Source organism: Nyctereutes procyonoides, unplaced genomic scaffold (genome assembly GCF_905146905.1).
Source record: "Nyctereutes procyonoides isolate TBG_1078 unplaced genomic scaffold, NYPRO_anot_genome, whole genome shotgun sequence".
In the NCBI taxonomy this organism is placed as follows: Eukaryota; Metazoa; Chordata; class Mammalia; order Carnivora; family Canidae; genus Nyctereutes; species Nyctereutes procyonoides.
This window is the reverse complement of record NW_026575160.1, coordinates 5,841,731-5,913,819: the sequence shown is the minus strand read 5'-3', so window position 1 is coordinate 5,913,819 and position 72,089 is coordinate 5,841,731. Positions and strand designations below refer to the sequence as shown.

Genomic DNA, 72,089 nt, shown 5'->3' with positions numbered 1-72,089 from the left:
AAAATGTCTAACATACATGTAACAATAGTCTCCAAGATAAAGAATAGAATGAGCCAGGAGCAAATATTTGAAAATATTTGAAATATGCTGAGACTTCTCTGAAACAGATAAAAGACACCAAGCCATTATTTGAAAAGCTCTATAATAAACCTTATGTAGGATAAATATAAAGAAATCACACATCATCACATTTTACTAGAAACTGTTAAAAATCACAGATGAAGAGAAAATACTAAAAGAAGCCAACAGAAAAAATATATTACCTGCATAGGAGTAACAATAAGACAAATTCTCATAGAAATGGTAGAAGTCAGAAGACAAGTGATAACAACTTTAAATCTTAAAAGAAAGAAATACCAAACTAGAACTATATATCCAGTGGATAGGTCTCTCAAAAATGAATGAAAAATAAAGATATTTGCAAGTAAAACAGAATTTGTTTATCAACCCATGCATATATGGTTAATTAACCTACAACAAAGGAGGCGAGAATATCCAATGGGGAAAAGACAGTCTCATCAACAAATAATGCTGGGAAAACTGGTCAGCCATATGCAAAAGAATGAAACTGGGCCACTTTCTTACATCATACACAAAAATAAACTCAAAATGTATTAAAGACCTAAATCTGAGACATGCAACTATAAAATTTCTAGAAGAAAACAGGCAATATGGGATCCCTGGGTGGCGCAGCGGTTTGGCGCCTGCCTTTGGCCCAGGGCGCAATCCTGGAGACCCGGGATCGAATCCCACGTTGGGCTCCCGGTGCATGGAGCCTGCTTCTCCCTCTGCCTGTGTCTCTGTCTCTCTCTCTCTCTCTCTCTCTCTCTCTCTGTGTGACTATCATAAATAAATAAAAATTAAAAAAAAAGAAAACAGGCAATAATTTCTTTAACATCAGTCATAGTAACATTTTTCTAGATACGTCTCATCAGGCAAAGGAAACAAAAGCAAAAAAATAAGCTATGAGGATTATGTCAAAATAAAAAGCTTTCAAAACAGAAAGACTATCTACTGAATGGGAGAAGATATTTGCAAATGATATATCAATAAGGGGTTAATGTCCAAAATAATATAAATAACTTATACAGCTTTCTTTACCCAGAAAACAAATAATTCAGCTAGAAATGGGCAGAGAATCTGAATAGGCATTTTTCCAAGGATGACATACAGTTGGCCAACAGACATATGAAAAAAATGCTCAACATCACTAATCATTGAGGAAATGCAAATCAAAACCACAATGACATACCATCTGACACCTGTCAGAATGGTTGAAATAAAAAACATAAGAAATAAGAGAAATAAGTGTTGGTGAGGATATGGAGAAAAAGGAACCCTCATGCACTGTTGGAGGGAATGCAAACTGGTACAGTGGAAAACAGTGGAGATTTTCTCTAAAAAAATTAAAAATAGAATTATCATATGATTCAGTATTCTACTATCAGGTATTTACCCAAAGAAAATGAAAACACTTGTTTGAAAAGGTACATGTACCCTGTGTTTATTGCAGCATTAGTTATAATAGCCAAGGTATGGAAGCAACCCCAGTGTCCATTCATAGATGAATCCATAAAGAAAATGCATAAAAGAGAAGCCTGGGAGGCTCAGTCGGTTAAGATATCTGATCTCACGGTCCTGAGATCCAGCCCTGTGTCAGGTGGGTTCCCTGCTCAGCACAGGAGTCTGCTGTCCCTCTTGCTTTCCTTTTGCCCCTCTCTCTGCTTGTGCTCCCTCTCTCTCTCTCAAATGAATAAATATTTAAAAAAAAGAAAATGCATAAATAGCAATGAGGTCTTGCTGTTTGGAACTACATGGATGGACCTAGAGAGTATCATGCTAAGTGAAATAGGTCAGTCAAGGAAAGACAAATGCCATATGATTTCACTCTTACATCCAGTTTAAGAATCAAAACAAAATAAAAAGACGAACAAAAAAACAGGTTCTAGAACACAGAGAACAACCTGGTGGTTGTCAGAGGGGAGGTGGGTGGGCAGGTGGGTGAAATAGAGAAAGGGGATTTAGGAGTACACTTATCTTGATGAACACTGAATGATGTATAGAAATGTTGAATCATATTGTACACCTGAAATTAAAATACCACTGTATGTTAATTATATGTCAATAAAAAAGGGAAAAAACCTTAAGCTCTGCTCTAAAGACAAAAAGAAACAAAATAAATATATTTGTAATAAAACAAAGAATACTTGCCACTACCACTAGACTCACACTAAAAGAAAAATTGAAAGTGAATTTTGAGAAAGAAGAAAAATCATCCCAGGTGAATGCATAGAAGTGCAAAAAGGATTGGCAAGTAATGCAAAGGCTAAATACATGGGTAAATCTAAATAATTAGATTATTAGCATAATGTTTTAAGGGCTTAAAATAGGAAGAATGAAAATACATGAGAATTATAGCACAGAAGGCAGGGAAGTGAATAATGGAATCACAGTGTTGTAAGATTCCCGAACTGTCTGGGAACTGATAAAAGTAATGCCAGTGATACATGTTATAATCTCTGATGACTGGTAAGAACAGAGTAAAATAATTTACAATAAAATAAGAGGGGGCAGCCGTGGTGGCTCAGCGGTTTAGCACCGCCTTCAGCCCGAGATGTAATCCTGGAGACAGGGGATCGAGTCCCACGTCCCACGTCGGGCTGCCTGCATGGAGCCTGCTTCTCCCTCTGCCTGTGTCTCTGCCTCTCTCTCTCTCTCTCTCTCTCTCTCTCTCTGTGTCTCTCATTGTGTCTCTCATGAATAAATAAAATCTTAAAAAAATAAAAGTCTTAAATGGATCGAATTCTTTTGTACTTACTCTGGTTAAAACATGCCTTACTCTCAAAGTGAATTTTTAGCTCAGTTAATTTTTCTTGAAAATATTGGCAAACATGTTCATTTCTTTTTTTAAATGGATAGGTCACAGAAAATGGCATCGGAAAGATCATAAGATCTTTAAATTTCATGATCAAATCTTTTTAACAGCTTCCAATTGGGAGTCTATTTTCAAATCAATGGTTTAAGCCAATCATTTTCTAGTTGCTGCAAAAACAGAAGCTCTGGAAATTCCGTGGGCAGGCTTACTTTAAAGTTACTTAAATTTTCTATTAACTCTCAGTTAAGTTTTCTCTTAAATGATCTCATTTCCTTCCAGTTTAAGGAGTACATTACTTAAGCTTTTAAGTATATTTTGGACAGGTTTGTGTAATTTTATATTTTCATTTTTATTGCTTAATTTTTCATTCAATAAAATAAAAATTAAAAATAGTATTCAACAATGGTATCAAATAGTAAGCCAAAAAAAAAGGAAGAAAGAAAAAGAAAACTCCCAAAAATTTCCTTTGGAGTATCAACTTACTTCCTTTTGTAGGATAAGATATACAAACTCTTCTTCATGTCATTGAACATTTTACAAAATAATCTGTCATATAAGGGATAACTCTTAATTTTATAAGTAGAACAAGCAGCATCTTTTGATCTAGCAATTCTACTACAGTACTTAGCAATTAATTGTCAAGAAGTAACGTAATGAATTGCTAAAATATTTGTTGCTCCTTCTTTTAAAGCTGCTATAAATCTATTTTTGCTAAAAAACAAGACATAGACCCAAAATGGAGTTAAGCCCAAAGTCACCTGAGACTTAACTACAGTTTTAGCATTCCCAGAATTAGAATTTTAAACCACCCAACCTAGAATCACCTGATGAGCACTAGTTAGGTAACCTGCCCAATAGAAGTCTACTCTCCTCTAAAAGAAAGTAACTTTGCAATAATCAACCGTGTTTTTTTTTTTGGCCCCATATAATTTCCTTATTCCTGTTTCCTTCTGCCTATGAACATTTTTTATTTTGTACAGCTTCTCAGAGTCCTTTCTTCAGCTAGATTGGATGCTGCCTGATTCAAATGGATTTTTTTTCTCAAACTCTTAAAATTTTTAATATGCCTCAGTTTATCTTTTAATATTGTGTTGCTAAGCAGTTATAGTTGCAGCTTTACCTTTTACATAAGTGACTATGTTGGGAAAGGTAATACTTTATTAAACAGCTGTAAAGACTTCAAACATTAACAACTCTTATATCCATTGTCAGTAATTTTTAAAAAGTCAATTACTTTTTCTCAATTAGTTTTTCTCCTTAATACTGTTACCTAAGTATAAGACCTCATTGTCATACACAATACATGTTCATTTGAGTGTTGTTACACCACTGAATTTTGCCATCTTTCACTGTCTTATTGCTTATTATTAAACCAGTGTCGGGCAGCCCTGGTGGTGCAGGGGTTTAGTGCTGCCTGCAGCCCAGGGTGTGATCCTGGACACCCTGGATCGAGTCCCGCGTGGGGCTCTCTGCGTGGAGCCTGCTTCTCCCTCTGCCTGTGTCTCTGCCTCTCTCTCTCTCTCTCTCTCTCTCTCTCTCTCTCTCTCTCTGTGTCTCTATGAATAAATAAATAAAATCTTTTTTAAAAAATCAAAAAATAAACCAGTGTCATTCTTTTTTTTTTTCTTAAGAGAGGGGAAAGAGAGTGAGAGAGCATGCACATCACCTGAGTGTGGGGGGGTAGAAGGGGGGGTCAAAGGAGGGGATGAGAGAGAGAATCTTAAGCAGGTTGCACACCCAGTGCTGAGCCTGACATGGGGCTCCATTTCATGACCTTGAGATCATGACCTGAGCCAAATCAAGAGTCTTACGCTTAACTGACTGAACCACCCAGGCGCCCCTACACCAGTATCATTCTTAAATGGAAGGCAATACATTATTTTGTTTAGATTTTTTTTCCCTTTGTCGTACATCTGGTAAGATCACCTTTATCCAGCACTGGGTGGCTTATTCCATCTGTGATCATTTGTGCTATATGATGATCTTTCTGATTAGAAGATTTTTAAAAAATGGCAATATTTATAGTTTCAAACTTTTCTCTCAACTCTTACTTAAGATGGTATCTTTAGTTTGCCAACTCTATTATATTTCTTGTAAAATGTTCAGTTAATCTTGATGACTCATTGTTTTCTCAATTAAAAAAAGTACACAAGCACATTTGCAGGGCTGATGGATGATTGTCTCAATAAGACCTATTAGTTGTTAAAATACTGAAATATTACCATTCCAGTTGGTAAATAACCTCTGTTCTGAGTCTCTGAGTTTTCAATGCAGTATGTTCATATGTATTTTGTGTTTATATCTGAAACAGCCATAGGGTCTAGGCTCAGATGTTTGTGAACAGGTATAATGTATGTTTTTCTCATCCACTTTGATGCCTGGAGAAATATTGGAACACTTAGAGGAATGTGGGACAATTTTGTGTAGTGTTGGACTTCTAGTCTCCCTGGTCTCACACTAAATAATAGTTCTTCAGTCATTGGGACAACCAAAAATGCGTCCACAGGTTTTCAAAATTTTCCATGTCCCTCTGGAGAAACACTAGATTAGCTTAAATTATTAAGTACTAGTATATCCTCTGCTTTGGTCCATGAAGAAGACTTGAGTCAAAACATAGAGATTTTTTTTTGCTCTCTTTGAAGAACAAGAATAGAACAATCTGTCTTAGTTCCATATAGAGAACACGAGGCAAATGACACTAAAACTATACGATGAGGGTGAAGAGAGAATAGCAGTAAGGACATTATCTGAAATAAAACATTGTGATTTTCCATAACAATAATGATAAAATAATTATAATTTATTGAAGAATCACTTTGTGCCAGGTTCTTTGATTGTTTTACATTTTTGAATGTTATTTAAGCCTCTCAACAGCCTGATCTGAAATAGGCATTGTTATGCACGTTAAGGGAAAGGTATATTCTCCAGAAACCTGCCAGCTCTGTGCTATGAGCCCAATGCCTAGTTTCTAAGCAAGCAGGCTCTGAGGATGGGGTTTAAGGCTGGGGTCTAAGGATCACCACTTTGCTCAGACCCAGGAAATACAGAGTGAATTGTTGAGAGCACAGCCAACATTATCTATGCCGTTTTTCTGCCCCTTTGTATCCTAAGATCTTGATTTTTGTCAATATTTTTATGTGTAAAATGAAAGTCTATTTATGAAAGTCTCTTCCTCTCAGTTTTCAAAATTGAACTATTGAGTCTTTCTTTCTTTCTTTCTTTCTTTCTTTCTTTCTTTCTTTCTTTCTTTCTTTCTTTCTCTTTCTTCTTTCTTTCAGATTTTATTTATTCATGAGAGACAGAGAGAGGCAGAGACATAGGCAGAGTAAGAAGCAGGCTCCTCACAGGGAGCCTGATGTAGGACTTGATCCCAGGACCCCAGGATCACGACTTGAGCAGAAGGCAGACGCTCAACCAGAGCCACCCAGGTGCCCGAGCCCATCATTTTTTATTTTTATTTTTTTGAGCCCATCATTTTTTAAAAGCATTTTGTCATACTACTCCTTGAATTATTGGACTGATTACCAGAGTTTTGTTTTCTTATAGGAATAATCAAACTCTTCCTGGATCCAATTTTCTGTAAAAAGACAGAAATTGTTATTTAGAGATAATTGATTTCTAGCAGAAACTTGGAGCATCAACATATTGGCTAGAAAGAAGCCATTCAGTCCAAATATTTGTTGGAGAAAACAATGTCTTTGTTAATCCCTGGCCTTTGGAAATGCAATGTTGATTCTTCCTCTAAATTCAGATCTGCTGACATGTCACTGATGGTGATATTTGGGCTTTGAAATGCGTAGGGTAAGGCAAAAAGTGCGTGCTATCCGGACTTTAGTCAGATGCACCCTGCCTGTGCCCTGGCACTGAGGAAGGCCCACAGGACTGTGGAGGCACCGCTGGGGCCTCACAGACACAAACGTGGGCCAGGAGAGTCTTTTTCACACCAACTTATGTGCTTCGGGTATAGAAAATGTTTCTCTCTTTTTAAAAATATTATTTTTAATTTAAAATAACATTTAAGTAATCTCTGCACCCAACATGGGGCTGGAACTCACAACGCTGAGATCAAGAGTCGTATACTCTTCGTACTGAGCCAGCCAGGTGCTCCAGAAAATCTCTCTTTTTCTTAGAATTATTTTTTGGTTTATTTGTTTAGAGTGGGAGTGGGTAGAGGAGCAGAGGGAGAGGGAAAGAGAGAGAATCTCATGTAGATTCTGCATTGAGCAGGAGCCTGAATTGGGACTCAATCTAATGACCCTGAGATCATGTTCGAAGCCAAAATCAAGTGTCGCATGCTTAACTGACTGAGCCACCCACGTACCCCTGGAAAATCCCTTTTAAACATAAGCAATTTTACTTTAAATGAAGTGTCATGTGCCATAGGCATGAGGCAGGTCACTGTGGGCTTGTGTCATGGAAGCAATGCAAAACAAGTGGGTAAGGGTCCCTGAGACAGGTGGGATCAGGAGAATTGGAGTCCTGATACAGTGGGTGATATGTGCCTGGGCAATACAGCCCTTGAATACCTGGCCTGTCAGCATGAATCAAGGTAAAGTTAATTAATTAATTAAGAGATCTTATATATTTATTTGCAAGAGAGAGAGAGAGAGAGAGAGAGAGAGAAGAGAGAGAGAGAAAGCATGAGCTATGGGGACAAGCAGAGGAAAGGGAGAAGCAGGCTCCCTGATGAGCAGGGAGCCCAACATGGGATCAATCTCAGGACCCCGGGATCATGACCTGAGCCAAAGGCAGATGCTTAACCAACTGAGCCACTCAGGTGCCCTAAGTTAAGATAAAATTTAGTTAACACTCTGTATATAGAGAGACCCTGTAGGAGAGGCTCTCTGGTCCCATAGCAGGTGTTCGTTCTTCTCCAGAGCAGATGAGGCCCCAATTGTCTTGGGGCACCGTTGAGATGGATTTGACGGAAAGTAGCTGACAACTCAGGCTGGTATAACACTAAGGAAGTGTATTAACTCAGATAAGAGGAAGTCCAGAATTTGGTGAATTCAGCAGTTGAATCATGTTCAAGCTCTCCGCTTTCAAATAGGCTGCCATCTGCCCAGATTTCTTTCTTTCTTTCCTTTCCTTTCCTTTTTTTCTTTTTGAGAAATAGTCCTATGTAATATGTTCCAATATCATACATTTTCCCTATTTCTCTTTATACAACAGCCTTGGCACCACAAGATATAAAATTCGACTGTTTTGTCAGCTGTTTCACAACTTCACTAGAAAAGTTGCCAATTTCCCAGCTAGGAAAATGAGTTGGGCTCTCATTTATTTCTTCCCTATATTTTCCACTCACACGAATCCACATTTTACATTCCCTTACTTGCCATACCTACTCTTCCGGTATCATATTTTGTACTTTTAGGATTCTTGGTTGCAAACAACGATAAAAACGTGGCTAACTTAAGCAGAAATTGAATCTATTAAAAGTATATCTAGGCTGACAGCATCTATGGGAAAGCTGGAAAAACAACTTAGGCAGAAACCATGTCAGGTAAAGCACAGCCAAAATTCTGCCACCGGATGGTCTGTTTAGATTGTCTTTGCTGGGAGCAATGCCACCTATACCTGCCCCATGCAGCTGGACCTGTTGTCCCTGTCAAGCCCCTCCCCATGTTGAGCTACCTAATCCATCTATTGGGTAATGACTTCTCATTATTATGATTTTCTTTGCTAAAAATCATACAAAGTTAATAATACTTGCATTTCAGAAGTAGAGAGAGACCTTTGTAATTGAATTGATTTTTTTTTTTTCTGGTCCCTGTTGTCTCTAAAGATCTGGTTTTTCAGATAATGAATCTTAAACATTATCCAATAGCAAACTTCGTTATCATGTGAGCTGTTTCCCTGTTGGAGTTTCACTACATATGATTGATGTTTTCTTTGTATTGGTTTTCCTTCAGTTTTAATCAAATATAATCAGGTAATTTGAATTTTCTGCCACAGTATTTGGCATATTTTCTGACAACCAAATGAACAAATTTATTGGGCATGTGTAGCTTGAAATTTTCTGGTGATAGTGTTTTATTGATTTGCTCTTTTGTAATTAAATCAAATAAGCTAACATTTCTAGGTACCCAAGCAGAGCGAACATGACTTAAACTTTTATCGAACTGGATTTGTTATTTTGTGCAATTGTGCTGACGGACACACTGAACCATGCAAGATGAGATATGAAATGTAATAAACCCACATATTATCCACAGAGCAAAGTCTACTTTTATCTAAGCTGTCCAGATTTTTTAGCACCAGCTGAGGAGGAAAAGGCCTGAGTGATGGTGGCTTATATTACCCATACAAGTGTGATTACAGCTAGAAATAAATGGATTCTTTTTAGCCAGAGGGTCTTTCTTTCGAGGAACCTCAAAACTGTGACTACATTTTGCAGATGTTTTCAATGTATTTAGTTAAAGAAAAACAGTAGAAGTCAATAAAAGATGTAATTTTAGAAGTGGGATCTATAAGACATACGTGAACAAAACATTTGACTTTTTTAGTCCTTAAGCCAGCCTTTAAGATAACTTAAACTAGTCAACATTTTTCATAAATGGTATGTATCTCCATGAGACTGGTTAGGGGTTTTCAAAAGGAAGAAATCAGAACACAGAGGGCCATAAAGAATTGCTTGTATTAACAAAGTGAATTAACAGAATCAATAACCAGATTATTTTGCTTTTCATAATGTGTAAAGAAACACTCCCCACCAGGCCCTCTGCAACCACAGAGTTGCATAGGATAGGCTGTTCACAGACTTGATTCTGCTAAAATTGCATATGGGTAATTCAATCTAAATAAACCTAGAAACATGGTCTCTCTCTCTCTCTCTCTCTCTTTTTTTTTTTTAACCAAGGAAAAAGACCAGGGTTTAAAGAATGATGTACTAAAACTGGATGTTATTTATATGGAAAATAATTAAAAATGGTATTACTGCATGATTGTGTGACTTTGTCTTAGGGCATAATGGCAGGGCAATCTGAGGACAACCTCTTTCTACCAGGATGACAACACCGGAGGAATAAAATGGGGCCAATTTGGAGAGCATTCATCACTTTTTATGAACATTGCTAAATGAGCCCTTCTGGAAAGGCTGTGGAGCTCCTGGAGTTACTTCAAAAGAGTCCATGGAAGCTTGTGAAAAGCAGGTTGCCTCCAAAATTTTAAGGGCTTTGGGAACTACCTGAGTTTCTTGTGCTGGAATGTGTTCTGTACTTGGCAGTAGTGAAACTAGCTGAATCAGATCCATTACAGACTCACCGAGTCTGTGGCTCTTGACCTTGTAGAGACGGGGCACTCTCTTTCAAATGCCTGACATTGTAATCCTAGTTGAGAGGTACAGATTGGGAGCGACCTGTGATTTTCAGATTTTCTTTTGATCTTCCAGCCCCTCTCATTTGCTGCCCTGCCACATGTGCATTCCAGCGCAGTAACTGTCCCTGTACCTTCCCTAGAGAGCTGCCCACCTGCTCACCACCAGTTGCCCCTTTGAAGTGATGAACTTCATTTCATATGGTGCCCCCATCCCTCATCCTCCTATTCCTCCAAGCCCTCCCTGTCCCATTAAACACACACATGCACACGCATACATCCCCTGCACTAAGCTCCTAGTTCAAACTGTAGAAGCTGATGTGATCTCTCTACATTTTGACTTCCCAGGGAAAGGTATACCATGGTTTTTAATGATTTTGTAATTGATAGGAATGATACCAGTAAGCAAATATTACTCAGTGCCATTGTTAAATTTCTCCTGTTTCCTGTGTGGTGACCTAAGTACAAACAACTGTACTTTATGATCCAGCTCAGAATAGCTCTCACCACTATTCATTTAAGCTTAAGTTATAAGAAAGCTGTTGTGGAGTTCATACGGACTCACCCATAATTTTCATTTATCAGATCATTTAATCATTTATCAAATGACCAGCAGTATACCTGTTGTTCCGAGTGTGTCTTTTTAGAACAACGATAAACAATGATTGATTACTTGATTTATGTATTATTTATTAGCAATGGTTTAACAGCAAAACAAAATCTCAGTTTCTTTACTTCTTGGTGGCAACTGGAAAATAAAAGCACAAGTTAATTTTTTATAGAACGACCCATCTCCTGAATTGAAATAGTAACAGCATACAGAATGCAGAGTCTAGAATAATGTTGAAGACCTTTTTATCTTGAGGCTTCCAACATTACTTAACATTTTACCAATTAAAGGGATAACAGGATGGAGACTTGCTTCATTTTGTTAGCTTAGTACAGGTTTCTAAATTTCTAAGGGCCTTAATTTCCTCATCTGTAAAGTGAGGATAATGGTTACCCTCACCTTCCCTGATCATAGGGTTGAATGAGACTAGTACTTGAAAGTATCAGAACCTGCTGTATAAGCAGGAATCCTGAAACTGTTTGTATGGTAGACTGGTGGGCAGCTAACCTGTGTTGACTTCCTCTTCCTGGGGATGAAGTGAAAGTCTATGAGTGGGTCTTTTCCCCAGTACCTTCAGGTGAGCCCCATCTTCTAGGCTCCCCTCTGCTTTCTCCTAAATTGATTTCTTACTCATTGCCAAGCCATAGCCACTTGACCTAGCATTTCAAATTCCCCCAAGACACAGATTTTTAAAAGACAGCATTTGCTACATCCCCAGGACAAGTTTATAATATTTCTTCTCCATCCGCCATTTTGACCAAACTAAACATATTTATCTTTGGAGGCCTCCCCACCCCCAGTTTGACAATGAAGATATCTTAACAAATGATTGATGACTTCATTTTAATGGAATTAGACCAACACTGAAGACTTTTCACAAACTTCTTTCAATTAAATTACTTGATTAATTTTTTTTTTTATTTAGCAAGCTGAAAACCCTTTCTGGTTTTTCTTACTATTTTTCTTTTATTGAATTATATTCACCAGAATCAATTATCTCCTGTGGAAAGTTTATAACAAAAATTTGATTTATTCACCATTTTGTTTTAACCCATGTTGATTTTTTTCTTTTTACTCATTGCCATTATAGGATTTTTTTTTGGGGGGGGAGCATTATTTCCTTAATTTTTTTAATTTATGAAAACGTTTTTACCCACAGAAAAGTTGGAGGAAGAGTAAAACAAATACTTTTATACTCCTTTCATAAATTCATTAAATTTTACCACAGTTCTAGCTCTTTCACACATTTCCCTTTCCCCAAATCATTAAGAATAGGATGCAGAATCATGGTACGTCATCCCTAAATACTTGTATACCCAGAGAATATTATTCTACAAAAACCAACTCCTTGGTTGAATTGGGCTCATAGTTAAGAGGGGGGAAATGATTTGATCAACATGAATTCAGTAGTGTCAATTAACATAAAGTTCATACTGAATTTTTTCAAATCATCCCCAATTGGTTTTTTTGTAGTTTTTTTTTCCCTCATTTTTTGATCTGAGTTTGAATCAGCTTCATGCTTCACCTATGGCTATTGTTTCTCATGTGAAAGAAAGCAAAATGGATGCTCTTCCACTCTTACACCTGACATATGCCATCATAGTCAGGAGGAAAAGCACTTAGCCCTCTGAGATACACAAAAGTCTTGTATGTTTCTGACCCTAAAAAAAAGTAAATTTGAACACTTGTCATAAACCTAAAATGTCTAGCACAAGTAAATGTTTCCTTAACTTTTACAATGTGAATATTGAAATATATTTCACAACTTTTGTTAGTACGTTTAATATAAGAGAAAATTGCTGTATATCCACCATCAGCAGACTAGCTAGCATAAACTTGGTAACTTGAGAAATTTTATGTTTTTTCCTTTATATGCACAAAAAAAAATTGTGATTTTTTTTCCTTATACGCATTTGTGATTTTTTTTCCCTCTGTGCTTGTAGGCCTGTCCTTTAAATACTTGCCTCTCCAAATCTTCTTTGTGTCCTTTTGAGTCTCTCTCAATCTATAACAATCCCACTGCCTCCTTCTCTTCTTCCTGACACTGACTCCTTTCAAGAGTCCAGGATTGTCATCCTGCAGAACTTACCACATTGAGAACAGTTCTGTTCAATGTGATAAAATCCATGACCTTCATTACTCTTTTTGATGCCAATATTTGTTATGAATTTAGCCAGCGTATGCCACTTCGCCAGCCAGTATCCTATTCATGCTTGAATACTTCCTTGCTTTCTGGTACAGTGAGTTGTTTCAGGCTCATTCTCAGCCCTGGAATCAGTGTTATGTCTTCAAACAGTCCTGGTTTCCCTTTTAAACTGGAGAATGTATTTGGAAATCACGATCTAGACATTTTCAATGAATAGAGCTAGGATAATAATAATAAAAAAACTTAATTTATCTGTATTGATATTTCCAACTCAATTCAACAACACATGAGTTTTCCTCCCATTCCGTTTTATATCTCCTCTTTCCCACAGTGAAACTACTGGTTCATAATAACAGCACTATATTTACTTTATTCCAAACTGCAGTATTGTAGAATTACAACACCAATGGCAACAAAACTACTGTGTTCTAATACATGAATTACTTATTTTCTCTGTATGATTGTTATTAATTACATATATAGTTAGTATAGTTACTCATTATATTTAATTTTAGAGTTTACTTTTCCTATCATTTCTGATTTAGTTGTATTTATTGGATATGTAAAACATTTATACAGTGTAAAAGTCAAAATTAAAAAATAGTTTATACTCAGAATAATTTTGCTCTTCTATTTTCTTTGGGGTAGAGGGGAATGGGGATTGCTATTGGTAACTATTTTTGTCAGCTAATTTATCTTGTGTTTCATATAAGCAAAGACTAGATATATTCTTATTTATTTTATTTTCTTACACAATAGGTAGGATTCTACATATACTCTTTTGGATTTTACTTTTTTTGACTTAACAGTATAACCTGGAAATGACTCCTAATGGGCTCTTAGAACTTTCTTCATTATGACCATTATCTCTGTAAAGTTCAAGTCTCCTGTCCTAAATTCATTTTTCTCTCACTTTTAAGTCAATAAATTTATTACATGCAGCCAATGTTAATTATGTTTTTATGTTTTTCTCAGATCAGGTTTTTAAAAAAATATTTCATTGTCACAAAGATATTATTAATCTGTCAGTTTTTTTATCACAAGTGGATTTTTCTGTTTTCACGTTGCTTTTTTCTATCTCAATAGTAAATCCAGCATTTTAAAAATAGTGCAATTATTTCTTTTATAAATATTTACTAATAATTTGATAATTAACCTATGTTTTGTATCTAATTCTCTTATAATCTGTGGGAAGATTTTAAACAGTATCCTTCAAGATTACTGTATTGTTCAGGATTAGATGACAAATGAATTTCACATTCTTTATATCATTTTGGTGATGGTAGTCATGCAAAGAGTAAGTGGCAAGGTTTAAAAGTAAAATTAAAAGATCCCTGGTTTAAAATGGCAGAGTTAAATGGTGGGGTCAGATTGTCTAGCTTATTCTCAGGACAGCTATATGGAGAGTCTATGCTGATGCATTAAGCAGATTATTCTGATCTATAGCTTGTACAATTCATCCAGTTTGGCTTCTAATGTTGTACCAGATGACAAGAGCCTCTGTTATCACTACAAGTTGCAGTTTTCTAGTAAATTATCAAAGAAAACTGTTAGGATTTGGTGACTTGGTAGCTCTATTGCTCAAGCTTAAAAAAATTTCAAAGGCAAATTTCACCCACTATGTCATTTGCTTGTGTTTGTGCTAATTACAACATGGCCTGTTACTAGTTGCTTTAACTCTGAAAATTGCTGCTCTTAGGCAATGAGGTCTTACTGGTCAGATCTCAACATCTTCTTGAGGAGGAACCCAAACTCATATATTTGTTGCAATTCTTCCACTGACTTCTTTCCCTGACACTCATAAATATACTTCAGGTCTCTTGTCTGTAAGGGAGATCTGGTGCAAACTATAAATGTTGGAAGTGAGCTGGCCAAGGTGGGTGGGAATTGGAACCTAGTGAGGAGTGAAATAATCTGGGGATCAATTTGCCTTTTTTCATATTTCCCATTGAGGCATTATCATAATTTTATAAGCTTCAGTCACCATCGCTGTGCCACTTATCATCCATTTTCTCTCAGGACCTGTTGCTTAACAGCTTTTCATCTGTAAAATGGAGGTGATGGTATTTACCCTACTGACTTGACAAGGGTTGCTATGAACATCTAAATTAAACCTTGCCTATCTACAGACTGTATAAATAAATGTGAGGCATTTTTATTATTTGTAGTAACAGAATAGGCTGTAGTGATAGAGCAATATGACACAGTTTGACACCATGTGCATTTCCTATACCCTCTCCATCATACTATTTTGACTTTGGTGGCTGTTGGAGATTTCCAGACAGTAGTGCTTGAGAAGTGAGTACAAGCTTCAGTTTGATATGGTGTAATATGGTGACTCCTTCAAGTTATTGTTTATTTAGGAGCTGGAAAGTGTATAAGGGTTCACTTTCTTTTCTCCATGGCTAGCAAATAAGTCATTATGAATATCAAGCCATGTGGACAATGTACTTCTAATTCTGGATAAAGCAACTGTAGAAGCACATGCTTACAGATCAGAGACCACTAGCCTATGGTAGGGAAGTAGAATGGAGATACAAGTTGGAACCTTACCTCATTCGCCTTCGCTTTGAACATGTCTGGAGATGCTTGATATTGTGGCAGAGGCTTCTGCAGTGCATATTTGTGGTAGAAAAATGATACTTGTCCTAACTAATGAGACAATCAGAAGACACAGGCCTGGTCCTATAACAAGGCTCTGGCTTTGGAGCGGAGGATAACATGACAATTGTCATTTGGAGTCTTCTCCATCATACATCATTCTCTTGTGACCCAGCTCACAAAACTGATTTGATGGGAAGGGCTTTGAGCAGAGGAGAAAGGGAGAGGTTCACAAAAAGTCTCACTGAGCTGCTAGTGACTTGGAATGACTGTGTTTTGGGAAATGTGTAATAGAAGGAAGGAATCTGTGGCTTTGCTTTGGTGGATTGGAAACTCAGCTACCAGCAATTCTGGCAGGGATAGAACATAGAATGAGTGGCATCCACACCATCTGAGACTCCTCTGGGACTCCGGAATTCATTATGTAGTGTGTGTGTGTGCATGTGTGTTGGGGGAAATGTCAATGGGGAGGCACCTCAAGGATTCTATTAGTCCTAAGATTACATGTAGAGATAAAGCCAGAGGCACCATTTTTCACAATTACTGAGACCTTCTACTTTGTCTCAGATTAGTGCAGTATTTGCTTAATAATTTAAAAATAAATAGAGGCAGGGAGGCACAATAATGTGACCTACTTAATGCCTGTGAACTACACATTTAATAATGGTTAAGGTGGGAAATTTTATGTTGTGTGTATTTTGCCACAATTTAAGTAAAAAAAAAAAAAGAACAAGTAGGGTGGGGTGGAGGAAAATACAGGTGAATTTTCCCTTTAAGGAAAAGCAGGTACTATTTTAAAATTTAATTTAATAACTAGAACAATGTGGGACAAAGGATAGCCTCAAAGGGATTTCTGCCAGTCAGGCTGAGTAATAATCCACTCTGGTTGAGTCATTAGCTCTCCTATCTGGTCATTAATCCCTGTACCTTGAGAAAAGACAAGCACCAACTGCAATCTTTCAATCCTACTTTCCAGTAGGATATCCGAATTACACTCATGGCACTGAATCTTTTCCAGACCAGATGTTGGAAGACTTTTCATTCCTCTGGATGAAAACTGTCCTTCATCTTCTTGATTTATGACAGCCTTTCATTTGATGATCAAACAGAGCCACTAATAATTCTGTTCTAGATGTCTTAGAAGGTCCTTAACATAATATTTATTCCCATAGTCTGCTGGCCTGCTTTCCTCTATCAGAGGCACAGATAGTGCCCTATGCACTCACTTCCATGTTGGAATATTATTTACATGATTGTTCTTTCCTCTTGGTTCTTTGAAGATCACGCCTCTGTAGGGTGATGCTTGAAATGGCAAGCACTCTGGGTGAAGTGTGTCAGGTCCTACACTAAGCCACCCCTGTAACTTGACCCTGTGAGGCCTTGCAATTCCATTGTCACACTCACTGTGTGTCATAAAATGTTTTCTGTTTTACATACTCAACGCAGTAAGGAGGTTTGGGAAATGTAATTCTTGTGAGAAATAAAATGATTGTTATTTTAATGTCTGTATTTTCTTTTAGAAGATAATGAAAGCAACATCTTAAGAATGAGAAAAATTATTAGAGGACTCAACAATAAGACTGAAGTGGTTGGAGCATTCGGAGAGAGGCATAGTTAGAAATAGAACTTGCTATTTCTACTTGATTCCCACCCCCCTCCCCCTTCGCTTTAAGAATAACACCTCACAATGCAATTGAGAGGTTTAATCATGTTAGTCTTCTTAGACTCTAAATCACACAGCCCATGAAGTAATAGATTGGAAAACACTTGGTTTGATTCTGATAAGGCCACAGACTGAGTATTTATTCTTACCTGTAGGAAAAAAAAGTGATTATAGTACCAGTAACTATAAAGAATATATGCAATTTTTAGGGCAGGAGGAAACCTACACTCTCTGCAGAAGAGCTTTCTTATCCATTGTTAGGTGCCTGAAATAATGTTATTATGACTTTTTTCTCCTGCACAGTTTAAGATCTTATGTGTAAATGTCTCTGCAAGGAGTTCAGCCACTTTTTCTAAGTGTGGGAGTATCTGTTTTAAAATCACCTAGGGTATTCAGTTAAAACACAGATTTGTACCAAGACCATCTGTATCAAAAAATTTGGGGATTTACATTTCAATCAGCCCCCAGGTGATTGTTTTCCACCAAAGTCTATATCACTGCTTAAATATCTTGCAGTCATTTTGACATAATTGAGCTGTTTTGCTGAGGGCAAATGTTGGCAGGGAGGAGATCTAGAGAGCATTCTGGATGGGGATGTGGAGGACAGGCAACTCTTAGGGGAAGAAAAAAATTGGACATAAAGACCGACAGGAAATGGGCTAGTAGGAGACATATTTGTTCTATATCACAGTTTGATTTTTGGAATTTGACATTGGGAAGGGTTTAGAGACTGTTCCAGAACTTGCAGTACAGAAAAATCAAAGAAGAAAATACAAACTCACACCGTAGGCAACCTAGAAGATACAGAGCAGGCATTCTCTTCAACAATGGGCAGAAGTATAGCTTGACACTCCTGCAAACACTATGAGAAATCACAAATTAAAAGAGGCCTTAAAATTTCATAAAAACCACATTTTTTACATCCCCAAACAGAAGAACATGAATGCAAATGACAAAAAGATCAAAACATAAATGCACTTCTACCCAAAATATGACAGAAAATTATAGAAGGAATCTGATATGTATTATAAACCTACTGTATGCCAGGATCTTGCACATACTTGTCTAATTTAATCCTTATAACTGCCCTACAAAGTCCTTATTTTTATGGCCAGATTGGAAAAATTAAAAACTCAGGATCAGAAAGTTTAAATACCTTACTTGATAGGATAGTCACATGTGTGTCTGCCTTCAGAGTCCACGTTGTCAACATTGGGCACAGCAGGTTGCATACTGTTGCAGAGACTGGTGTTGGCTACTCACAGTCTGTGTTACCCTTGCTGTCCTGAGTATGCAGCTGGACTGCATTTCCAGAACCTCTGCATTGAATTTGCCATATGATGAGTTTACCAAATGGTTTGACAGTGGAGATAAGAGTTCCATTTCCAGGCCTGGCCTAAAAACTTCTAAGAACACTCCTTTCTTTCTCTTCTCTCTTTTTGCTTGACTGTGAGGGAAATGCGTCCCAGGGCAACTTTGGAGCTTACAGACTAAAGATAGCAGAGCCTCTACAGCCTGGGATCCTGGTAATTGTGCAGGGGCTGACCTGCATAAGAAAGCACGATTCCTCATATCCTTGAACCAGGACACACTTGGATCTATTGATTATAATGATTATCCTGTCATAACTCATGTTGAAGTGAAGAAATCATATTACACTTCTGAAACTTCGGGGACAAATGGGCAAATGATATATAAACGAGTTGTTTATTTAATAGGAAACATACCTGGGGGCGGGGGCGGGGGGGGGCCTGGATGGTTCAGTCGATTGGGCGTCTGCCTTCAGTTCAGGTCATGATCTCGGTGTCCTGGAATCGAGCCCCACGTTGGGCTCTCTGCTAGGTGAGGAGTCTGCTTCTCCCTCTCCCTCTGCTACTCACTCTGCTCATGTTCTCTCTCTCTCAAATAAATAAATAAATAAATAAATAAATAAATAAATAAAATCCTTAAAAAATGTTTTAATAGGAAACATATCCAATAAGTAAATGTACAGAGCCATATTCTACCCAGAGAATAGTTTAAAAATCATAAATTAAAATGTGAAATGTGTGGATTTTGCTGTAGGGACCAACATAACATTTATACAACACTGAAGCATTATATATTGGTCTGATCTTTTTTGGATGGAGATTAGAAAATATTTATTAAGAGCCATTGTAACTTTTATATACTCCTACATATTAATCTTATATAATTATCTGAGATAAAGATTATCAGTATCGAGTTGTATTTGGTTTTTTTTTTCGAGTTGTATTTGTGATGGCAAACAAACCTCGAATACAAAACCAATGTATTAGAATTCTCCAGAGAAATAGAACCAAGATGTGTGTGTGTGTGTGTGTGTGTGTGTGTGTGTGTGTGTGTAAAGAGAATAATTTTAAGAGATTGGCTCACTTTGTTCATGTGATTGGATTTCAAGTCTAAAATCTGTGGAGTAGGCCGGCTGGCTAGAGACCTAGGGAAAAGTTGCAATTTGAGTTCAGAGATAGTCTGCTAGTAGAATTTCCTCCTTTTCTGGGAAGGATGCGTTTTTGTTTTTGTTTTGTTTTTAAATTTATATTTTATTTTTTTTAAAGATTTTATTTATTTATTCATAGAGACAGAGAGACAGAGAGAGGCAGAGACACAGGCAGAGGGAGAAGCAGGCTCCATGCAGAGAGCCTGACGTGGGACTCGATCCGGGGTCTCCAGGATCACAACCTGGGCTGCAGGTGGCGCTAAACCGCTGCGCCACCGGGGCTGCCCTGTTTTTTTTTTTTTGTTTTTTTTTTTTTTTAATTTTTATTTATTTATTTATGATAGTCACAGAGAGAAAGAGAGAGAGGCAGAGACACAGGCAGAGGGAGAAGCAGGCTCCATGCACCGGGAGCCCGATGTGGGATTCGATCCCGGTCTCCAGGATCGCGCCCTGGGCCAAAGGCAGGCGCCAAACCGCTGCGCCACCCAGGGATCCCCTGTTGTTTTTGTTTTTGTTTTTGTTTTTGTTTTTCCTGCTAAGGCCTTCCATTATTGGATGAGGCCTACTCCACATATGGAGAGCAATATGCTTTACTCTAAGTCTACTTATTTAAATGTTTTTTTTTTTTTTATAAATTAATTTTTATTGGTGTTCAATTTACCAACATACAGAATAACACCCAGTGCTCATCCCGTTACTTATTTAAATGTTAATCTCATCTAAAAAAAAACTCTCACATAAATATTGAGAATTATATTTGACCAAATATCTGGGTACTGTGGCCTAGTCAAGTTGGCACATAAAATTACCATCACAACTAGTATGGTTAAATATCCAAAATTATGAATATGAAAACTATATAGAAACATGGAATGTCATTTTCTCATTTCATGGGAGCTTATTGAATGCCCTCACTGCCAAGTTGTGTGGGTAATGATAGATAAGCCATATCTTTTCATCTTGAGTTGTTCACAGACCAATGAGACAGGCATCCTGGGAGATAGTGTGTGGAGTGCGCAGGATTTGCTTGTGGAAGATGGGGATTAGTGACAGATGAAGCTAAGGGAATGGGCAAAGATCAGCCCACAAAGGGCTAAAAGATGAATGTGGTACTGAGGCATTGGGCTTTACCCTGTAGAATGGGGAGCCTCTGAAGTGTCTTCTTTTTTAATTTATTATTATTATTTTTTAGAGATAGGGGAGCATGGGTGTGGGTGAGGGGTGAGGGACGGGCAGAGGGAGAGGGCGAGAATCTCAGACTCCCCACTCAGCTCAGAGCCCAACACAGGGCTTGATCTCACGACTCTAAGATCATGACCGAAGCCAAAACCGAGAGCCGACCTCTTAACTCACTGAGCCACCCAGTCACCCTTGAAATGTCTTTAAAGACAGCAGCTTTGCTTTTCTGGAGGATGACTTTGGTAACAGGATAGGGATTGGTATGTAAGGAGGCCGCAGGCTGGCAGACTATTTAAATAGGCCTAATGAGAAATGACTCGAGCCTGAATTAAAATGGTGGCTGGGAAAATGGAAAGGAGGGAAGAGATTTCAGGGAAATACATAAGAGTCAGATGCATTGGAATTTTTTAAAAAAGATTTCTTTATTTTAGAGAGAGGGAGAGAGAGCATGAGTGTGTAGGGGGAGGGGTAGAGGGAGAGAGAGAGAATCTCAAGCAGACTCTGTGCTGAGCGCAGAGCTTCACTTGGGACTTGATCCTATGACTCTGAGATCATGATCTGAACCAAAATCAAGAGTCGGCTGCTTAACTGACTGAAACCCCCAGGAGCCCCTGAAGGAATGGAATTTGATGGCAGACTGGCTATAGAATCTAAAGGAGAGAGAGAGAGAGAGAGACCAAATGTCAGAGCACTCCCAGATTTCTGGCTTCTGGCTTAGTTGCTTCTCCACCAAGATATAGGATGGAGGAGGAAAAGCAATTTGGGAGAGAGGGGAAAATGAGATTTTGCACCACTTTCGAATATGCTTCACTTCTCTGTTACGTGTGCTTTGGGACAACTACATGCAGAGTGCAGTCAGAAGACAAACCAAATCAACTATCTTAGCAGAATGAAATGAATAGAAGTCAGAGTTAAGCAAGAGGAAGCTCATAAGGGACTCTTAGGAAACACAGAGCTGATAATTGCAGGAAGCAGCTTCCATCCTAGGGCTGAGGGGACAGGGGAAGAAATTGAGATTGTTAGACCAGGAAGTTTGGGAAGGTCCCCTATGGAGTCAGGATGAGCGGAGGAGAGATGAGCAGGCTGGACTGAACCCCGAGTGCTGCTGAGAGGACTGGCTGTTGACAGGCCATGCTTCAGGGTGGGAGGGGGCAGAGACAGCCACGCCCTTCTTCCTCCACCAGCTACATCTTCTCAGCACCCCATATTTACAGAGTCTCCACGATGAATGGAGGAGAAATGTAGTGTGCATAGTAATAAAAGTCCCAGCATCCCAGAGTATAGGGTACTGAAGGATGGTTTCAAAGATGAAAAGAAAAACTTAATTTAGGAAACAATGTATTCAAAAAAGAGGCTGAGAATCAATGATCAAGGCATGCATCTCAAAAGTTAGGAAAAGACATCAAACTAAAGCAAGGAGAAGAAAACAGCATTGAGAAGCAGTAATTAATGAAATTGAAAAGCAATGCATAATTAAGAGATTCAACAAAGCCAAAAGTTTTTTTTTTTTAAACTAGCAAAATGGATAAACTTAGACTGATCATGAATAAAAGAGAAAACTTGGCAAAATTCACCAGTATCTTGGCTGGAGAAAGGATATTACTGTATATTCTATCAGCATTAAAGAGAGAAAAGAAGACATTTGGAACGACTTGACCCAGTGCATTGAAATCCCTTGAAATTAAAAATGAGAAGTAAATGTTTCTTCAGTGTTCCCACCTCGGAGGCCCCAGCCTGCTAGCACAGAGCTGCTAGCACTGCAAATGACTGGAATGACCAGAAGGAGCCCTCTGATTTTAGAAAAATCTAGGTCAGCTCAAGCACCATGGGTTCTTCGGAGATGAGCAAATGCTCAGACTAGGACAGCATTCGTTGTAGTTTGTTCATCCCACGACCAACCAGCTTGCCACACAGAATGGGGTGAATCGCACTAACAATGTAGAGCAGAAGAAGTCAAACACACAAGAGTACATTGTGTGTGATTCTGCTGAGCATTCAAAGGCAAGTGGAAACCAGACCTGTGGTTGCTTTGGTGGAGAACTAGGGACAATGAGGCATGGAAAGGCTTCTGGGATGCTGGATCAGTATGTGGCCATGAAGTGTGCCTGATTTGAGAAAATTCATCAAGCTGTACTTGTATAGCTTATGTACTTTTCCATAGGCATGTTCTGCTTTAATAAAAAAAAAATACCATTAAAATTCAGTTAGGATAGAGACTAAGAGAGGGATTCCATCTGGCTTGAGTCTCGTTCCTTTCCTACTCTTACTTGACCTTGCATTGTCTTCAAATTTGCTTCTGTACTTCCCTTTAACCAGGTCAGCAACTTTTTTTAATCAGGGAGGACTTGAGGTCTGGTTTGCCATGGCTGGAGTGGTTGAAATGCAGAAATACCTTTTGGTTTTCATTAGGAAGATGTCATCGGCTGGACTGCATGTGTGCATGGAGCCGTGCGGCCCTGCAGGGCTGTCAATCAGGGGCTTTCTGCCAGTGCCAATGCAATCAGCTAAAATCCTTAGCAGCACTGCTCCTTCCAAATGCTGGGCAGATAGAAATGCGATGAATCTCTCTGGCTTTTGACAGGGAAAAAGATACCTGGGGCTGGACATGCCCCAGAAGTCCGTTCTGCTGCACTGTTCCTAGCGGGTCGCTAGCAGACATGCCCCTGACCAGAGTGCCCAGATGCCAGGCTGTCTGCTTGCAGCTGCACGGGGATTTTGACGGCTCAGCTTTTTCAGGGCTTCTCGTTTCTGGGTGTTACCTGCATAGCAATGACTTTAATGGGTTGAATTTAAAAATTATACATTAACTAACCCCCTTAAATATTCATAACACACACACAGAGACAGACACAGACACACAAACACAGACACAGACGTGCAGACACACATTAGCGCTTTTAAAAAGTCCCCAAATTATGTTAAATATGCTCAATTTGGAGGAAAAAATCAGTACAAGCAGCTAGATAAGTTGTCATAGGAGCTACAATGGTAGATCACTGATTTTTTTACTTTTCAACTGAGTACACTGGTTTCATATGGGCACAGTGTACTTCAGGGTCTTTCACATACCGGCAAACACTTAAATTAACAGCAGTCTTTGCATCGCTTGATCAAAGGTTTGACCACTTTCTGGCTCAGTCCTATAACAGGTGGCAAATAGGTGCAAGTCTGGGAAAGTGGGCTGGGGGACGACGGGGTGCCAGAGAGAGTCCTGCGGGGAATCTGTTCACGGCTGGGCTCTTGATTAGTTTTCAAAGAGAAGCAAGATGTTCAGCCACTGACATGGAAACAGAATCCTAGATAGGCTACCTCTCGGTTTCTTGCTCTCATTTTTGAAAATATTCTAAAGCTTTGATACTTGCCCCTAGAGCGTTGCAAAGTATTTTAGAGCAGCTCCCAATGCTTCATCCCTGTGTATTGTGATTTTAAGGCAAACAATAAAGCCCTTATGATGATTACTTCTTAAAATTGTTTTTATTTTTTAAAGTTTGTAGTAGAAAGTTTCTAACAGTTCCAAAGCACAAAGAATAACAGAATAAAAAGTTACTAACTTACTACCCAGATGAAGGAAACCAATATTATAAAGGTAGTTGAAATAGTCTGTTGCTTGTTCCTCCTCTCTCCTATAGGGTTCCTATTCTTCTTATTCTTTAGTCAGATGTTTATCACTGTGTGAACTTTTTAATACTATACATATATATGCATATATACACATATATATTCATATATCTCATACTCAATACTTAATCTTTTAGTATATATTATACTATGTAATATATGTATATATATCCTTAATACTTAATTTCTTAATATATTGTGCATATATTATACAGTATATGTTATATACTTAGATATATATATATGTAATTAAGGATATATATACATATTCTATATGTATATATATCCTTAAGCGGTATGTGGTGTGTTTGTCTGCGTGTGTGTACAGTATTGCTTTGCATTTAAAAATTTTATATAAATGATCTCATACTATATATAGTCTTGTCAGTTGCTTTTTGGTCAAGTTTTTGCTAATGTAGCACAGATCCACTCATTTTTTCTGTTCTGTAACACTCCATTGCATTTATACATTACTATTAGTCAATTTTCCTGTTAGTGGGTATTAGTTTACATTAAATAGTAAGATAAATATTTGCTGGAAAAAAAAAACAGAAACTATGTAACCACTTGGGTTTATTTATTTATTTATTTATTATTTATTTATTTTGGGGGGAGTTAGGTCAATAAGCTTTTGTTTCCTAATCAGTGTATTTAGAAAAAGGCAGGCCTTGGTCTTCAGTATACAGTGTTATTGGGACCTGGATTGAGAGCAAATTTATGATGCTACTCTTTATTCTAGCATTTTAATGACCTCATTTCTACTTCCATCTCCTTCATGGTTGGGAACATTCTGTCAAAGCCCATTCTCTTTTTCTCTGTCTCTCTCTTAATTGAAATATAATTTACATACCATAAAATTCACTCTTTAGAGCATAAAACTCAATGATTTTTAGTGTTTACAAAGCTCTGCAATCATCGTTATAATTTAATTCCATAGCATTTCATCATCCCAGAAGAAAATCCCATTCCCATTAGTAGTCACTCCCATTCCTCCCTACCCTAGCCCTTGAAAACCACCAATTTACTTTCTGCGCCAGCAGATTTGCCTTTTCTGGAAATTTCATATAAATGGAACATAATATGTGGTCTTTTGTGAGTGCGGTCTTCATTTAGTTAAAATTTTCTTTTTCTTTTTTTTTAAAGTTACTTCCTCTTTTTTATGTTTTTATTTATTTATGATAGGCACACAGTGAGAGAGAGAGAGGGAGAGGCAGAGACACAGGCAGAGGGAGAAGCAGGCTCCATGCACCAGGAGCCCGAAGTGGGATTCGATCCCGGGTCTCCAGGATCACGCCCTGGGCAAAGGCAGGCGCCAAACCGCTGCGCCACCCAGGGATCCCTTAGTTAAAATTTTCAACCGTGTAGTGTCCCAGTACTTCATTCCTTTTTATGCATGAATACTATTCCATTGTACAGATACTCCATGCCGCATTTAGTTATTTGTCAGTTGATGGACGTTTAGATTGTTTTCACCTTTTGGCTATTATAAATAATGATGTTCTGAACATATGTCCATAGGTTTTGTGTGAAGGCATGTTTTTCATTTTCTTGGGTATATACCAAAGGAATGGAATTGCTGGGTTCAACTTTTTGAGGAGCCACCAAACTCTTTTCCAAAATGACTGTACCACTTCACATTCCAATCAGCAATATCTGAGAGTTCTCCACAACTTCGCTGACATTTGTTACTGTCTTTTTTTTAAGCTAACTTTATTTATTTATTTATTTATTTATTTATTTATTTATTTATTTATTTACGATAGTCATACAGAGAGAGAGAGAGGCAGAGACACAGACAGAGGGAGAAGCAGGCTCCATGCACCGGGAGCCCGACGTGGGACTCGATCCCGGGTCTCCAGGATCGCGCCCTGGGCCAAAGGCAGGCGCCAAACCGCTGCGCCACCCAGGGATCCCTTAAGCTACCTTTAATAATAAAGCCAATACAGCTACTTCTAAGTTCAACTGTTTAGAAGTGTGCACAATTCCTTTTTTTTCATCTTTCACGTTTTTATCTGAATTATAGATAGTTGACATATAGTGTAATATTGGTTTCAGGAGTAGAATTTAGCAATTCATCAGTTACATAGCACATCCTGTGCTCACCACAACACGTGCCCCCCTTAATGAGAAGTGTGCATAGTTCTGAGCAGTCTCTATCACACATTTGCTAGATTTAAAAGACTGTCTGACTTAATCTCACTGTAGTTATTATATTAGTGCTGTGACATGTAGTGAAGAGACTTAGTTTCCACGGTTCACTTTAGCTCAACAGAGAATAGAGAATTTGGGGCCGAAATTATAACCAGATTATGACCAATTCTCTAAGCAAAAGAAACAAAGTAACTGCTGAGGTTACAAAGATGCAGTAATTCTCTTCATAAGGCTTTGTGCTGGTTTGTGAACTGCATTATTAAAAACCACTAGTTTAACAAAAACCTTACAAGCCAACTCATTGAAACAGGCATTTGGCCAATAAGGATTTAATTTAACACCAATACATCTTCGGATTTTAGACTTATTTAGGACCATTTGTACATATTTAATTTATTCTAACAGATGACTAGATAGTGAGACCCTTCAGTGAGACCCTGGCCTAAACATATTGTTTTACTTATATAACAACACTGAACATGGAACCTTTCACTTTGTGGCACTGCCTGATGGTCTACAGGGCATCCTTCAAAAGCTGCAATTAAAGATCCACCTAGTTTTTCAGCAATACAAGCCCCATTGAGGTCTTCTGGTCCATTTGCTTGACCTTTGTGTTTTATGCTTTGAAATTTCTTTTTGATTGTATCCTGGGAGCTTGCATAGATCACTTTAGTTTTCAGAGATGCTAGTTCTGGTGCCCTAGTCCAGTCCTCTCACAGAAGGCAGTTTCTATCCTTGGAAACCAGGAAGAGAGCAATCTCTAAGTCTCTCAGATTCTTATTCCTCTCAACTTGAAGGTCCAAGGACAGAGGCATAACTATCACCTCAGGTCTGGAAATTGTTTAAACACACACACACACACACACACACACACACACACACACACACGCCATCAACTGTTCTTTTCTGGATTCCTTGGCTTCAAAGCGTGCATCATACAAAACACAGTGACATCTTTTCAGGAAGTATTTGCACAAACTGCTTGAAAGGATCAGTTATGGTTACGCCAACATCTCTAACCAAGATTCCTTTCCCTTCTTCTACAACGATGCACTATTTGTTGGTCCTGAGACAAAGAACAGCAGCCTTCTTTCTTTTCTTGATTTCTTCTGGTGAGGGCATTTCCAAATGATCATGTCATAAAAAATGTGATATACTTCATTTGCAGCTTGCATTCCTGAGGCCTATCTCCACCATTAGAATATATACCTCATAAGGATGGGGACTTTATCTTGCATATTGAATCTCCAAAGGTTACCATAGTACCTGGTTCCTCCCAGAGAAAGAGGATAGGGTCCTCCTTCATGGGCTCGGGTCTGTGGGTGGGTCCTCTTTTATCTACTAGGGATGAGAAGACTGGGCTCAGGCTGGCACCTGCTGATGGGGTATGGGCAAAGGATCAAGCAGGACAGGAGACCCTTCTTTCCATCATGCTCTGGGATGGGGTCATGTAGCACCCCATTCCTGTTATTGTCTTTTAAAATATTATTACAGCCATCCTATTGGATCTGAAGTGTATCTCTTTGTGGTTTTGATTTTCATTTCCCTAATGACTAATAATTGTGTTGGGTATTTTTCATGTGATTATTGGTCATTTGTATTTTTTTAGAGGAATCTCTGTTCAAACCTTTGACCATCCAAAACTTGAATTGTTTATCTTTTAATTGCTGAGCTCTAAGAGTGCTTTACATATTATGGACATTATATCCTTATGTGATATGTCATTTGTGGTTTTTTTCTCCCATTCTCTGGGTTATCATCTCACTTTCTTGATAGTGCCCTTTGAATCACAAAATTTAAAAAATTTTGTCAGTTTATGCATTATTTTTCCTTTCATGCTTTGTGCTTTCATGTTATATCGTAGAAACTGTTTGCCGATTCAAGGTCACAAAGACTTCTGTTTCCTTCTAACAGGTATGGCCTTAGTTGTACCTCTTACATTTTATTCCATTTTGAATTAATTTTGTACATGGTGTGAAATAGGGTCCAAATTCATTCTTTTGTATGTGATTAACAGCTGTCTAGCACCATTTGTTGAAAACAGTCTTCTTCCCTCATTGAATTGTCTTGAGACCATTGTCAAAAATCAATTGATCATAAGTGTATGAATTTACTTCTGGGTTCTCATTTCTATTAATCTCTATGTCTATATTTACGCCAATACTGCAGTCTTGATTACTGTAGCTTTGTAGTAAGTTTTAAAATAAGGAAGTGTGACACCTCCAACTTTGTTGTTTTTTTCCAAGGTTGCTTTGGCTATTCTGGATCCCACGCGTGGATGAGCCTATCAATTTCTGCAAAAAAGCCAGCTGAGACTTTATTATGTTGAATCTGAAGATGAATCTTTGGAGTTTTGCCATCTTAACAAATTTAGAAGATCTTAATATCTTCTGATCCATGACCTTGGGACATTTTTTATTTAGTAGGATCTTTTTCAATTTCCAGTAATATTTTGCAGTGTTTTCGGTGTATAAGCCTAGCAATTCTCTTTTTAAAAATTCTTTTGTTAAATTTATTCCTAAATATTTTATTGTTTTCAATTCTATTATAAATGGGGTTGTTTTCTTTTTTCTTTCTTTTTCTAAAAAAAAAAAAATTATATAAGTAATCTCTACACCCTATATGGGGCTCAAACTCCTGACCCTGAGATCAAGAGTCGCATGCTCCTCCTCTGACTGAGTCAGCCAGGTACCTCTGGAGTTGTTTTCTTAAATTTTGAATTGTGAATTGCTAGGGAGCACATTCCCTTTTGTCCAAAAATGAACTTTCAGTTTGATTGAAATAGCTCTTGAAAATGTACTCTCAAATTTGGTTTAGCAGAAAAGATGATGGTTCTGACCTGAAGAATTTAGAGAGAATGTTAAGGCCACATAGGCAAATTTTTGTAACTGTTCAAAATTTGAACTCAGTTCTGAAATTGAGTTTAATCTCATTAGAGGACGCAGAGCATGTATGTGTGTATATGCATACACACACATGCATCTGTAGTAAGTCACCAGTGAAAAATTCTTGGCTGGTGCATATTAAGACAGGCACACAAAAGCATTCATTTCCAAAAGGAGCGTTTTGGAAAACATGTTATTCTTTAGATTTCAGTCACTATAATTCTGAAACTTGATTAGCAATTTCTCTTTGCCCACATAGTCATATTTATAAGACTTAAAATAGTTCTTTAAAATATGTTTCTGTTAAATATACCTGAGCTATCCCCTGAGGGTAGGTTCATGTCTCAAGGATACCAAGTGTACTAAGCACTCACGTGTCTCTCATAAAGTTTTACAATCTCCAGAAGTGCCTGTAATGTGCAGTAGGTCATCAAAAGGGATTTCATTAATTGCATTTATCCTATCACTAACCAACTGATGCTCTTAATTCCCTTCATTTCCAGGGTAGAAGTAAGAGAATCTGTGGCTATTTATGATTCCAGAATCACTCTGTAAATTTCTGAGAAGACAAAAGATAATAACTTTTGCTAAGATTTTCCTTCTAACAAGGTCCTGAACAAAACAAACTTCTTTGGTGATGCCTGAGATGAGACAAACGTTGGGGACGTGCAGCCAGGCTGCCCCTGGCCTACCAGCAAAGGCCACAACTGTGAAGCAGCACTGCCCTCTTGTGAAGAGACTAGAAAACCGACCAGCTTTCCAAAGTCCCCTCCGTGCATCTGTGCCTGTTTATAGTAAAACTGTAGCCTCATTGGAATCTAAACTTTGTGAACCTCCAATTTCTGCAGCAGCTTCCTAGCACAGGCTCACAGAGCCCCTGACACTCAATTTTTATCCTCAAAGAACATTTCCAGGGTTCTAAAAATCGTGATCCTCCTTGCCCCACCCCCTAAGTAATTGAAGGTGTCTTAGATGATTAAAACCTCACCATGTTTCACCAAATGAGCATAGTTTAACAGCGCCAAGTATGGTTCTCCCTCAGTAATGGGTGCTTCATGACAACAGGAAATTGACCAGATGGTGGAAAGCAGGAAAGTCGACGTAGATTGTCTGCTTCTTACAGATATGCTGCCCCTCCTTTTTTGTGGTGAGAAACTGGAGGCCTAGAGAAACACGGATATTACCAAAGCATGGGATGCCACATCCTTGTCTCTTGTGCCTTGGTCCAGCCCTGTTATTACTGCAGGATGTGACAGGATGTCATTCTTTAAAGGCAGCAGCTGCTTATGTGACAGTTCTGTCGACTTGGTAGATTGGCACTGTGATGGACGTTGAACATGGAGATGTCCTCACCCATCCAATTAGACTCTCATTTTTAATATCTGTTCCCTGAACCTTATCATTCCTTCCCTTGAAAATGGTGATGTTTGGGAGAAAGAAGATATAGGAAGGTGGGAAGAGTGGAATCAGAAACCAGTCAGGCATTCACAGTGGTTTGTTCCTTACTCCAAGTAGAAAAGGGGAATTAAAACTATGGAACAGAGAGGATTGCTTTTCTCTCTTTTGCTTTCTCATTTCTCTACTCTTTTTCCTGGTCTCCTGCAATCCCCTCTCTTTTTAAGTAGCTGACAAAAATGTGTTCTTAAAATTACCAAGTAACCTGGTTACACCATCTTTCCCCTCACCTGACTGTATTTGTTTCCTTTAACCCATTTTCCCAGTCTACTTCCCAGTGCCCAGTCTGGTAAAAAAAAAGTCACTCTTCACAAGCCCTGGTTGAAATTCATGTATGACGAGATCAGAAATCAGAGTTTGCTTCAATCATCTGTTATTAGAGGTGAAGGCTTTCATGCTGAGCCCTCTCCTGAGCTTCATTTTGCTTATTCACTCGGTGGTAGGTATTGAGAATCATTTCTAGGGCTGATGCTTATGCCTACGTGAGTTGAATATTGTACAGCCACACTTGGCAGCCCCAAATAAAGCACAGTCTTTGTTTTCATAGAGCTTACAGGCTAGTACAAGGAGATCCTATCTGATGGATGCATGCTGATCGTATTATATTCTATTTGGATGGCTCAATCACCTTAGGGTCACTGTATTCAAGTCTAGATTCAGTAGCTTTTACTCAGAAATCCAAGCTTGGGACTCAGGAGTTGTCCTAAGCATCTCAGTCTCCCACACTCCTTCAGGTACTCCAACCCATCACTCTCTCTCACCACTGTCACTGTGCATACACTTACCTGTGTGGTTCATGTGCTATGCAGGGTGCCTGCACAAGAGGGCCAGTGGGGCTGAAACCACAACTCAGCCCTACCCCTGGCACAGGTCTGCCTCATGTTGGAGGAAGGCCAATCTTTCTTGTCACAAAGGGTTCTTTTTCAAGCCATGTGTCTGCAAGGTAGTGTCTTTCTTCTAATTCCTCTGCCTACCAATGATGACTCAGGGATTTTTAAAAATTGGTACAAAAATGTCTTAAAGAGTAGTGGTCAATTGTCTACTGAGATACTTCAGTGACATCCTAACTGTTCTCCTTGCTTACTTCTCTCTTCTAGTCCACCCTCTCAAGCACCTGGTCAGGATAATATTTATAAAACTCAAAAGTGACCATGTTGTGCCTTGCCTAAAATCCTTCTTTTGTGGCCTATTTCTCTCAGAAAAAAATAAAAATTGCCATTTAGGAAAATTCCTAATACGCTGCCAGTTCCGTTGCTGACAGAGTGCCATTTTCTACCTTGCCATTGAGTCTTGGGGGTCTCCTTTCAGTCCCTCAAGGTTCCATGTTGTCTCTGTCTCCATCCCTGTTAAGGACTTATGTTTGCATCACCCCTGAATTTTTATATGTTGAAATCCTAATCCCCAGTGTGATGGCAGTGGAAGGTGAGGTCTTGGAGAGGGATTTTAAGTTTATTTTTATTTTTTATTTTTAAATTTTTATTTATTTATCATAGTCACAGAGAGAGAGAGAGAGAGAGGCAGAGACACAGGCAGAGGGAGAAGCAGGCTCCACGCACCGGGAGCCCGACATGGGACTCGATCCCGGGTCCCCAGGATCGCGCCCTGGGCCAAAGGCAAGCGCCAAACCGCTGCGCCACCCAGGGATCCCAGATTTTAAGTTTAGATGAGGTCATAAGGGTTGAATCCTTCTAATGGGATTAGTACCTTTAGAATTACAGACATGAGAAAGGTCTCCCTATCTCTTCATCATGTGAAGATACAGTAGGCTGACCACCATCTATGAGTCAGAAAGAGGGCTATCACCAGGAACTGAGTTGGCCTGTACCTTCATCTTGGACTTGCCAGTCACCAGAACTGTGAAAAAAAAATTCCATTCTTGAAGCCATGCACACTCCGGTATTTTGTTACAGCAGCTTGAACAGACTAATACTGTCCGTTTTAGGTGCTTTTCTCTCCATCTTAAATAGTCACATGGCTTGGTCACGCAGCTCATGGCTTGTCTTTCATGGTTTTGTCCACATGTGAGTTTGCCTCAAGCATTAATTATCCTTGTAATAAGGTTGACTTCCTATGTTCTCCTTGGAACGTCATTAGTGCTCAAGAAGTGTGGCTTAAATGAATACATTGATTTTATATTTAAAATGTTAGAAAAACCTACTCTTGCTTCTTCACAGTTCCCTCAAAAGAAGTAAGATCACATTAAGCATGATTGTTTCAGTGGAAAAACTTGTGATACAAATAAGCAAACCAATCAAGTGGGAAATATTTGGTGGGTATACAGGTGAGTGGAGGCAGGGATAAAATCCCCAAAAGACACACTGAGCACATACTTAGATCACCAGTTAATAAGACACAAACAAAAAGAAAAAAATAATGATATTTCAGGAAATGCATTGCATTATTTTCATGGTAAGTGTCTGAGCTTTGCTGAAATTCCTTCTACTGCAAGGTTTAGATTTTTACCAGAAGTGATAATGCATATGGTAGGTGGTGGTGGCATGGGAAGCATTATCTCTAATGCTCAGGACTTCTGAAGATCTTCATCAAGCCCTGACAGGCCTTGATGCACCGACTGTTGGTCAGAGTTTAATTTCCTGGATTTATAACAAATCTTTTTTTTTTTTAATTTTATTTATTTATGATAGTCACAGAGAGAGAGAGAGGCAGAGACACAGGCAGAGGGAGAAGCAGGCTCCATGCACCGGGAGCCCGATGTGGGATTCGATCCCGGGTCTCCAGAATCGCGCCCTGGGCCAAAGGCAGGCGCCAAACCGCTGCGCCACCCAGGGATCCCTATAACAAATCTTCTGTTAGTTTCTGAGTGCATATGACAGGGCAAAATTTCATTTTTCTGGAATGAAACCTGAAGGGGTTGGAGCTTTAGAGGACAGGCAGTACGTATCTTACCATTAAAGCAGAACATTTGCTTCAAGTACTAGGCTTTGCTGATCACTGGTGAGCATTCAGGGACAAAGTCCCGGTGGAGAGGAGGAGAAAGGCCTCCCAGTTGGTGACCTCCACTCAGTTCCTTCGGCCACTCTGGAGGCTGATGTGATTGGCTTTTCTTTTCCCATACACCCCTTGGGCAGCAGGTTGCCCTTCCTGACTTACTGTGTTCATTCAAGATTGCTCTGGAGGCATCTTTTTAAAAAAGACTTTGTTTATTCATGAAAGGTACAGAGAGAGAGGCAGAGACACAGGCAGAGGGAGAAGCAGGCTCCCTATGGGGAGCTTGATGCAGGACTCGATCCCAGGACCCCGGGATCACCACAGCCGAAGGCAGTTGCTCAACCACTAAGCCTCCTGGGTGCCCCTCTGGAGGAATATTCTAACCCAATTTTACCTTTGTAATGAATGTAATGGATGATCCTACAGTAAGATCTACTAAGGTCCAGAAGTCTCTAAAGATGGCCTTCATCAAAAGGATTTCTGTTCCTTGCAAGGGGGGAAAAAAGACCAAATTCGGACAAGTAGTGGGATGTGAGATGGGAGGAAAATCACAGGAAGAGTTAACAGACTCAGTCATGACATACATCAAAAATGAAAATGTTTAGCTTACATAACAGAGGGAAAATTCAACCACATGGACAGAAAGAAAACATGGAAAGACAGCTTATAAAATTAAATTTTGTGCTGTTTATCAACTTGAATATCTTCATCTTCCCCTTTATTGACACAGATTTCTCTCTGGTGAAATCATTTCAGTGAGTAAGAAAGGCTTCACCCACTGGCCTTGTCTGGGGTGAGGGCTCTCTGGGACACCATCATCATTGTTTGCACTGCTTGGTTTGAGTGACGCAAGACTCAAGCAACAACCTGCAGTGGCGTTGGCCTCTCTCAGTGCCTCGGGCCTTGTTCTAGACAATATTTCTTTTTAGGCTAAGGGGTGGCCGGCTGCCCACAGTGCTTTATTCTCAGTACCAAATGAAACCTCCCTTAAGTGTTACTACATGTTAATAAACATAGTCAGTGAAACCCACTTAAAAAGAATGACCTGTTTATGAAAGAAACCTTTTGAAAGACAGAATATTTTCCCCTGTGGGCCAAAGCTTAGGCAGAAAAACAAAGAGCTCTTTCAAAGGCTTAAAACATGATGGAGGATAGATTCTGACTTTCTAAGTACAAAAATAATGATACTTTTAGCTCCAACCTGCCTTGCTCCAGGGGGCTGTAAATACACTTTACAGGCACAGGTTGAGCCTTTCCAACTTTCTACCTCAAATGCTATTTGAACTTGTTAAGGGCAAGCAATGTTAGCCCAAATTTATATATGAGAGAAACTGAGGCAATAGAAATCGAAGTGATTTGTCCGATGCCACCAAATAACTTAGAGGTGAAGTCAAGAATAGAACAAGTGGAGACTGAATGCTTCTGTGACACTTGAACATTTCCTAACATCAGAACTAGCTGCCTTCTCCCTTGTCTTTTCCTTTTCTCTTTCTTCTTTGTCTTCTACTTTATGTTTCATTGACAATGAATTGGGCCCAGCATGAGTGCTGGCACTTCCATCAGAAAGCCGGGGTTGGTCCAGGAGGCAAAGGACCTATGGCTTGTATTAACAAATTTGTCTAGCTTGTTATTATTCCTATGAACAATTAAATATAACTCGCAAAACTTATCTGGAAAACAACAAAATTCTTTCATCTTAAGTACTTTGTCTCTCAAGAAATACTACTCTAGGGTATAAAATTTTACAATTTTTAAATCTCCAGTCCTTGGCATTTTTGAAAAAGATTTTATTTATTTATTCATGAGAGACACAGAGAGAGAGGCATAGAAGAGACATAGGCAGAGAGAGAAGCAGGCTCCATGCAGGGAGCCCAATGTGGGACTCGATCCCAGGACCTTGGGATCACGCCGTGAGCCAAAGGCAGACACTCAACCAATGAGCCACCCAGGCATCCCTGATTGGCATTTTTCTAAAGAAATGTTGCCTAAATAGTTTTTAATTTTCCCCTATGATTTGTGTCCTAGCTATCAAGTGTACATTTATTCACTTATTCATTAGTGTTTTTATTTTACAATTATTTATTTTGAACTTACTTTTGGCTCAGTACTGGGCTGTGTAATGACTATTGTAGAGCAGATCAAAAATAATTTTCCTTTGACTTTTCCTTAAGAAGTGTACTTAAAGCTTAGGAGTTGGTTTCTGATTAGTTAATTTCCTCCAAAAAGAGAATTGAAAGTTAACTTAATGGAAATAAGTGTCCCTTTGAGTAACCATTATTGAGTATCGTCTAACACTCTTTCAAAATACATCAATACACTTCTCTTGTCATGCCTACATGGTACCAAGTACCTCATTGCCTTGGGAAGGTTAGTTTTCTAGAGATGTTTAAGAATAAGAAAAAAAAAATCAATGCCTAGCCTTGACAGGTAGTAGAACCAAAATAATCCTAGAGACAATGTAAGGTAAAAGCTAAAGCCTTCTACTTTAAGGGGCACCAGAGCAGTTCAGTGAATTAAGCAGCTCTCTGACTCTTGGTTTTGGCTCAGGTCATGATCTCAGGGTCATGAGACCGTGAGATGGAGCCCAGCATGGGGCTCTGCATGAAGTCGGCTTGAGATTCTCTCCCTCTCCCTCTGCTCCTCTCTCCACTTGCTCAGTCTCTCTCTAAAATAAATGAAATATTAAAAAGAAAATAAAGCTTTCTATCTGAAATAACTTTTTGAGGGTATTTAAAAAAGATTTTCTAGACAAATAAAAAGCCAAATCATAAAATATTTCTTTACATAAAAACTTACATGTGAGTATTCATAGCAGCTTTATTTATCTTAGCCAAAATGTAGAACCAACCTAAATGTCCAACAATAGTTGAATGGATAAACAAAATGTGGTATATCCATACAGTGGAATGTTATGTAACCATAAAAGGGAATAAAGTACTGATACTGATATTATAATATGGGTAAACTTGGAAACACTATGCTCATAAATGAAAGAAGTCAGACATAAAAGGCCACATACTGCATGATTTTATTTATATGAAATGTTCAGAATTGGTAAATCCATAAAGTTAGGAAGTAATTTTTTTTTTTTTTTTTTTTTTGCCAGGCTGCAGGGGAAATGACTGCTAATGGGAGTAGATATTTCTTTCAGGGTAATGAAAAATCCTAGGCCTGGACAGTGAAGATGGTTGCACAACCTTGTGAATATACCAAAAATCCCAACTAAATTGTATACTTTAAAATGGTGAACTTTAATGACATATGAATTATATTTGAATAACAACAATGACAACAGCAATAACAACATCAAACAGCATAAACCACCACAATAAACTTGAAAATAGTTAAGTGAGGGGACTTGATAGCCTCCTGGCCATGGCAGGAGCCTCGGACCCCACCTTAGAGAAAGGGGCCAGCTTTGAGAGATTGCTTAGCTGTGCACGAAGGAGCATGGTGGAATGCAGACTGCCTCCAGTGAAGGGTTTGTCCTTGTGAGGGAGTACATGAGGCCCCTCAATGACACCTACCTGCAAATCTCACTTGTATCTTCCAACAGGAAAGTTTCTATTTATGCTTCAAGACTTTGCTCAGTCCATCCAACAACACTTCACTGCCTTTCAAAGATTGGAATACTTGAAGGTGTCTCCCTTTGAACACAAACAAATGAAATTAACCAAAAAAAGTGTGTGGGACTGTAGAAACCCAGAAAAGATTGAAGTATGTGGAAGGGAAGTCCTAGCTGTCACATATGGAAGAATGAAAATCTTCCCTCCACCCTCTAATCTTGGGAGGTAGACATGGAGAGAGTCATCCACGGTGCAGTTCCAGGAACACGGTCTATTTGCTGCTTCTTCCCAGGGCAAGGTGACTGCCTCCTTCCTTTGTACTCAAGTCAACTACAGTGATGGTATCCTGCTATAAATTCTTTCCCTTTTCATTCGAGTCTCTGAGATGTGGGTTTGGGAACACTCTCATGACACATGGCAAAACAAAGACTGCAGCAATTGCATACTTTCCACCCTTCCCTTCTTTTATTTTATATAAATTACTACTTGTGAATGGAATGTCCCACACCTTTGGTTATTAGACATCCTGATGACGTCAAGTGGGTGCTTTTTTCTCACAAAGGGAGGATTGTCACATGCCAAATAGCTAGGGAGCCTTGGTGTACAAGAACATAGACATATACAAATTTTGTGGCTGACCTACCACAGCAAACAATTATAGGGTTATTATGAAGATCAATGTGGTTATATGTGTGGGAGCAGTTTGTATAATCAAGCCCTATGTATATATGTTTTCTTGTTGTTGTTTTGGATGGAAGATAACTGCCAATCTTTCTTCTCTTAAGATACTGGACTGGTATGGAATGAGAATATTTAGACATGTGACTAGAAGTTTGGAATGAAAATGTAATGGGCTAGAATTTGTGGGGGAGGCAGCATCATAACCTTTCCTCATCAATCCAGAGGAGAGAGATGCTTTTAGATCACAAGAAAGATTTTGTTTTTCTACCTAAAAATACTTCCCTTTTTTGAGGACTACTCAGAAAGGATAGCTTCTTTAATGAGAAGTAATATCATCACAGTGTAATGTCTGACATGTTAGATCACCCATTCCACACTTGTCTGAGTGCATAGGATGAGAAAAACCAGATAGAGTCTACCATGAACATCCACTATACCCGTGGTGCTTAGAGCCAAAAGTAATTCTAGAAATGACTTTTTTTTAAAGATTTTATTTATTTATTCCTGACACACACACACACACACACACACACACACACACACACGCAGAGGCAGAGGGAGAAGCAGGCTCCATGCTGGGAGCCCGATGTGGGACTCGATGCCGGGTCTCTAGGATCATGCCCTGGGATGAAGGCGGCGCTAAACCACTGAGACACCTGGGCTGCCTGAAATGACTTTCTAAACCATATTCCCTATGCTATTTTTCTACCCTACAAATGCTTTCAGCAACTCTAGAAAGTTACAGTAGTCTCAGGGGACCCGGGGTGAAAGCCTGAGCGGGGAATGTCTTTTAACGGAGCTAAATGAGAGCTTTCCAAAATAAAAGCATTCCAGGTTGAGGTCTTGGAGTTACATACCAACAGAGATTACCTTAAAACATACCTATGCATCATAAACAAATAGGATTTATTTTATTATTTACACTTATTTCTCCAAAGGAAGGAATTCTTTTTAGGTGTAGCCACTGTTCCAAATTAGCCAGAAGTTGAATCTGTAATCAGCATTTCTCTATGAAAAAAACAGATAATGATAGTCCTAGCAAGCAACTGAATCAACACTTATCTTCTTAAAGATTGAAATTATATCAAGTATCTTTTCTGACCGCAATGGTTTGAAACTAGAAATCAATTAAAAGAATAAAACTGGAAAATTCACAAATATAAGAGATTAAATAGCATGTTATTGCACAACTGATGGGTCAATGAAGAAATCAAAAGAGAAATAAAATAATATCTTGAGACAAATAAAAATGAAAATGCAACATACCAAAACATATTGGATGCAGTAAAAGCAGTTCCAAGAGAGAAGTTCATAACAGTAAGTGCTTATCCCAAGAAACAAGAAAAATCTCATATAAATAACCCAATTTTACATCTCAGAGAACAGAAAAAAAGAAGAGGCAAGTCTCGAGTTTAATAGGAGGAAAGAAAGAACAAAGATCAGAGAAGAATTAAACAAAATAGAGACTACAGAAGCAATAGAAAAGATCAGTAAAGCTAAGAACTGGTTCTTTGAACAGACAAATGAAATTGACAAGCCTTTAGCTAGACTCACGAAGAAAAAAAACGGGGAGAATTCAAATAAATAAAATCAGAAATGAAAGAAGAACAATTATAATCCAACAAATTGGATAACTTAGAAGAAATGAATAAATTCCTAGAAACACACACCCTTCCAAGACTGAGTCATGAGGAAATAGATCATCTAAACAGACCAGTTACTAGTAAGGGGATTGAATCAGTAATCAAAAATCAAAAAGTCCAGGACCAGATGGCTTCACTGATGAATTCCACCAAACTCTCAAGAATAAAGAGCAATCCTTCTACGAGCATTACCCTGATGTGACAACCAGAAGAAGACATCAAAAGAAAAGTTACAGGCCAAGAACCTTGACAGACACAGATGCAAAAAATATTCAATAAAATATTAGCAAACCAAATTCAGCAATGCAGTAAAAGGACCACACATAATCAAGTGGGATTTCTTCCAGGGATGCAAGGATGGCTTAACATCTGCAAACGAATCAACATGATACACCACATTAATAAAATGAAGAATAAAAATGTTAATCATTTCAATAGATGCAGAACATGCATTTGACAAAATTCAATATTCATTTATGATAAAAACTCTTAACAAAGAAGGTGTAGAAAGAACATACTTCAACATAATAATGGTCTTTTATGATGAACCCAAAGCTAACATCATACACAATAATGAACAACTGAAAGCCTTTTCTCTAAAATCAGGAGCAAGATAAAGATGTCCACTCTCACTATTTTTATTCAACATATATTGGAAGTGCTAGACAGGTTAATTAGGTAAGAAAAAGAAATAAAACCCATCTCAACCAGAAAAGAAGTAAAATTGTTCTTATTTGCAGGCAGATGACACAATATTTCCATTACATATAGAAAACCATAAAGACTCCACCAAAAAACTTTTAGAACCAAAAAATTCAGTAAAGTTGCAGAATACAAAATCAATATACATAAATTTGTTGCATTTCTATATACTTATAACAAACTATCAGAAAGAGAAATTAAGAAAACAATCCCATGTACAGTTGCATAGAAAATAATAAAATACCTAGGAATAAATTTAATGAAGGAGGTTAAAAATATGTATGCTGAAAATTGTAAGACAGATAAAAGAAACTGAAGAAGACACAAATGGAAAGATATTCTGTACTCATGGATTGAAAGAAGTAATATTATTAAAATGTCTGTATCATCCGAAGCAATCTATAGATTCAATACAATCTCTATCAAAATTCCAATGGCATGTGTCACAGAAATATGACAAATGATCCTAAAATTTGTATAAAATCACCGAAGACCTGAATAGCCAAAGTGCTCTTGAGAAAGAAGAATAAAACTGGAGGTATCTTATTCCCTGATTTTTAACTACATTACAAAACTACACTAACCCAAATAATATGTATTGGCATAAAAACAGACACATAGATCAATCGACAGAATAGAGAGACCAGAAATTAACCCACATATATGGTCAATTAATCTTTGACAAAGGAGTTAAGAACAGTCTCTTCAGTAAATGGTGGGAAAACTGGACAGCCATATGCAAAAGAATGAAACTGGACCACTATCTCACACTATATACAAAAATAAATTTGAAATGGATTAAAGGCTTAAATGTGAGGCCTGAAATCACAAAACTCCTAGAAGAAAGCAGAGGCAGTAAGCTCCTATGACATCTATCTTGGCAATAATTTTTTAAATTTGATACCAAAGGCAAATAGAACAAAAAATATGCAAGTGGGACTATACGAAATGAAGAAGCTCCTGCACAAGCAAAGGAAACCATTCACAAAATGAAAAGGCAACCTACTGAATGGGAGAAAATATTTGGAAATCTTATCTGATACAGGGCTAATATCCAAAATTTATATGGAATTCATATAACTCAATAGCAAAACATCCCCCAAATAATCCAAATAAAACATGGGTAGAGGGAGAGATTAGCAAGATAGCGGAAGAGTAGGGGTCCTCAACTCACCTGGTCCCACAAACTGACCTAGATAACTTTCAAGACATCCTGAACACCTACAGATTCGACCTGACATGTAAAGAGAGAACAGCCAGAACCATACAGAGAGAAAAGTTTTCACTTCTAACAAGGTAGAAAGGCAAAAAAAAAAAAAAAAAAAAAAAAAAAAGTAAGTGGGGGAGGGGCACTTTGAGGAGCCCTGCTAAAGCAGAACAGCAAAAGCCTCTGGCCAGGAAAGCCAAGCCCTGGAGAAGCGAGAACTTTAAAATCCACCCTGGAGTTTTCCCTAATGGAAAAGTGCTCAGCAGGGAACTGGGGCAGAATTGCATGAGGGGCAGTGAAGATTCCAGATTCCCGGAGTCACTGAAAGAGGAGGGACGCCCCCGGGGAAAGCTCACCGCAAAGCTCACCACAAACTAAGGTCCAATCTCGGTCAAGGGCTGGAGCGCCCAGCCCTCGGGGCATCTGGGAGAGGCCCGCCGGTTCGCGGGTAGGCTCTGGAGCTCCCTTTACCCTAGAGCCCAGCAATGGCTGGAGGCAGCTGTCCTTCGTTCCCTTTGGGAGAGGTGGTACCTGGGAGCGCGGGTCCAGTGGTGCAGGGCCCCGGATCCGAGGGCACAAAACCAGCAAGCTTGCGTTCCCCCTGGGACAGGCGGAGGCAAGGAGGGCGCAGGACAACAAGAGCTCTCCTGCCGCTGGGCGCCCAGTAAGCTGTGCAGATCAGTGCATCTGTGCCTGCCCCCAGGAGCATCTAGGCCAGTGTGGAGTGGGAAATCTGGCTGCTGCCATTTTTTTTCCTCTTTGTTTCACCAGGCAGGGCCTCTAGGGAACAAAGCCTCGAAGGATAAACAGCTCACACTGAGCCTGGCACCCGGCAAGGGGTGGAACACCTCCACCAAGGCACAGAGACTCCTGAGAATCAGCACAGCAGACCCCTCCCCTAGAAGAACTGCTGGAAGAACAGGGGAAAAGTAAGTTTACTAAATAAGCAGCACTGGAAAGCCCTAGGACTGAGGGAGAATAGTATCTAGAAGTAGAGAGTCCTTTTTTTTTTTTTTTTTCAAATTTTTCATCAGGACTCACTTTTATATCAGCCTAAAAAGTTTCAAATATTTTTTCTTTTTTCCCCACCTTAACTACAATATTTTACCAACTCTTCATTTTTAAGTTTTTTCCCTTTTGGCTTTCATATTTCTACAATTACATGTTTTTTCCCTTTTGGTTTTCGTATTTCTACAATTGCATGCCTTAGATATATTTTCACTTCTGGATTCCCTTCAATGTATTCAATTTAATTTAGTAGATATACGTGATATGGGTTTTTGTTTTTTGTTTTTTTCTGTCTCATTTTGTTTTACAATGGTGGAAGTCAGTTAGACCTTCTAACACACAACCAAAATACACCCAGAACCAAGTGGCATACTGTGTTGGTTCTTTCTGTGAGATTATATTCTCTCTTCCTTCCCATTATGCCCCCTATTTTATCTTGTTCATGTTTTTGTGGTCAATGTTGGGTCTTTATATAAGTATTGCTGGTTTATATAAATTTGGCACTGAGCATCTTCTAACATACAGAACACAATACAATCAGACCCAAGAGGATCACCCTCTAGGTCCCCTCAGGGAGACTACATTCTCTCTCCACTACCACTTCCTCACCACCACCATACTCCCCCCCCCCACTTTTTTCTTTTTTTTTTTTTTAATTTTTACTACTTGGTTTTAAAATTTATTTTTCACTTTAGTGGTCCTTTTGTTTTATTTTATTCTGTTCTTCTTTTAATTTCTGGTCTCTGACCTCTTCGGAATCATCTAGGGTATACTTAGGCCGTGGTTGATATTTTTGACTCAGCTCACTCATGCAGCCACTCTGCACTAGGCACATGACTAGAAGGAAGAATTCACCAGAAAAGAAAGAACCAGAAGCAATGCTCTCTGCCAGAGTTACAGAATGTGGATTTAAATACGATGTCAGAAATTCAATTCAGAGGTACAATTATAAAGTTCCTGGTGGCTCTGGAAAAAAAGTGTAAAGGACTCTAGAGACTTCCTTACTGCAGAATAGAGATCTAATCAGGCTGAAATTAAAAATAGTTTAACTGAGATGCAATTCAAACTGGATGCTCTAACTGCTAAGGTTAATGAGGTGGAAGAGAGAGTGAATGACATAGAAGGCAAGTTGATGGAAAGGAAGGAAGCTGAGGATAAAAGAGAAAAACAAGAGCCCAAGGGGAAAGGCTTAGGGAAATAAATGATTGTTTGAGAAGGAAGAATATACATCTAACTGGGATTCCAGAAGGGGCTGAGAGAGAGAGAGGATCACAAAGTATATTTGGATGAATCATAGCTGAAAACTTCCTTAACCTGGAGAAGGAAACAGGCATTAAGATCCAAGAGATAGAGAGGACCCCCCCCAAATCAATAAAAGCCATTCAACCCTTGATATTTAATAGTGAAACTTGCAAATTTCAAAGATAAAGGGAAAAATCTTAAAGCAGCTCGAGACAAGAGATTCTTAATTTATATGGGGAGAAATATCAGATTAACAGCAGACCTCTCCACAGAGACCTGGCAGGCCAGAAAAGGCTGGCAGGATATATATAGGGTATTAAATGAGAAAAACATGCAGCCAAGAATACTTTATCCAGCAAGGCTGTTATTCAGAATAGGAGAGATAAAGAGCTTCCGGGATAGGCAGAAACTGAAAAAATATGTGACCACAAAACTGACTCTGCAAGAAATATTAAGGGGGGCCCTGTAAAAGAAAGCAGGAGCCCAAAGAAACAATCCACAAAAATGGACTGTAGAGGTAATACGATGACACTAAATTCATATCTTTTAATAGTTACTCTGAGTGTGAATGGGCTAAATGATCCCATTAAAAGACACAGGGTATTAGACTGGATAAAAAAGCAAGACCCATCTATATGCTGTCTACAACAGACTCATTTTAGACCTAAAGACATATCCAGCCTGAAAATGAAGGGGTGGAGAACCATTTAACATTCAAATGATCCTCAAGAGAAAGCTGGGGTAGTAATCCTCATATTACTCATATCCATCATATCAATTAAAGTTTATCCCAAAGACTGTAGTAAGAGATGAAGAGGGACACTATATCATACTTAAAGAGTCTATCCAACAAGAAGACCTAACAATCATGAATATTTATGCCCCTAATGTGGGAGCTGCCAAGTATATCAGTCAATAACCAAAGTAAAGAGATACTTAGATAATAATGCACCATTAGTAGGAGATTTCAACACGGCACTCACAGCAAATGACAGATATTCTAAGCAGAAAATCACCAAAGAAGCAAGGGCCTTGAATGATACACTGGACCAAGTTAGATTTCACAGATATATATACAGAACATTCCATCCGAATGCAACAATACACATTCTTCTCAAGTGCACATGGAACTTTCTCCAGAATAGGCCACATACTGGGTCACAAATCAGGTCTTAAGTGATACCAAAAGATTGGGATTGTTTCCTGCATATTTTCAGACCACAATGCTTTGAAACTGGAACTCAATCACAAGAAGAAATTTGGAAGAAACTCAAACACATGGATGTTAAAGAGCATCCCACTAAAAGATGAAAGGGTCAACCAGGAAATTAGAGAAGAATTAAAAAGATTCATAGAAACTAATGAAAATGAAAATACAACCATTCAAAATCTTTGGGATACAGCAAAAGCAGTCCTAAGAGGGAAATACATCACAATACAAGCCTCCCTCAAAAAATTGGAAAAAACTCAAACACACAAGCTAACCTTGCACCTAAGGGAACTGGAGAAAGAACAGCAAAGAAGCCTAAACCAAGCAGCAGAAGAGAGATAATAAAGATTAGAGCAGAACTCAATGAAGTGGAGACCAGAAGAACTGTAGAACAGATCAACAAAACCAGGAGTTGGTTCTTTGAAAGAATTAATAAGATATATAAACCATTAGCCAGCCTTATTAAAAAGAAAAAAGACTCAATTTAATAAAATTACACATGAAAGAGGAGAGATCACAACCAATATGAGGGAAATGCAAATGATTTTTAAAATGTATTATAAGCAGCTATACGCCAATAAATTAGGCAATCTAGAAGAAATGGACACATTTCTGGAAAACCACAAACTGCCAAAACTGGAACAGGAAGAAACAGAAAACCTGAACAGGCCAATAACCAGTGAGGAAATTGAAGCAGTTATCAAAAACCTCCCAAGACACAAAAGTCCAGAGCCAGATGGCTTCCCAGGGAAATTCTACCAAACATTTAAAGAAGGAATAATACCTATTCTACTAAAGCTGTTTCAAAGGATAGAAAGGGAGGGAATACTTCCAAATACATTTGATGAGGCCAGTATCACCTTGATTCCAAAACCAGACAAAGACCCCACCCAAAAGGAGAATTATAGATCACTATCCCTGATGAACATGGATGCAAAAATGCTTACCAAGATACTAGCCAATAAGATCCAATAGTACATTAAGAAGACTATTCACCATGACCAAGTGGGATTTATCTCTGGGATGCAAGGGTGGTTCAACACTCGTAAAACAATCAATGTGATAGATCACATCAATAAGAGAAAAAACAAGAACCATATGATCCTCTCAATAGATGCAGAGAAAGCATTTGATGAAATACAGCATCCATTCCTGATTAAAAGTCTTCAAAGTGTAGGGATAGAGGGAACGTTTCTCAATATCTTAAAAGCCATTTATGAAAAGCCCATAGAAATTATCATTCTCAATGGGGAAAAACTGAGAGCCTTTCCCCTAAGATCAGGAACACAACAGGGATGTCCTCTCTCACCACTGTTATTCAACATAGTACTAGAAGTCCTAGCCTCAGCAATCAGACAACAAAAAGAAATAAAAGGCATTCAAATGGGCAAAGAAGTCAAATTCTCCTTCTTCACGGATAGTATGATACTGTCTATAGAAAACCCAAAAGAAGAAAAAAAAAAAAAGAAAACCCAAAAGATTCCACCCCAAGATTGCTAGAACTCATACAGCAATTCAGGAATGTGGCAGGATGCAAAATCAATACATAGAAATCAGTGGCATTTCTATACACTAACAATAAGATTGAAGAAAGAGAAATTAAGGAGTCAATCCCATTTACAATTGCACCCAAACCCATAAGTTACCTAGGAATAAGCCTAACCAAACAGGTAAAGTATCTGTAACCTAAAAACTACAGAACACTTCTGAAATAAATTGAGGAAGATGTAAAGAGATGGAAAAACATTCCATGCTCATGGATTGGAAGAATATCTATTGTGAAAATGTCTATGCTACCAGGGCGATTTACACATTCAATACAATCCCTATCAAAATACCATGGGCTTTCCTCACAGAGTTGGAACAAACAATCTTAAGATTTGTATGGAATCAGAAATGTCCCTTAAAAGCCAGAGGAAAAAAAACCAATGAGGAAAAAAAAAACAATGCCAGGGGCATCACAATGCTGGATTTCAGGCTGTATTACAAAGCTGTGATCATCAAAACAGTATTGGACATATAGATCAATGGAACAGAATAGAGAACCTAGAAAAGGGGCCTTAACTCTATGGCCAACTAATACTTGACAAAGCAGAAGAGAATATCCACTGGAAAAAGGATAGTCTCTTCAATAAATGGTGTTAGGAAAGTTGGACAGCCACGTGCAGACAAATGAAAGTCGACCATTCTCTTACACCATACACAAAGATAAACTCAAAATGGTTGAAAGGTCTAAATGTGAGACAAGAATCCATCAAAATCCTAGAGGAGAACACAGGCAACAACTTTTTTGAACTTGACCACAGTAACTTCTTGCAAGATATATCTATGAAGGCAAGGGAAACAAGCAAAACTGAACTATTGGGACTTAAGATAAAAAGCTTCTGCACAGCAAAAGAAACAGTCAACGAAGCTAAAAGACAACTTACAGAATGGGAGAAGATATTTGCAAATGACATATCAGATAAAAGGCTAGTATCCAAGACTATAAAGAACTTACCAAACTCAACATCCAAGAAACAAAAAATCCAATCATGAAATGGGTAGAAGACATGAACAGAAATTTTACCAAAGAAGACATAGACATGGCCAACAAGCACATGAGAAAATGCTCCGCATCACTTGCCTTCAGGGAAATACAAATCAAAACCACGATGAGATACCACCTCACACCAGTGAGAATGGGAAAAATTAACAGGACAGGAAACAACAAATGTTGGAGAGGATGTGGAGAAGGGGGAACCCTCTTGCACTGTTGGTGGGAACGCAAACTGGTACAGCCAGTCTGGAAAACTGTGTGGAGGTTCCTCAAAGAGTTAAAAATAGAACTACGACCTGGCAATTGCACTGCTGGGGGTTTACCACAAAGATACAAATGTATCTTTGGGGTAAACATCTGCACCTGACACACCTGCACCACAATGTTTATAGCAGCAATGTCCACAATAGCCAAACTGTGGAAGGAGCCAAGATGTCCTTCGACAGATGAATGGATAAAGAAGATGTGGCATATATATATTGGAATATTATTCAGCCATCAGAAGAGATTAATACTCATCATTTGTTCCAGTGTGGATAGAACTGGAGGATATTATGCTGAGTGAAATAAGTCAATCAGAGAAGGAAAATCATCATATGGTTTCACTCACACGTGGAGTATAAGAAATAGTGAAGGGGATTATAAGGGAAAGGAGGGGAACTGAGTGGGAAAAAATAGACAGGGAGACAAACCATGAGAGACTCCTAACTCAGGGAAACAAGCAAAGGGTTGCAGAAGGGGAGGTGGGCAGGGGGATGGGGTAATTGGGAGATGGGCAGTGAGGAGGGCACTAATGGGATGAGCACTGGGTGCTATACATATGTTGGCAAATTGAATTTAAATTTAAAAAATGTAAAAAAAAAGAAAGAAAGAAGGGACACTGCAGAGATGAATTCCAGAAAGATTGAAAAAAAAAGGGTAGAGGATCTAAATAGACATTTTTCAAGAAAGACATACACATGGCCAACAGGTACATTAAAAGATGTTCAACATCACTAAATCATCAGAGCAATACAGATAAAAAGCACAAGATATCACCTCATACCAGTCAGAATGGCTATTATCAAAAAGACAAGACATAGCAAGTGTTGTCAAGGATGTGGGAAAAAAAAAGAAACTTTGTGCATTCTTCCTGGGAATGTAAATTGGTAGAGCCACTGTGGGAAACAGTATGGAGGTTTCTAAAAAAGATAAAAATACAACTATTATATGACTTAACAATTCTGCCTTTGTGTGTTAATCCAAAGAAAATGAGAACAGTGATTCAATAAGATATACACACCCTTATGTTTATTCAGCATTATTTACAATAGCCACGATGATATGGAAACAACCTAAGTGTCCAACAAAAGAGGAACGGATAAAAAAGATGTGATACCTAAATATCTACTTTATATCTACCTATATGTTTATATATAATGGGATGTTACACAGCCATGAAAAATAATATAATCTTGCGAATTGCAACAAGATGAATGGAACTTGAGGTCATTTTGCTAAGTGAAATAAATCAGAGAAAGACAAATGCCATATGATCTTACTTATATATAAAATATAATAAAATAAAAACAAAAACAAAAGTACAAGCTCATAGATACTGAGAACAGACTAGTGGTTGCCAGAGGTGGAAGGGAGGTGAGAAATGAGTAAAGGAAGTCAAAAGATACTAACTTCCAGTTATAAAATGAATAAGTCATGGGGATGTAATGTAGAGCATGGTGACCATAGTTAGTAATACTGTACTGCATATTTGAAACTTACTAGGAGAATAGATTTTAAAAGTGCTTATGACAGGAAATAATAATTCTGTTGCTACCTATAAGGACAGATGTTAGACTAATTGTAGTGATCATTTTTCAAAATATACAAATATAAAAGGGGAATGTTATACACCTGAAATTAATATAATGTATGTCAGTCATACTTTAGTTTAAAAAAAAAGACTTATCTTCTTGAATTTTGATGATGCACAGGAGCTTCATAATTCATGTAAATGCTACTATACAATGAGTAAGGAATGTGGGCTAACTGTATTATAGCTTAAGTGTCAGTGCCCTTGAATGAACCAATGTCAACAATAACTCTTTTCTGTCCAGACTCAGTTTTGTGGAAGTTTCCCTCTTTAAGGATGGTTGACAGTATTTGGCTGTCCCAAATATTAGTTCACCTTTATGTATTTGTTAGGGCTTGAAGGATCATTTGTACCATTCTCTTATGAATAAGATGGAAGGTGTTAATTTCGCTCCATAATACAAGGTGTAAGAAATATCATGCTTCTTTTATTTGTTTAAATCAAATTTAATCTATGTGCCTATCCTTTTTTTTAAATTTTTATTTATTTATGATAGTCACACACACACAGAGAGAGAGGCAGAGACATAGGCAGAGGGAGAAGCAGGCTCCATGCACCGGGAGCCCGACGTGGGATTCGATCCCGGGTCTCCAGGATCGCGCCCTGGGCCAAAGGCAGGCGCTAAACTGCTGCGCCACCCAGGGATCCCTATGTGCCTATCCTATAAGGTAGATGGTGACTTCAATCCCTGTCATTTGGAATCACTTTACTTTACCCCAGAGTCCTATGAAGATTCTAATTAACTTCATTGTCTAGAGCATTTAAAGAAGGCCCTATGGTTTCTTGAGTTTAAAATACTCTAGTGATATTTTAATTATCTTGTCCCATTTGGTTCATTGATGGCAAGTAACTCGGCTGCCTTTTGGCCAAACATGGGCATAGGCTTTGGCAGGACAAGGAGACTTACTAGGCTATACTGCAGAAATCAGGAAAGCCTACCCTTTTCCTAATCTTGAGATGAAACCATCAAAATCTTTGGCTTTGTCCTGAAATGCCTACATCTTCAACTCCAAGCCCACCCTTCTATCCCCTCTACTTCTTAGACTATCTGGCATAATTCTCCTAAATGAGTTGGGTTTTCCATAAATAAATATCCAAGACTAGTAGGGGTGAGGTAGGGTGGTGGGTGGGATATTGGTTTGGGCATACCAGGCAATGCTGCACTGAGCCCTGTAACACGAAATCTCTGAGGGAAGGAAAAGAATGGAAAGCCTTGAACATCCTCTTAAAATAAGAAAAAGACTTCCTATGTAATGAGAACAAAATAATTTTCCTGTCAGTTAACCTGTCATAATTGTACATGTCACGTTTGCTACATACTTACAGAACCCAGAAACTAGAGGCATCTGAGGGGCAGAAACTAGGAGGGAGGAGGAACATACGAGTTCCAGATGGGCAGAACTAGGAGGGAGGAGGAACATACCGAGTTCCCAGATATACGTCAGATGGTGGCCCATCAGGTGCTTGGTGTTTCACTGAACCAACCTAATAGGCCCATGAAGGTGCCATTATTCCCATTGTCAGAGAAGGAAGCCCAGAAATTAGGTAATTTACTGTGATAGATGTGGTTGCTAATCCCTCACACACCACAGCTTTCTCTGCTCTGTCTCCATGGAAGAGACTGGAAGAGCTTTAGTCACTTTCTCAGCCTCCCTTATGGCAGGGGTGTCCCTGGGGAGACAGTATTTGGCTATGAGACAAGGAGAGTGATGGAAACTCCTGAGGGAGATTTCTGTCACCTTTTTCTTTTTTCTTCCTGTTTTAAGATGCCTGCTTGTCTTCAGGCAACTCGCATACCTACGATGCTGAAGAGATTTTTCTCCCAAAGTCCCAACCAACATCTAGTGTTGTTCATTGGCTCATGTCACTTATTCTGTCTGGAGTGGCCTTTATCCCTCCCACTCCTGCCTGCCACCATGTCCAAATCCTCTTCAAATCTCTGGGCTCAACTCAACTATTACTTCTTTCCTTGAATCCTTTTCTGGTCCTCCTGAATAGAGTGATGATTCCGTCTCCTATATTTCCCCAATATGTTATCTGTACCTCCTTTATGGTTCTTGTTACAACCATTCTCCAAAGTTCTACATCTCTCAATTTGCTCTTCCCTGTCATCTAAGGCCTTCTAGGCAGGGCCTATGTGTATCTTTGTTCCAGAAAATACTAGCATAGTGCCTGGAATATAGTAGCCTTTAAGCAATATTTTTTTGAGTGATTAAAAAGAATCTAAGGGCAGATTTGATTTTGGGTACCTCAAGGAAGAGGCAAAAGAATCTTAGGTATATGAGATAATTTATTATCTTTTGCTTATGCCCTTGTTTGTTGGGTATTGTGTGACTTAGAGCTAAAAGCAGTCCACTATTTTTCTAATATTCTTCCTGAGGTCATAGGGCAGAGCTAGCTGACTTTAAAATCCAGCAAACCACACAAACAGCACAAAGGTAGCATCTAAACCTTTAGCCAGTGCTGAACTACCTATAAGTAGGTGGAGAATGTGCCTATTTGGAAAAAGGCTGGAGAATAAATTAAGTAGGTATTGAGGTATTATTAAAGAGAGGTGAAGTCCCCAGGACAGAACCAAACCTGAGCACAGTATGACTGCAATAGGAAGGTTGGAAGATGTGGCTTTTTTTTTTTTTTTTTTTGCTTCAACAGGAAAATAATTTCAATTTATTAAATTTATGGGGGCAGGATAGTGAGGACATCTGAGAATTGGCTGCAGTGACTGCCATTTTCAACCAAATTTCACTGAGTTTGAATGATTTCTTTGTAACCAGGATAGAAATGGAAAATCTCAATGTGTTCTATGAATACAATGGCCGCCCCTGACACAGAAGGATTGGGGAACACTGCCAGTTAGTTCACACCTGCAAGGCACATAGAATTCCTGCTAATTTACAGCTCTTTGGAGAGCATTTAGACCCGTGTCTCCAAGCACAGTAGTTCTCCCACCTAAATTTGCTTTATCCAAGTGGATAAAAAGTAAGCTGGAAAACGTACTCAGATTCATTTGAGTAGGTGGTGAATAATCATATGTGTATTGAAAGGCAGGCAGAGTCCTTGAGAAAGTAAAGCAAAGCTATAATGTCAGGTGCTATGGACTGAAATGTGGCCCCCCTGGGAATTCATACTTGGAAGCCCTACCCACCCCTCCCATGTGATTATATTGGAGATACAGCCTTTAAAGAGATAACTGAGGTCAATAAGGTCATAAAGGTGGATCCTAATCCAGTAGGATTGGTGACCTTATGAGACCTTATGAGAGTGATCTCTTGCTCCTTATGCATGTACCAAGGAAAGGTCATTTGAAGATATCATGAGAAGGTGGTTATCTGCAAGATAGGAAGATAGCTCTCTCTAGAACCCACAGTGCAGGCATTCTGATCTCAGACTTCTAGCCTCCAGAACTGTGAGAAAAAAAATTCTGTTGTATAAGCCACCCAGTCTACAGGATTTTATTAGCTGACTAATACATAGAATGTTATCATAAGAAGACAAATGAAGGGTTTCCATTTGAAGGAATTTTGGGGTGGCACCACGGACTCTTCGTGTTATGCAACAGCATTTGTTTCTAACAAAAAATGACAATTTTCATTATTTTTTATATTGATTGGTCAGTTTGCTACCCTGAAAGCAACCTGGTTAGGGAAGTTGCCAGAAATAAAAGCAACCTCAAGGGACTCAGGACATGTTTGCAGGCCCGTGTGTCTCTGCAGGTTTTTTTTTTTTTTTCTTTTCTTCCCTCTCTCCATCAAATCAAGCTCAAAAAGAATATTCTAAAAGAACCTTAAGGCCATTTCCCCTCAGCAGTCCTTAATTGGAATCCCTGTTTTCAGTAGTCTGTGTTTCAGCATGAGATGAAATGACCACTTCTAACTCTTACTTTAGGGCACATCTGATATTCACAGAGGTGTCAAAGAGCTGATGAACAGAAGTCTTGAACAGCTGGCATCTGATAGGATTATCACATTAATATATACTTAGTATTTTCTTTAGGTTGACTCATCTTTTGAAATTATACATATATTTAAAAATCTGTGAATTAATGGGCCTGGTGGGCTAGTTATATTTTTTCATTATATGTTAAAATGAATATTTAGCTACTGAAACAGAAATTTACTTAATCGTTGTCACCTAAACTTATTTTACGTTCTATCAGAGATACCTTGGGAAATACTATACAAATTCTGGGGCATTGTAGTTGGAAACACATATATAGCTGCTATTTGCAGAATGAAATTTCTGGTTGATGGTGATGTCACCGTAAGAAAGTCACAACTAGTTCATTTGACTTGATGCTTAAAAAAATGCATTAAATATGTAATTTCCTTCAAAATGTAAGTAGGTTTTAACTACTGATATGGTGTTTTTTTTAATGTTATCATGGCCCTGACTTTTTTTGGTGAGAGATATTGCAGTCTAGGTTTTGTTTGCTTGTATGAATCACTTGTAGATTTTTCACATTAAAATTTTCATCCAAAATAGATACGGTGCATTGAATGATTTTTTTACCTATCCCAAGGAAAATTCTGAGTTGAACTTTTTATTTTTTAAAGAATTTATTTAGTTATATTAGAGAAAAACAGCATGGTGGGGAGGGGCAAAGGGAGAGAGAAAATTAAGCCAACTCTGCACTGACTGAGGAACCCAACATCTGGCTTGACCTCATGACCCTGAGATCATGACCTGAGCTGAAACCAAGAGTCAGAGGCTTCACCCTCCACACTGCCCAGGTGCCCCCTCAGTTGAACTTTAGATTTAATCTTGTATCTAGATCCTTTCTTTCTTTTTCTTTGTTTCTTTCTAGAGATTTTATTTATTTGAGGAAGAGAGAACACACATGTGAGTGAGAGAGACAAGTGGGATGGAGAAGCCAATGGAGAGGGAGAAATAGGCTCCCCTCTGAGCAGAGAGCCCAATGTGGAGCTCGATCTCAGGACTCCAGGATCATGACCTGAGCAGAAGGCAGATGCTTAAGCGCCTGCCTGAGCCACCCCGGCGCCCCTCTGGATTACTTATTAAAAGTGGCTAGCTCCCAGCTGGCTCCAGGTCCTTTCCTCCACTCAATGGGTCCTTCTGGTACCCACTACTCAGGTAGTATTCCTTAGTTTCTCAATTCCCTGCTTTAAAAACTTTCAGTCACTACCTTATCCTGGTATTGGAAGTCTTTCTAACACTCCTACCTAATTTATCTGCAGGAATCTTCAGTAATAATGAGCTACTTATTTTCCTTACACACTTGATGATTTTTTTTTTTTTTTTTTTTTGTTCTCTGACTCATGTTTACACTTCGCAATGGCCTTTTTCTCTTCCCCTGGGTCCCATTCAACCCATCCTTTAAAGGTCCAGCCTGACTATTACATTTTCTTGAAATCTTTTCTTATCCCCCTGAACTAAAAACATTGTTTCATCATCCAAATTCCACCTCACTTTGTACTCCTTTTATGGCTTTCATTGCAAGCTTGTCCTGCGGCTACCTGTGTAACTACAAGTGTGAACATGGTTGCCTTCTCTGATGTCATAAAAAGCCTTTTGGGAAGGGCCTATACGTATGTTAATTTCCTCTAGAAAAGCCTAGCACAGTATATGGTATGTAGTAACATTCGGTAAATATTTTCTGTAATTAAAACAAGTGAATACCTGAGTGTGTGTGTGTGTGTGTGTGTGTGTGTGTGTGTGTGTGTGAGAGAGAGAGAGAGAGAGAGAGAGAGAGAGAGAGAGTTAGAAGAGTACCTAAGGTTTAGGATCCACCAGATATAGATGGAGTATCTTTGACATACATTGACATTAAATCAACTTTGTGTGAGCAAGCTAGTTCTTATGGCAGTCTTTGGGACTTAGAAAGTTTCTACGGCAAAAATAGTTACAGCAAAGACTGTAGCAATTCTAGGCTTCATGAATATTCTGAGTCTCTGAGACTTGCCTAGACCTGTGGTCCCTGGATCAGCATCATCAGCATCTCTTGGAGCTTGTTAGTAGCGCCAATTCTTGGGCCCTATCCCCATCCTACTACATCAGAGACTCTAGGAGTTGAAGCTCAGCCATCTGTGTTTCAACCAGCCCTTCATATACTTTGATACACATCCAAGTGTGAGAACCACTGGCTTAGAGAAAGTTCTCGCAGGGCTTCTATTCAGTCTTGACACTTCTCAGCTCAGCTGGGGAAAAAAAAGGAGCTTTTATAGTCACAGAATGATAGAGTGTAAATTTATAAGTGATCATGCAATAATTCTTGCTCCATTTTTGTCCATGAATCAACAGATGATAAGTTCAGAGCCTACCTTTGACCTCCCACCCTTATTTGGTTCATCGTGAGGAACTACTGCTTATAGTAGCTTGACAAGTGAACAGTGATACATATACCTGAGCAAAGTATGCTGATGCTAAGATGATGTAAAAAGTAGCAGAGGCTATTAGCTTCCTATTAGCTGACAGGTGAAAATCATGGTAGGACTTTAGGCCCTATGTTAAAGGAGTATTCTTTGACTCTGTGTTGCCTGGATGTCCTTGTTTCTTGATCTCTCCTGTTTCTCAAACACACGAATATTCTAGTGCCTGGTTACACCCCTCTGATACGGGAGTCAATGCTGGTTGACTTGCCCAAGATACATTTTCCATTTCTTATATGCTGGCATTTTTTTCCAGCCATTTTTTCCTCCAGTGCCCGTGGCCCCTCCATGTGAGTCAGAGCCTTTTTTTGTCAAAGCCAACTGTGGTGGTTGTATTTCCTCAACAGTGACTCAGAGGGTTGGGCAGATGACTCGATTCTGGCTAATAGATTGTGAATGCAGATTTGCTGGTGGGTTTCTGTGAAGATTGTCTTCATCTTTAGTAGGAGATGCTCAGGGTAAACCTATGCTTTTGGGCTTCGGTGTGTGATGATGCAGTGTTTGGGTCAAAGCAGCTTTCTTGGTACCACAAAGATATATTAACTAACACGGGGGGGGGGGGGGACATAGAATAGAGAAAGTGAAGGCAACTCCCCCTCTGGTAGTGTTGCTGAGTCATGAAATCAACTACGCATAGAGCTGCCCACATCAGAACTTTTGTTATGAGAAGATAAAGCCACCTCTGCCTGAAATTTATGAAATATTAAGATTATTGCTATCCTTCTCCTCTTACTTTCTCTTGAAAAATAAAAAAGGATTGATGTAATGACACCTCTAACTAAATTACTTCCAGCTCCAACAGTCAATGATTCTTTGCTCGGAACATCTTGTCTGCAGTTATAGGTGAGGCAAGATTTGGCAGGAGTGGGATATGGAGAGGGTGCAAGTGTCATCCGAGCTAGGGTCAAGTTTCTCTAAGGTCCAGGAGATAACATCAAGGTGAGGCTGTGAGGTCAGTAGCATGAATTCCTAGAGGAGAACCAACGTTCTAGTCCTAGAGCATGGTAAAATCAGGAGTCCAAAGGAAAAGCCAGACATTGAAGATAATAGCTAGGAATCAGGCATAGGACAAGTCAGAAAAATTTTGATGTGTGATTTGGTTGCCTGCAGTAGGAGCTCATGATATGTGTTTCCCTTGGGCCTTCTCAAGGTACCAGGTAAGGGTGATATATTCGCATTCGGACTACAGGGCTAGCAGTCTCCATGGGGCATTACCAGGATCAAGAATCCTTTGGTTGTCCCAACTTACTGAGTTCGCTCATAGGTCCATCCAGTGAACTCCTGGTCCTGGCCTGCTCTTTGAGTCTCTGTGACCTCATGAAGCTCCTTTTCTTTCTCTTCCCATTGTCTGTACTGATGGTTTACTAAGTCCACATGTTTCAGTTCTTGGTCTTCTCTGCATAGTCCTGCAATTTCTAACTTTTTTGGATGTTCTAACTGTTGCAAGAGCGACAAAAAAATCAGCCAGGAAATAGTCAAGAGGGTAACATCGGTTCTAGCATTTTTGGGTCAACATTGCCACCTAGTGACAAAATAATCCTAAAACCTGCGTTTGACTTGAAACTACTATTGTGATATTTTATTTCAAGATCTTCATGGTGATTATGATTCAGTTTAAATGTATTATTTTGAGCCTGAGAAAATGGAGACCTTTAGACCCAACTGAACTAATTATTGGGCAAATAAACAGCCTGTTATTCCTGATTCATAGAAATTCCTAATTTTTCACTCTTAAGATTTTGGTTACTCCTTCAGTTTTGCTCCCTTACTTTTTAAGAAATCCTGACCTTGGGCAGCCCGGGTTGCTCAGTGGTTTAGCGCTGCCTTCAGCCCAGGGCGTGATCCTGGAGACCCAGGATCGAGTCCCACATCAGGCTCCCTGCATGGAGCCTGCTTCTCCCTCTGCCTGTGTTTCTGCCTCTCTCTCTCTCTCTCTCTCTCTCTCTCTGTCTCATGAATAAATAAATAAAAACTTAAAAAAGAGAAAGAAATCCTGACCAAATTTAGCCACTCCTTAGTAGTAATCATAAAGCAAAAATAAAACAGAACCAAAACAAACTAGCAAAATTCAATCTCAAATGAACCCATACTATATTACTTTTCCCCTTTCTGATGTGCTTTTTAAAATTCTTTGCTTCTTGCCTCAAGTCTCTCTCAGAGGCTTGTCAGTTTATGAGTATTTCTTCTTCTTCCCCTGTTATTTGTTTTAATGCAGTACAGATTTCAATACGTCCTATGATCTCTAGCAAGGTTTAGATTTTGGTGCAGGTCTTGGGTGGGGTCTGTGACTCTGAATTTCTATTAAGCTTCCCAAAGATGCCCATCCTGCTATGAGGGGTACTGGGGACCACACGTTTAAGGCTTTGTAGAGCAATGGTCAGATTCCCATTAAGGCAAAATCTCTCTTTAGAATGGATCAGCAACTGTGTATTTTGTTGGGGTGCATGAAGACTTACAAGGGAAATCTCATGTGCCTGAAGCAGCATCGCAGCTGAAGTGGCTGATTCCCTTTTCGGCTGCAGGGGAGGTGGAGGTTGTGAGCAAGGTGGAGGAGCTTTGGCTTGCACCACTTAGGACAAGGTTGGGAAGTTTTCCGGCACTCTGCGGTGACCACTGGCCTTCTCTGGGGGCTCCAGGAGAATGGCGTCTGGCAGGTGTCCTCCTAGCCATGCTTCTAGGCCAGACGATGGTATTAGAGTGCAGTCCTAGACTCAGTTGCACACTGAAATCCCCTGAGGAGCTTAAACACAGACTTATATTTTTGGGTCCTATTCCTGGAAAAGTTTTAATAGCTCCCCAGGGGATGCTAATGTGCAGCAAGCCTGAGAACCCCTGCAAACCCAAAGGCAAGTAAGAGGCCAAAAGGATGGCAGTTCTATGCCCTCTCTCCTTCCTTTCTCCTGGTCACCGGCTCAGTCTGAAACAAAGTCTTGGGGTAGCCCTCTGAGGGAGAGGGGAGTCAGCCTTCAGCTGCTTTGGCTCGCCCTCACACTCGAAGGCCTCCCTCCCTCTCTGCACCCCAAATGGGTGAGTGTGCTTTAAAGCGAGTCAGGTTCTTTTTTTTTTTTCTTTTTTTAATAAATTAATTTTTATTGGTGTTCAATTTACCAACATACAGAATAACACCCAGTGCTCATCTGTCAATGTCCCCCTCAGTGCCCCTCACCCATTCACCCCCACCCCCCGCCCTCTTCCCCTTCCACCGAGTCAGGTTCTTCCCCAGTGGCCCCCTCCTTCCCCAGTGTCCTGTGTCCCCTCCTCCCCCCGCCCCAGACTCCGTGAACTTTGTATTACATTTTAATACCACACCCATTTGTCTGTCTGCTCTAGGTCAGCTGAGGTCATGTGATGATAGGCCGCGGCATCCTGAGGAAAGGGTTTTGGCTCTTACAGGGACAAGCGCTGGATTGGTGTTATCTTCTGGGAGTTATGAATCAGATGCTCTGAATGCTGTTCTTGTGAGGCCTGTGGAGTCAAGAATGTTATCCAGGTTTTTCCTTCAGAATTTTTTGCAGGGCCTCCTGGGAACACTGACCTAGAACTAAAATGGCTCTTGATTTTGAATTAGATTAATTAGGATTAATTTTTTAGGCTGTTTTGACCACTTGTGGGAGTGTGTGTGTCTGTTATACGTATTTATGGACGGATATCTATTTGTGAAATATGGTTAAGAAATACGCTGGAACTTTAATGAGAAGAAGTAAAACAAATTTCATTGTAAAAAAATTGTTGGTTCTGTGGAATTATAGTTAAAGATCAAATGAAAAATGCCTTGCTTCTCCAATTTTATCTTTTTTTCATTAGATTCTTTAGAGAGAGAGAGAGAGAGATTATAGGAACAGAACATTTTCTATCCTAACCCTCTTGGCTCTTCTGTATTTTTTTAAGACTTTATTTATTTATTCCTGAATGACACAGAGATAGAGGCAGAGACATAGGCAGAGGGAGAAGTAGGCTCCCTATGGGGGAGCCTGATGTGGAACTCAATCCCAAGACCCCAGGATCATGACCTGAGCCAAAGGCAGATGCTCAACTGCTGAACCACCCAGGCGTCCCAACTCTTCTCTATTTTTGACCCTGTTCACTGGATTTCCTTGAAATGGTTTCCTCTCTGGCTTTTATGGCTTCACTGCCTCCTGGTTCTCTTTTAATTGCTCTAGATGCTTTTCTGTCTCCTACTCTTCTGCCTCAAATGTCAACAGTCCCAGAAATCCATCCTTTCCTTTCTTTTCACTCTCATGTCTCCCCTTGGGGGGGCCCTACTTACTACCTACCCATCCCAGCTATGGTGACCGCTGTGCTGGGGACTCCAACACTGCTTGCTGTATGAAGTCCAGGGTTTCCTTCTAAGCAGAAGATTTCTTGTTCTTTTCTTACTGAGCTACCCAGTAAGTCCTGCAGTAGGTCCTGCAGAAACCTAAAATGCAACATATCTGTCATTCAGTTTGTGAGAGAATGTGCCAGACACACCAGTCTCTATAAATTCAGGAGTGAACAAGATAAATACTGTTTCTCCTTTCATGGAATTTGCATTTTTGTGGTGGAGGCCAACTCCCTTTTGAAGAAAAATAAAGCAGGATGAGGGGATAGGGAAATGATGGTGTTCACATTTTAGGGGACATCAGAGAAGTCTTCTCTGAAGAGGAGCCTTGGAGCCCAGACTTGTGCAAAGTGAGAGGGTCATGGGTTCTTTGCAGGGAGAGCATTCTAGGCAGAGGATTTTCTCCAGATTTGCTTGTTTCCCATCCACTTAGTTGCTCAAGCTAGAAACTTGGCTGTCCTTATGTATTCCCTTTCTCACCCTACATGCCCCAAATTCATTGGACCTACCGTTTTTGAGACCTAAACATGGAATTGCAAAAATTAACTACCAGGTGGGTGTCATCAGAATTGTTGTGGGGATGTGAAACAGAAAGATTCAATGTCAGCAAGAGCTTTCTGGTGAGTGGTGGATCATATGTAAAATCAACACCCCCTTCTTTGGTTGTGATGGTGGCCTCCTGTAAAATTTTATTAGTGTTCTTTTTGTCTAGAGTGAGCACCTCTCAGTGTGTCATGTATTCTGTAGCCACTATTTAAATAGTTGTTAGTGTCCCTGAGTGAGACACTAAACCTACACTTGGAGGGGAAGTCAGAGAGCTGAGGGGTCTGGGACTTGGACTATGGACTACTGAGTCAGAATGTTCACGTTGTCTCGTCAGCTTGGTTCTTTATCCTCTTTAGCCTCAGTCTATCACTCTCTACAACTGTAGTGGCATTCCTATTAATCTTTAGGAGAGGTTTTGGAAGGTTTATCTAGTCTTTTATTTTGGAGGCTTTTTTTTGGGGGGGGGTATTCCTATAGTTTTTTTTTTAATGGGCTGCATTTATTTTTTGCCAAATGAATTTTTCACAAGTTCATTTCTAAAAAATATTTTATTTATTTGAGAGAGAGTGAGAACACAAATGAGGAGGGGCAGAAGGAGAGGGAGAAGTCGACTCAGGGTTGAACAGGATCATGACCTGAGCCAAAGGCAGGTCTGAGGACTGAGCCACCCAGATGCCCCTTGCACTACTGAATGCTGCTATGGGCCAGTTACCGATGATGCAAAGAACAAGACAGGGTTTCTCCCCTCCATGAACTTTAGAGTGTGGTAAAGGGAATGAGAGGAAATGAACCAGAACCTCTAGGTTGGGTGTGTGCCAGGCCCTGCTGGCTCTTCGCTCAGCAGCCACTCTTTCCATCTCGCTGGCTAACGGGGCCTCGATTTAAAAAAGAGAAGATTAGGGTAGGAGGCAGTGATACCCTCAAAGAGGGTGGGCTCTGTTCAAAGTATGAATCATTATTGGTTTAAATCAATTGTGTAATCCCATTTCTCTCTGCCATGATTAGTTGGAACGGCCATGTGGCTGTGTTCTGGCCAATGAGACAAACGCCAGAACCTTATCTGGGAAACTTATCTGGAAAGGGTTCCCTCGCTCATTGAAACCTAGAGACAGTGGGTAGAGTGCCTCTCCCTCTCTTCTTGCCTCTGAGTGTGGTTTTTGAGGTGAAGGTGGTTAGGCTGGAAGACCAATATTGGGCATGATCAGGAAGGGGGTAGATCCATGGTGACACCGTGGAACCGCAAAACCAGCCGCACCACTGTCTCCAGGACTGTTGTTCTCCAAGGTAATCGTGGTAACAATCTCCCAGTTGTTTCAGCAGCTTTTAGACAGCCATTAATTACTGGCACCTGAAAAAAAATCCTAATGATAGATATTTCATTAAAGTCAGGTACAAATCCTTAAAGAAATGCAGAGTTGAGAGAGGTAAGTTGGCCGGAGGAAATGAAGGGAGGTTTCCTAGATGAGGTCAACTTTGAATTGCCTTTGAAAGAACAGGTGGAAATCCACCAGGTAGAAACACGAGGAGCACCCTTCCAGGTGGAGGAGGGCTACATAGACTTTTTAAACTCATTTGTGGTTTTGAGGTATCCCAAATATTTTATAGGTTCTCAGTAGAATGGATTCATGACATTGGTGGATTTAACATTCATTTACATGTGATCTTTAAAGGTTTTAAATTAAGCATATAATCTGAAACGTTCAGCAACCTGTAATTTGTCCAAGACTTGGGTCAAAACCTTGGCGGCCTTCTGTCTTGGAAGTAGAGTGAGTGGTATGGGCAGTGTGCCAGTTGGAGGAGTGAAGAGCACACAGTGCAGCCTCCGGGGTTTTGCCCATAACTCAGTAACTTCCACGAAACATTTGAAATTTGCTTTTTTTGTTAATCCTATTTGAGAAGCAGATGCCAAGATGGGATTAAACAGGCTAGGATTTATATTAGGGGGCCACCCTTGGGAGAGAAATGGGGAGGGAGCTGGGTGAGGTCATGAGACTGGGATGCAATCGTAATGCAGGAAAAGGGGAGAAGGAGGGAAGGTCGAGTGGAAGAGCCTAGAGACTGAGTGTTCTAAGGAAGGTTTTGGAAGGCCATGAGGGAAGTCTTACCTCCAAAGTTGCTGTCACAGAAGTCCCCTGCCTCCCAGGAGTGGGCCTGTCTAGGTACCCTGTCCCACTCAAAGCATCCAGTGGGAAGCATGACCTTGGTACACAAGTGACAATGGATTTCATGGCACAGCAGCTGGAACTTTGTCTATTGCAGTTAGAGGTTGGCAGGGGTGTTCTGCTTCTTTTCAAAAGTTGTCTTAAAAAGAAAACTACTAAGACTGGTTATGGAAGTAAAAAAAAAAGATAAAATATTGGTATATTTCATAGGCAAAGTTCTTTTGGGGGGATCATGAGACCCTTTCAGAACTTGATTTCAGATATTCTCTGTCCCTAGAAAAATTCCCATGTAGAAAGGAGACTGTGGTGTAGTATGAGCCTTCATCTTAGGTTCCTGATTTCCTAGCTTTTCTGTGGCTATGTTCCCATTAACTGCACTGTGGCCCCTCTACGGCTCTCCAATACATGACATTTGGACTCCTTCTGCCAATTGCTGGTCCTCCTTCTGGGAGAGACTCATGGGTTTATTTGCAGCTGCAAATAAAGTTTGCCTTGAAAGATAACTCAGCTAAGAGTACCTATGTCTTGCCTTTCTCAGGGCCCCTTAGGGACACTTCCCAGTCTTAGATCTCTCTGAATCCTCTCTGAGTATTAATTTCTAGAATATCCAAAGGATGGGATTACTTTTATGTTTAGATCTTGACCATTGCCTTATCCACTTGGTCGGTTACGACCTCTTCTCGCTTTCTTATCCCATAGGAGTCCTCCTTTCTAAAATGTGGGGTTGAGAACCTAGACTGTGATCTAGTTTTCATTCTCAATATTTAAGTGTATGTACCCCTCTTTTAAGTTCCTTCCAATCCCTGTGCTCATAGAATCAGAAAAATGAAATATATAATACAAGCATATACACACTCTCAGACATTGTAATAAAAATACATAGGTAGTTGATGCTCATTATTAGGACAGTTATGTTCCATAAAGTCCCAGTGAGCATTGAATTACTGAATATAGGACCATCGAAGTAGGAGAAATCTGCATATATATGTACATAGCTTTCATAGATTATAATTTTAAGTGCAGTAAACAACTTATCCCAGTAGATTTTGTTTTCTTTGTGGTACAAAAGAGAAAACAAGTTTTTAGAAGTGGTAAGTGACTCACCTGAGGCCACCTCACTGATAGGTGCTAGATTTGGGATTCAAACCCCATCCAACTGTCCCAGAGCCTGGGCTTCTTGCACTGCACTGCCCCCTATCCTTTCCACCCTGTGCTCATCCCTTCATATGAGAGCTGAAACCAGCAGGCAGAGTGTCGCTCTGCCCTCTTTCACCTCAGCTGGGAATGTGCTTGTTGGAGCCACCAAAATTTTCACCACCCTCTGGTACTGCGGATGACCAGCATAGCATGTGCATATCGATTTTGGTGTTGCAAATGAATTTGAGCCAGTGGGCAAATCCACAAGTAGGGAATTCTGAATAAGGAAGATTGTACAAGGATAGAAAAAAGTGTAAAGTGTATAAAAGGGCATAAAGTGAAGAGCATATCTCCTTTTCTCCTCCATCCTCATACACCCACATTCTCTCCATTCCCGGCTCCCTGGTCCTAAGGGAACTGCTGTTATCAGTCGATTATTTGTCCTTTCAGAGGTATTCTTCTAATAGCATCTTGAACAAAATGAGTGGTTAGTGATAGGGGATCTGAATCTGAATCAAAAAACAAGCAAACATGGACAAACAACTTACACTTTAGGCCTCAGCTCCTTGCTGTAAAATAGAGGGGATTACGTTGCCTACTAGGCTGGCTGGGAGCATTAGCAGTTTCATTCACATGAAGCACTTGTCATGGTAAAGGGTATGAGTGACATCTGTGAGCTTCACCCACAAGCACTCTGGTCTTCCAACTGTACACGCTGCTACAGGAAGGTTCTGATCTTTTTATCCCATTGCCTATGATTGACCCATGTCAATCACATAATACATGTTCCCAGCCTTGGGTGCAGTTTCACAGTGAAGAATGTGTCTGGAGAAAGGTTCACTAACTGTGCTCATTCTGTACATCTCAAACCAATACCCCTTCTAGTTAGAGGATTTGTGAAAAAAAGTCATAAAGAGTTTTTTTAAGGACTGGTGTAAATGAAGGTTTAGCTTCCACTACAGCCAAATCCTGAGATAGAAGACACATTTCTTGATTCAAATACAATGGAAAGTGTTGCTTCACCCAGGGTAAGTATCCAGTAATGCCTGAATGTTTTTTCCTTCTTTCAAGTGGAAGTCTGTCCTTAAGTTGAGAATCCATTTCCTCCCAGGGAAACTAGGCCCTCTGCCTTTCTGAGTGAATTTCAGGCATTGATTCTGCTCGAAATGATCTATATGAAATTAATTCCCTCGGGAGAATCAAACAGCTTTTTTTTACCCTAGACATTATCATTATTTTTCAATTATACATATATTTTCACTTACTAGATGTGCCACTGTTGGCAAAGCCTTTAGGAAGGATTTCACACAGGAGATACCATTTACTTAAAAAAAGACAGGGCTTTATCTGATTCAAATATTTCATGGAGTCAATCAAACAGCATATAAGAGATGTAAAAATGAAACAGAAGACCATGCCATGGGGAAATGAGTCTGTGTTTGAATCGTTTATCTGCTTAATGTTCCTGGGCAAAGCTCTCTTGAAGCTTGATTGTTTCTCTAAGAGCTCTGAATACTGGTATTTTCTTGCTTTGTGTATCTTTGGGAGTTAATTCCTACTGACTTCAAAGGGAAAAATGATAGCATGATGTAGGTCAAGATTTTGTGTTGAGGAGAGTTTCAGAAGCTTGTTAAAGAAGATAAAAAGCACTTTTGTTTTCTCATTTGCTCAGGATAGTTACATATAAGAGGGAACTCAGATTTGTCACAGTTTTAAGTAAGAAACGGAATACCTAAAATATGCTTATGCTTTTTCTGTATCCTTAAGCTTTTTGTAAGTATGTAGCCACCAAAATACTTGAGTTGACATCAAGAGAGGTAAAATTGATTCTGGTCATTAAACAGTCTCAAGACTTTCGGTTTTTGAAGTCTCAGTTTGGGGCTGAAGTTAGGGATGATGGGAGCCTTTTACTGCTTTGCTTCCCAGAATTCCTGACCACAAATATTACTGTGGGTACTTATTGCCTGCCCCCAGCACCAGGATCAAAGTGGGGAAAGAAGCAAATCATTAGATGCTGCCAACTTTATTTCTTCTGACCTAATCAGCTTCACTCCAGCTCATTCTTTCTTGGTAGTCTGTAAGCTCCGCTCTAATTATGCATAAATGCTTTCTGTTTGCAGACCTCGATGAGAGGAAGGGGATATTCTCACTCTTTCATTGGGCTCTGTTCATAACTTAGAAAATTAGTAGATGAAGCATTGTTTTGTTTTTCCATATCTCAATAAATTTGTTCATTATTCTGTGTTCCTCACTATAGTGTTTCCATCCCCTTTGCTCTTAATAGGGAAAAGAGTTCCTACCTGTGCCAAATGATGATTTCTTCTAATCGTGTCAGACTTAGCTGGGAAAAGACAAGGAAAAGGAGAAATATGGCTCTTGTTCCTGGGATGCTTACCATTTGGCTAGCGAGAACACACGTGGAATTATTTGCAGTGATACAGAGGTGATAAATGTGGTTGCGGTTTAGGTAAGTGGTTCTCAGCCTGTTTTTCTGCCTCACCATATACGTAAATTGAAGTTCACAGATGTGATGTACACCCATGGGTGTAATCATGGTTAAATACAATTCTTTAGGAAGTAGCTGTAACCCCACCCATACTTCCCTGTTTAAGAAACCATCAGAGCACAAGTGAATCGGCATGCTAGAGTTCAAAGAATATCCTTAAATTTCTTCACATTTATTTAAAAATGCCAATTGGTCAAATACGTTGTTACTTTGTCACTGGTAATGAATTACTTGCAACAGGCTTTAGGACGGACTGACTACCCACAGAGAAGTAAGAAGTTGAAAGGTGCTGACTTATGTAATAATGCCTACTTGGTTTCATAATACTATCAGTAGGCTGTGCCCTGCAAAAAAATGCAGGTACACATACAAAGTTCTTAAAGAGCCTGCCAGTACCTCTGTCCGGGGCAGAGGGCAACCTACCAACCTCATCGTATTTTCTCGTGATGAACCGTGTTGGGGCTCTAGAGGAACTCTTCACATCTCTTAGCCTGTGTCTTTGATACTCTTGTGCTGGATGCCATGAAGCTTAACAGCTGATGTTCCTGCTATCAGAGAATGACATCTACCTGGGCTCCGAAAGAAGTTTGGTTAAAGAAGTGCTTAGATATGCCCGATCTATTCATTCAGGAACAAAGCATCACTTCTCAGTAGCACCTGCACAGCAGCCTGGCCATGTGACTTGTTTTGTCCATTGGAACAATAAGAAGTGACATATGTCACTTCCAGATGGAGGTTTTGACAGCTACTGCGCCTGCCACCATTGCTTTTCTCCTTTGTCCTGAGAGTGGCACTTGCTTCCTGGTTAAGGGTTGGCCTGCAATGAAGGAGGTGGAGAGTTCAAGTAAAATGTGTCTACAAAAAAAAAAAAAAAAAAAAAAGTGTCTGCAACTGACATTAACATGAGCAAAAACAGAACCTTTGTAGTTGTGAACCACAAAGACTGGTCATTTTTTGCTTTGTTTTTAACCAAACATACCTTAGCTGATTGATTTATATGGTGTCACAGAAATACCATCCATTTTATAAAGTTTTAGTTTCGAGTTTGATCTGTCATGTTTCATGGACACATTCCTTAACCCCTAAGAAATTCAGTTTTCTCATCAGCAAGAGAGGAACAAAAAAATAAATTTTTCACCGATGCAATGAGAATATTGTAATTGAAAATATATTGTCAACTCAAAAAAATGTATGAGTATAAGGAGCAGCTTCTCTAGAAGGGAAACAGTTTTTAGCAAGTGGCAGATCCTCGACCCACAATCCACCTCTGCTCCTGACTCACTTTGAGATCTTGCACTGTGTTACTTAAATCCTCTGAGCCAGTTTCCGAATATGTAAAAAGTGGGCGTGAAAACTAACTCTGCAAGTTTGCTCAGTAGTTACTGTTTGAAAAGTGTCAATCTCAGCGCTTAGCATATGGCAAGAACTCAGTATATGGCAGCTGCTATCACTGTAAGAACGTGGGTTGTTCCACTCTGTTGTATATTCATGGTGTATAATCAACAACAGTATTCAACATTTTCAGCATTTACAGATTTAAAGTGGGGTGGCAGCTGCTTACCTGGCTGTTTTTCTTTCCTCAAGTCTGATCTCCTTTAGAAGATCATCTTCCCATACTTGACCCTAGCACATAAAAGGTATTAAATAAACATTAGTTGGATTTTAAAAGATTTGGAGTTTAATTGTGGCTGTTCTAAAATAATAAAAGCTAAGAATTTTGGGGCTTTATTTTTTTATCTTGTATTTCTCAAGGTCTGGTCTGAGACCTTCTGGTGTCAAAAATTTGAACAATGAGGTGAAGTGGGGGTGGGTGGGACAAACTGTTTGTGAAAATGCAGATTCCACACTGTGGAATCAGAACTCTGGGGGGCTTGATGCTTAAGGAATCTGGATTTTTAATAGGAACTCCAGCTGACTTCTATAAATATTGAATGTTTGACAGTTGCTGTTTCAAATGATAGAAAGCTTATATGAAAATGACCTCCCCCCTTCACAGGTGTGCAACTAGAGAGCTTGCACACATGTGGATGCAGTGACCTCCAATCAGATTTTAAGAGTCAGTAGGTCTATGGTCGAAGCCAGGAATCTGAATTCGGAAGAAACATCCTTCCCTGTGGCCCACCTACCCCTACTCCAGGTGAACTGTTGCAAGTGTCTAAACATCAAGCTTTGATATAGAGGAAACTAGCTTCTCTTTTAGAACTATTATGTTTTCTCTTTATTGTTTGGCTCACTGCCCCTTCCTTGTTGATTCTATATCTTTGCATTTAACTAGAAAGTGTTTGGGAAAAATTTAAAGTTCTCTGTGGCTGATTGTACCTCAACTCAGTTGCAATAGTTGCGGAAACGTGAATAGCACAAGGTTCTCCTGTGGTTTGTAGTTTTTGAGGAAGAGTCTTCCAAGTGCTTGGAGTTGACTTCACAATGGCCCTGCCTTATTTGTAACTAGGCTCATATGTAGTTAGCATTAATAAATATGTCCTTACTTGAGATGGATCAGTAATGCACCTGCCCCAGGAGTTTGCTTAAGTGACATAAATCACAGCAACCATGCCCTTTGGTGCTCCCCTCGTCAGCTGCCCCATGGCTCCTTGAAGCTACCAGACTCCAAAGGAGTAGGCAGGGGGCTGTGATAGCAGTGGGGCTTTTAATTCAGGTTTGGCAAAGGGTAGCAGTGAAGTTCTGGAAAAGACTGAGTATTCATCCCTTCTGTTGGGACATCTCCTGTTTTAGGAGTGAGGACCCCTGGAGACAAGAGAGCATGTGAGCGGAGTTTCCAAGTCCCTGGAGCAAATTAAAGGCTAAATTTAAGAAATTTAAGTTTGTGACGTAAGAGCATTAAATGGCAATGCTGCGCTCTTTTGAGCAAGGCACCCTGTGTGACCACACGGGTCACAGGCCCCTGCAGCCTTCTTTGAATCTAGGGTTGAATCTTTTTTGGTCATCTCTCAGCAGTACAAAGGGAACTTTGGGATTCTCAGGTTTTTTTCCACATATGATATACCTTTATTTACAAACTGCTTCCTTTTCTTAGGTTTTTAATTTAATTCCAGTATAGTCAACATACAGTGTTAGATTAGTTTCAGGTGTACAGTATAGTGATTCCACAACGCTGTACATTACTCAGTGCTCATCATGGTAAGTGTACTCTTAATTTGCTTTACCTATTTCCCCCACGTCCCCATCCCCTCCGCTTTGGCAACCACCAGCTTGTTCTCTGTATTTAAGGGTCTGTTTCTTGGTTTCTCTCTCTTTTCCCTTGCTTGTCTGTTTCTTCAATTCCACATGAGTGAAATCATGTGATGTTTGTCTTTCTTTAACTGATTTATTTTGCTTAGCATTTTATTCTCTAGCTCCATCCATTTTGTTGCAAATGACAAGATTTCATTCTTTTTAATGGTTGAGTAATACTCCACTGTGCTTATATACTGCATCTTCTTTATCCCTTCATCAATCATTGGACACCTGGGCTGTTTCCATAACTTGTAAGTGATGCTGCATTAAACATAGAGGTACATGTATCCCATTGATACATGTGTTTTTGTATTTTGGGGTATATGCCCAGTAGTGCAATTACTGGATCATAGGGTAGTTCTATTTTTACTTCTTGAGGAACCTCCATACCGTTTTCCACAGTGGCTGCACCAGTTTGCATTCCCACCACCAGTGTAAGAGGGTTCCTTTTTCTCCACATCCTCACCAACACTTGTTACTTGTTTTGTTGATTTTAGCCATTCTGACAGGTGTGATGTGATATCTAATTGTGGTTTTGATTTGCATTTTCTTGATGATGAGTGATGTTGAGAATCTTTTCATGTGTCTGTTGGCCATCTAGATGTCTTCTTTAAAGAAATGTCTGTGTCTTCTGTCCATTTTTAAATTGAATTATTTATTTTGGGGTGTTGAGTTGTGAAAATTCTTTATATATTTTGGATACTAACCTTTTATCAGATATATCATTGGCAAATATTTTCTCCCATTCAGTAGTTCCCTTTTAGTTTTGTTGATTATTTTTATTTTGATGTAGTCCAAATTGTTCATTTTTGCTTTAATTTCCCTTGCCTCAGGAGACACATCTAGAAAGAAGCTGCTATGTTCAATGTCAGAGAAATGACTGCCTGTGTTCTCTTCTAGAATTTCTATGGTTTCAGGTCTCACGTTTAGGACTTTCATTCATTTTGAGTTTATTTTTGTGTATGGTGAGAGAAAGTAGTCCAGTTTCATTCCTTTGCATGTAGCTGTTCAGTTTTCCCAATTCCATTTGTTGTAGAGACCATCTTTTTCACATTACGTATTCTTGCCTCCTTGATGGTATATTAATTGACCATATAATTGTGGGTTTATTTCTGGGTTTTTCTATTCTGTTTTATTGATCATGCATCTATTTTTTAAAAAGATTTTATTTATTTATTCATGAGAGACATAGAGAGAGAGAGAGAGACAAGAGACACAGGCAGAAGGAGAAGGAGAAGCAAGCTCCATGCAGGGAGCCCGATGCGGAACTCGATCCCAGGACTCCAGAATCACTCCCTGAGCCGAAGGCAGGTGCTAAACCACTAAGCCACCCAGAGATCCTGATCATGCATCTATTTTTATGCCAGTATCATACAGTTTTGATTACGATAGCTTTATAATATAACTTGGAAGTCTGGAGTTGCGAAACTTCCAGTTTTGTCTTTCTTTTTTCAAGGTTGCTTTGGCTATTTGGGGTCTTTTGTGGTTCCACACAAATTTTAGGATTGTATGTTTTAGTTCTGTAAAAAATGCTTTTCGTATTTTGACAAGGGTTTTGTTAAATGTGTAGATTGCTTTGGGTGATATAGACATTTTAACAATATTTGTTTTTCCAATCCATGAGCATGGAATCTCTTTCCATTTCTTGGCATTGTCTTGATTTTCTTTCATCAATGTTTTATAGTTTTCAAAGTACACGTCTGTCTTTCTTGTCTGAATAGGTTTATTCCTAGGTATCTTATTATTTTTGATGCAAATGTAAATGGAATTGTTTTCTTGATTTCCTGTTGCTTCATTATTAGTGTATAAGAATGTAATATATTTCTACACGTTGATTTTGTATCTGCAACTTTACTGAGTTTATCACTTCTGGCAATTTTTTGGTGAAGTCTTTAGGGTATGCTCTGTATAATATCATGTCATTTGCAAATAGTGAAAGTTTTACTTCCTACCAATTTAGACTTTATTTCTTTTATTTTTCTTTGTTGTCTAATTGCTGTGGCTAGGATTCCAGTACCATGCTGAATAAAAGTGGTGAGAGTGGACATCCTTGTCCATTCCCGACCTTAGGGGAAAAGCTCTCAGTTTTTCACTATTGAGTATTATATTAGCTGTGGGTTTTTCATACAAGGCCTTTATTATGTTGAGGTCTGTTCCCTCTAGACCTACTTTGTTGAGAGTTTTTATCATGAATGGATATTGTACTTTGTCAAATGCTTTTTCTGCATCTATTGAAGTGATTA

General features: G+C 39.2%; 1 pseudogene; it reads right to left on the bottom strand.

The window, feature by feature from the left end:
• Positions 1 to 23,483: 23,483 nt before the first annotated feature.
• LOC129502738 (destrin-like) lies at positions 23,484 to 32,786 on the bottom strand (annotated as a pseudogene).
• Between the last annotated feature and the right edge of the window lie 39,303 nt (positions 32,787 to 72,089).